Source organism: Prionailurus viverrinus, chromosome C1 (genome assembly GCF_022837055.1).
Source record: "Prionailurus viverrinus isolate Anna chromosome C1, UM_Priviv_1.0, whole genome shotgun sequence".
NCBI classification, from domain to species: domain Eukaryota; kingdom Metazoa; phylum Chordata; class Mammalia; order Carnivora; family Felidae; genus Prionailurus; species Prionailurus viverrinus.
In genome coordinates, this window is record NC_062568.1 from 209,025,754 (window position 1) to 209,096,118 (window position 70,365).

Consider the following 70,365-nt stretch of genomic DNA (forward strand, 5'->3'; position numbering starts at 1 on the left):
TAGACCAACTGTTAGGTTCCACATATTTCACAGGATTGGTCCCACGTAGACAGGGCTCTCTGACCACACTGCAATTAAGTTAGAAATCAGTAACGAAATACAGCTACATATATTGGGAAAAAGTGCATACACTCGGAAGTCATCAGAACTGAATGTGGACACAAACTGATATCCATATACAGAAATAATGTATCATGTCTGATACATTAGATACATTCTAACATTTCTGTTAGAAAAGAAGAAAATCTCAAAATGAATGAACCAAACACTGAACTTTAGAATTTTAAAAGTCTGCAAAAGAAAGAGTAAGAGTAGAAACTTCTGAAAAGCAGGGAAAACAAAACAGAAAGTATTATCAAAGTCAATATCAATGTTTATGCCAATAAGTTTGAAAACTTAGATAAAGTAGTAGGTAACATCCTAGAAAAAAAAAAAAAAAACACAGTTTACCAAAACCATCTTAGGGAGAAATAAAGAACGTGAGTAATCCTTTTTTTCTTAAGTTTATTTTATTCATTTTGAGAGAGAGAGAGAGAGAGAGAGAGAGAGAGAGACAGCGTGAGTGGGGGAGGAGCATAGGAGGGAGACAGAGAATCTCAAGCAGGCTCCATACTGTCAGCACGGACCCTGATGTGGAGCTCGATCCCACCAACAGGAAGATCGTGACCTGAGCCGAAATCAAGAGTCAGACGCCGAACCGACTGAACCACCCAGGCACCCCTAGAACCTGAATAGTCCTATATTACCTGGAAAGATTTTTTTTTTTTTTAAATATGGAACGCTTCATGAATTTGCACATCATCCTTGTGCAGAGGCCATGCTGGTCTTCTCTGTATCGCTCCAGTCTCTCTCTGTCTTCAATAAACTCTGCCCTTACCTCCTCTCGGCTGCATTTTGGTTTTCATCCTGTATGAGACCAGGGACCCTTTTGGCTGGTCTTTGTAGGACTCCCTCTGGGTCCTCGGACCCAGCCAGCCTACATCGGTTGGAATAACGTCCCCCACAACCCGCCCCCCCAAGATGTCCTGTTCTTCTCTCCAAAACCTGTACATTACCATTCATGGCAAAAGGGACTCTGAAGCCATGATTAGGTTTCAGGACATGATCTTGGGTTATCCAGGTGATCCAGTCTGATCATTCAATCCTTTAACGTGGAGAACATTTTCTGGCTGAAGTCGGTCAGGGAGACGTCGCTCTGGAAGGGTCAGAGATGCAACATTACCGGCTTTGAAGATGGAGGACGGAGCCACAGCCAAGGGACACGGGCACCTCTAGAAGCTGGAAAAGTCAAGGAAATGGATTCTTCTCTAGTGACTCCAGAAGGAAGCACAACCCTGTCCACACCTTGATTTTAGTCCCGTGAGAGACAGAGTCAGATGTTTGGCCTCCAGAACTGTAAGATAATATATTTTTCTCGCTAAACCTCTAAAATTGTGGTATTTTTAACAACAAAATAAAGACCGAATACTATATATACCCAAAACGACAACTGTACAACCAATGTTATATTTAATTCCCTTTAAAATCCAACTGGACGTAAGTTGCCTGTAAGTTAGCATTGCGCTGAAGATCCAAACCAGGGTAGAATCACACGAAAAAAGAAATAAAACATTGGAGTATTGGGAAGAGAGAAATAATTGCCAGTCTTTGCTGATGATATGAATATATGAGAACCTTAAAATAACATAGCTACATTATATTAGAATAAGAGTTTTTTTTAAGCCTGGATACACGATCAATATATAAAAGTATATATCTGCATTTCTGTATACAGCAACAATTTTTTAAAAGGTCTTTACAATATCAGAAATTAAGAAAAATGCAAGAAGGCGGGAAAGAAGGAAGAGTGAATAACAAATGTAACAAAAGATGTGCAGGCCCTTTGCTGGAAACATTACAGAACTTTATTGAAAAGACATCAGAGATTAAAGAAGATCTAAATGAATGGACAGCGGACTATATTCTTGGATAAAAAGACAGTAACTGAAAGATGTCAGCTGCCCACAAATTGCTTTATAAATTCAACGCCATCCCAGTAAGAATTCCGAGGGTATTTTGTGTGAGCTTTGGCAAGCTGATTCTGACATTTCTCTGGAAAAGCTGAGGCTGCAAATAGCCAAGGTACTCCTGAAGAAAGTGGGAGACTTACCTCCACCTGGTAAAGAAATTCGAAGGTGTGGTATTGATGCGGGCACGGAACAATAGTGTTGGATCAGGATAGAGACCAGAACCGAAGATAAGCGCTCATGGAAATTTGATTTCGGACAGAAGGGGAACTGCAGACTAGTGGGGGATAAATGGATTCACCAACTGGTGCCGGGACAACTAATTAACCACATGGGGGAAAAATGAAATCGGATCCCTATCTCGACATACACAAAATTAATTCCCGGTGGATTGAAGACCTACATGTGAAATACAAAACCGTAAATAATTTAGAACACCATGTAAATGGACATCTTTATGATCTTCAGATAGAAAAGAAGTTTGCACAAACTATAAAGACAAAAGCTGACAGATTCTACTCTATTAAAATTAAGAATTTCTGGGGGGCGCCTGGGTGGCTCAGTCAGTTAAGGGACCGACACTGGATCCCAGCTCAGGTCTTGACTTCAAGGTCCTGAGTTCAAGGCCCTTTTGGGTTCCACGCTGGGCATGGAGCCTACTGTAATTAATTAATTATTTAATTAATTAAAAATGAAAATTGAGAATTTCTGCCTATTGCAGATACCATAAAGAATAAAAAAGGCAAGCCACAATCCAGAAGAAGATACTTGTAACATATATGAATAATAGGGGGGTTTTTTGGTCTTTCTTTATTACTTATTTGAACAAAAACACAAGCAGTTCACTCATCTCTCCCCATTTCTTCTCATATAAAGGATTCCTACAAGTCAAAGAGATAAAAGCAAAAACCCAACAGAGAAATGAACAAAAGGTAATCATTACACAGAAGAAAAAACTATATGAAAAGACGCTTCATGAATAATCAGAAAAGTGCAAATTAAAATTTCCAGGAGATTCCATTTCATACCCACCAAATTGTCACTAATTTATTTATTTGTTTTAAGATTTTATTTTTGTTATTTTTTTATGTTTATTTTTGTGAGAGAGACAGAGACAGAGTACGAGCAGGGGAGGGGCAGAAAGAGAGGGAGACAGAGCATCCGAAGCAGGCTCCAGGCTCTGAGCTGCCCCAACGCGGGGCTCGAACTCACGGACCGCGAGATCGTGACCTGAGCCGAAGTCGGACGCTCAACCGACTGAGCCACCCAGGTTTATTCGAAAAGTGACCTCTCTACCCAACATGCCACTGGAACTTACAAACCCAAGATCGAGAGTCACACGCTCCCCCTAAGTCAGCCAGGTGCCCCTTGTTGGCACTAATTGAAAAGCTGGCCAATGGCTAGTGCTCCCAGGAGAGGAGACAGCGGTCACTCACTGGGCAAGGAGCGTAAGCGCCATAATCTTGGGAGACGGTGTAGCATTTCTGGGGGTGAGGGTTCTTAACCTGGGGAACGCAGATGGAACTCGGGGCCTGGGAAACTTCAATGGGGGAAGAAAACCTTACGTGTTTTCCCTAATTTCTAACTACAGCTTGGTATTTTCCTCTATAAGGAACCAAACCAAAGTAGTATTAGTCATGCCTGTGACTTCCACCAAATAAGTACAGATTATCACATTATCACATTAGAATTGTTGCTGATATCTCAAAATATCATTTATGCTCATCACGGCTTCAAAATTTGGGTAGTCATGGGGTGCCTGGGTGGCTCAATCAGTTAAGTGTTAGACTTGGGCTCAGGTCATGCATGATCTCACAGTTCAAGGGTTTGAGCCCCACATCGGGCTCTGTGCTGACAGCTCGGAGCCTGGAGCCTGCTTCGGATTCTGTGTCTCCCTCTCTCTCTGCCCCTCCCCCACTCACGCTCTGTCTCTCTCTCTCTCTCTCTCTCTCTCTCTCTGTCAAAAATAAACATTAAGGGGCGCCTGGGTGGCGCAGTCGGTTAAGCGTCCGACTTCAGCCAGGTCACGATCTCGCGGTCCGTGAGTTCGAGCCCCGCGTCAGGCTCTGGGCTGATGGCTTGGAGCCTGGAGCCTGCTTCCGATTCTGTGTCTCCCTCTCTCTCTGCCCTTCCCCCGTTCATGCTCTGTCTCTCTCTGTCCCAAAAATAAAAAAAAAAAAAAAAAAAAAAAAAGTTGAAAAAAAAAATAAACATTAAAAAATTTTTTAAAAAAGGGGGGGCCGCCTGGGTGGCTCAGTCAGGTAAGTGTCCTACTTCGGCTCAGGTCATGGTCTCACGGTTCAAGGGCTCAAGCCCCGCATCGGGCTCTGTGCTGACAGCTGGGAGCCTGGAGCCCGCTTCGGATTCTGTGTTTCCCTCTCTCTCTGCCCCTCTCCTGTTCATGCTCTGTGTCTCTCTGTCTCTCAAAAATAAATAAAAATGTTTTAAAAAGAAGCCATTCAGAGAAAGATGTGGGTCCAGTGAGGCCCAGAGCCCTGACCCTGGCTGCAAGGGCCGTGTCTGTAGATGCCTCCTCCGTTACCCTCGCTTTTGTTCTTGTCTTTGTTTTCTACGACAATGAACTTTTCATTCTAATGCTAACGTTTTTTGAAAAACACTTTCATTTTTATTTTATTTTTTTTAAAGTAATCTCTACCCCCAAACGTGGGGCCCGAACTCACGACCCCAAGATCAAGGGTCGCACCCTCCGCCGGCTGAGCCAGCCAGGCGCCCCTCCCACGTTCTTTTTAAGCCAAGTAAAAATTTCCAAGAGCGGGCTGAACTCAAAAACAGCATACGTCTTTAAAAAGAGAAGACCCGCGGACACGGTCACACGCAGAAGTGAAAAGGCAAAAATAAAGCAGTAGGGTTGTGAGGCCGGTGGGGCGATCTCATCTGGTTTGAGGATCATCGCCGCCGGCCCAGGGCTGGCTTGGGAACGTGAAACAGCCCCTTCGGGCTGCAGGAAGCAGAGAGGACGGTGGCGGTGGAGGCGTATGGTGGGCACAGTGAAGGCTTCCTCCAGGTGTCACGGGAGCCCCGGGCCTGGGGGCCTCAGGCTAGAGCTGGGATCCGGGGAGACGGGCCAGCTCCAGAAGGACCCCGCGCTAGGAGCGAACAGCGCGTGTCCAGGCCGGCTGCAAACAGGATTCCCTGTGGCCCCTTCCTGCTCACCTCACCGCCGGGGGACACGCGCTCAGGCTGGTGACTCACTGGTGTGACTTCGGTCCCCTTACTAAGGGCAGAGACAGGGAATTCCCTAAAAACAAAACAAAACAGACCAAAAAAAAAAAAAAACCGCAAACAAAACGCTGAGATTATTCTTCAGGTGAGTATAATGTTCACATCCCTTTGGGAACCAAGACCCTCGAATAGAGAGCACATCACCAGACTCTGGGAGGAGACCGTCGGCTACGCTAAAAATAAGACTTCACATTGAATGTTTCCCAGCTTAAGAAACGTACTTGCCTTTCACTGTGGGCTTTGATCCTTCCGACAATCCCACAGCGCAGCACAGACAGGTTCTTGACCTCTAAATTTAGAGACGAGGGTTTCCTCCTTTTTACGATGGGTGACGACCTCAGCCCCTTGTGACGGGCTGCTGGCCTCGAGGGTCCGGCCGACCGACGCGGCACACGAGTTTCTCCGCGCTGATGAGGAGCAAGGTCTCCAGACGACAGTGCGTCAAAACGAGGGGCGGAAAAGTGGAACAAACCGCACAATCCCTTTTGTATAAAGTGTGAAAGACCCGACTCACCTAGCTCAGTGATCGGCGCACAGTAGGCGCTCGATAAGCCGTGTGGCCCCTTCCCGGTCCTACTATTCAGCACCCGGGGAACGGACGGAAGCCTTTCCCAAATCATATGGAAAGACGGGTACCGACTCCCCCTTCGGAAGGGCAGGCTGGCGGCCGCTGCCCCAGACGGGCCCCAGGAACGGAGCCCGGCCGCCTCCTGCCCCGCGCTGGGCTGCGTCCTGCCAGGGAATTTTCTTTCCCGAGGGGGCTGAGCTCCGGGGTAAAGCTTCATTTCTGGAGCCCCTGGCCTCCCTAGCCGTCCCGGAGAGCTGGGCAGACCCCGGGAGCTCTCGAAACTGCAGCTACTGTCGCTGAGGTTGTGTGGGCGGAGTGGTACCAAAGTCCCTCCAAGTTTGACCTCCGGTGACCCCAGGCCTGGGAGGCGCCATCCGGTCGGGCTGTAGGGGCCACACTCCTCAACTCCAGGTACTTCCAAATGTAGCCAGCCTCCCCCCCACCAACAAACTTCAGTGCCCAGGTTTGGTGTGCCTCCCCCCCCCCCCCAGCCTCCCACCCCCCCAACTTCCTGGAAGAAGGAGAGCAGGTGTGCTCAGCACAGAGCAGCAGCTAGAGAGGGTGGAGGCTTCACCTGCTATCACTGTGCCTAAAGCCATAATTCTTGACCAAGCCAGGAAAGGCCCGAGCCTTAGATAAGGCGCCCGCGGTCCCTGCCCCAAACCCTGTCCGGAAAAGCCCTTCACTACAACACCTGAGCTCTGATAAAGGCTCCCCGTAGAAGTGCTCTTTTCATTGTCGGCCATTCTAGAACCACCTTTTCTGGCTGCCCTGAGGGCAAAAAATGCAAAAAAAAAAAAACCCAAAAAAAACAAAAAAAAACGTTTCCCTTCCTTTAGATCCCTCCAAAATTCCAGGGAGTTTATTCGGAGCTAGGGGCTGGCTGGTAAAACCCCCGTACCTTGGAAGAGTTTACAACTGCTCACTAGTAACATTTTCAGGTCGGTAATTTGGGACTTTCAAAGTACCAGGTCTCTGGGTTTTCTTTCCTTAGTCAAAGTGTATCTTCTAGACCTGTCAGCTTCGTCCAGCTCATCTCTAAATTCACCCCACTCAACCCCAATCGCTCTCTCTGGCTCCCCACACAGAATCTCCATTTGACCTTGTGTTCAAGATGGGACAATTGTCCCAGAGGCCCCATTGCCTCCCCCTCCTGTGCCTGGAGCTTCCCATCCGGGGCCTGCAGCAGGCCTTCTCAGCAGGGCCTTTGAGCCAAGTAGGGTTGGGTCCCTCCTCCACGGCTCAGAGTCAGTTCCAGGCCTTGCCTCCCCAGCCTCACCTCCGAGTTCCCCCTCAACCGGCCCTCTTGCTATCCCTCCACACCCCACGCACTCCTCCTGCCTCAGGCCCTTTGCATGTCCGGCTTCTCCTTCCTCAAATGCTAACAGACTTGCCTCGTGCACACCCAAGACTCCACATTTTCTGAGGTCCCCTTCCAGAGAGGACTTCTCTAACACGGCTGCAGAAAAAAACCCCATCGCTGCCTCCTTACCCCACTTTTCTTCTCAGAACACAAAGTCTCTCCTGCTGCTGTCTCTCCCCTAGCCGTCTCTTTACAGCTTCATCGTTTCCCAAAATGTAGTTACATATCTGCATTCAAAAAATGATCTGCCTTGCCTCCTAGCCCAGGGGTCAGCAAGCTGCAGCCCGAGGGCCAAATCACCACCGCTCCCTGGATTCATGAGTTTTGTTGGACACAACCATCATCCCTGCCTCACGTGGGTCTTTTGTCTGTTTTGGTGCTACAAGGCCAGCTGGGTAACCGCGACGAGGCTTTGTGACCCACGTTTAACATGGCTACCAGCTGGCCTTTCCAGAGAGTTTGCTGACAGCTGTTGTTTGCCAGAGGACGGAGAGGGGGAAAGGAACAGGAGGAAGAAAAGGTACCGCGCGATGAGGCGGTCTGCCTCGGCGCTGGCTCTACGTCAGTTGTGCGGAGCAGCTCAGCTCCCTGTGCAGAAGCCCGAACTCCGTTCCGCCCCTCGGCCGGGCAGTACGCGCCGGTCACGGGGAGACAGAGAAGCCAGGGGAACCTGCTGGGTCCTGGGAACAACCCAGGAGTCGCTCTGGCTCAGCTACAGATGGATCTGCCTTCCTGGGCGGGCTCTCCTCGGGGACAGGGTGGCTGCCGGTGGCTCCAGGCGCCCTGCCCGTCCTCCTGACCACTCGGCGGAGAGGACGCCGCCAGCAGGCTCGGCCGAGGCCCCGGGGTGGAGCCGCGCTGGCTGGTGGGGCCGGGGCCCCTGGTGCCGGTCACCAGAGGAAGGGAAAACGGAGGCCGGGCCAGCCTCGGGAGGTTTTCACTTCCGCCTGAAGACTCCTCCTGCGACGTCAAAAGGAACTGGTCTACAAAAATTCACCATTACAGCCAACTTGGTTGGTATTTTTTAATAGCACGTTAATGATACGCAATTAACAAATGAGAGAACATCACAGCCTCTTAATTCCTTGCTTTTATGCCTTTCCTTCTTCTGCGACAAATGTGTTCACTATTCGTTCACCTCAGCAGCCATATCAACAGCTAACAGCTGCAAGTGAGGCTGATCATGAACTTGATTTCACAAACAAAAAAGGGGAAACCAGAGATAAATGAAAACCATCAGGAGCTCGCTAAATGCCATCTACGGTGCAATCCAGGTTCAGGACCGTCGGGGGGGACACGAGGCAGGCGGGGAAGGCCCGTGCGGCTGCCACCACCGGCCCACACCGCTGGGGGCAGTGACCACGATCCTCCGCACGGGGACGGCTCCTTTCGCTTAAAGTGAACGCGGGGACAATGACTGCGGACGGCCCGTTTCTCTAACTCCTCCTCGAAGGTTTCCGCTCTAATCCTTAAGCACGAGCGGGGCCTTCACTTGGTCAGCCACGTCCTTCCCGCTCAGCGCTTCAACAATCGCAAGAGCAAACTCGAAGCTGGTTCCAGGCCCGCGGCTCGTGAGGATCAGGCCGTCCTTCTCCACGCGGTTCTCGGAGTAGCTGTAATGACCTTCGGAGGAAGAACAAGAGAGGGTTACGTCCGAACGGGCTCCGCTGGGAACACTATCACTCCGCCCTGCAATGCAAATCCCCGTTACCGCACAAGATGGGTCCCACAGACATTTCCAAAAACCCAAAACCAAACCCCACGACAAGGGCAGCTGGACGAGGCGGCGGCGGCCCGGCCCCGCGCGGAGATGCTACGGCGGCGTGTGCAGCGGAGGGAGAGGAACTGACGGCCGCGGCGGAATGACATGAACACACGGAGGGGAGGTCAAGCGCGGTTGCAGAAGACCTTGTAAGTGGGCAGGGCAGCGGGAGGGAGGCCGAGCGTTCACATTTCTGTCACCAACCAACGCTCAAGGGTCCGCCCTGTGCACTGAAGGGGAAGCAGAAGGGGCCCCCGAAACGTGCCGCTTTGGTACGGCGACTACTCTGGGCTGAAGGCACCGGACAAACGGCAACTGCAGGAAGAGGCTTTCTCTGAGCCCCCCTCGCCCCCGCCCTGCCTGAAGACGGGTCCTAAGGGACTCGGCCGTCGTGTCCCTTCCGGGAGCCCATCAGCCGGGGAGGAGGGGCTCTCGTCCCAGGAGAGAGGAGACCAGAAGTGGACACCAGACAGACCCTGTCACAAACCATCCCACCTCCCATCTCGTCTCCCAAGGGCCCCTTCATCTTTCCTGAAAATCATTCCGGTCTCCTGAAAGGCCTAGGTCCCTGCTCCCCCTTCCCTACACACAGACTCCTGTCACACGGACTCCCTGTCACACGGACTGCCTGCATCACGCACAGACTCTATCTCAAAAACAAACTAGCAAAAATAAGGGGCGCCTGGTGGCTCAGTTGGTTGGGCATCCGACTTCGGCTCAGCTCATGATCTCGCGATTCGTGGGTTCGAGCCCCACGTCGGGCTCTGTAGGGACAGCTCGGAGCCTGGAGCCTGCTTCGGATTCTGTGTCTCCCCCTCTCTCTGTCCCTCCCCAGCTCACCCTCTGTCTCTCCCGCTCTAATATAAATAAACATTTTAAAAAACATTAAAAAAAAACAACTAGCAAAAACAACACAGAACACACAGGGAGGAGGAGGTGTGTGGAAGGAGAAACACCACTCGTTTCTCAGGAACCACTTTCCTTCCATGTCCCCCGACTGGCTTTTGGGGGGAAATACAGTAAAACCAGCATATGCTTCTCCTATGTCCAAATTCAGTGGATGACGGGACACCTGGGCACACCACAGCCACAAAGCTGGGAACCTTCAGCGTCAGCTCCCCAAGGCCTCCCCTTCCACACACATGGTCACCAAACCCTCCTAATGCACGGGCCACCCGGCCCTAAGTCCTCGGGAGCAGACGCGCCCTCACGACCCGGCCCCCCAGCTCCCACTGCCCAGAAAGCTCTCCCCTCCTCCAGCACCCCTCAGAGGCGGCATCTGTGACCGCTCCCCGGATCAGGCCCCTGGATCGCACCACCGGGGCGGGGCCCCCGGCACTGACAGGACGTGAAAATAGTGTGTCTCCTGCTTTACCGCCTGCCCTTTAAAAGGCCGGGCCCTCAGCCACCCCACGTGGCCTAGGACACTAACGGACCCACGGAGGTGCCCCCAAGCATCAGGTGAACGAATGAACATCCCTCGTGGCCTCCTCTCTGCATCTGCGGCCTTCACGCAGGATCTCCGTGTTCCGGCCCTGCCTTCCACCTGTCCTTCCCTCCACTCTCTGCTCAGCGCCACAAAAAAGGTCACCTTTCCAAAGTGCACGTCAGAGCTTATCCAGTTCTGCTCCCAGGAGAGGCCTTTGCCTACTTTCTCCAGCACCTAAAGGCGACTCTGTTCCACATCCCGGCAGGCACGCCCTCTGGGTCTGGCCTGCACAAAGACTGGACCAGAAGGAACCAAAGGGGAGACCGCAAAGAACTTGCCATCCAGGCAGGAGCTCATGGTGACCTGGGTGGGGCCAGGGGTGACAGGGAAATGAAGGTGTGAGAAAACAAAATGCCCACAACTCCGAGCAGGACTGAACACGGGGAGGTGGTGAAGAGAACTCCCAGCTGTCTGTCCTACAACGGGGTGGATGGTGGCACCACACCGAGACCAAGGACACAAAGAACAGACTGAGGGGAGGGCCCGAAGCCCACAAGGTCCCCTGTCGCGCCGCCGGCCCTGAGACTAGTCTCCCCCTCCTGCCAGATTCAGTGCCCGCGCCACCGGGCTCTCCCATCAGATGGCTTGGGCTTGTTCCTTTTTCTGTTCTCAGAGCCACGGAGGAGCCCAGGAAATGCCTGTTCGAGGTCTACAGACAGAAAATGGTCTCCTGATCTAATGAGCCCCCTTACAGCAGAAGTGATCTGCTTCTGCCGTATTCACGAGCCTTAGAAACCACGCGATGATGTTCACGTCCTTTCCAAGTGGTGGAGACCTTCGGTAGATTAGGTCTTCCTGTCCTCGTTACAAATCCAGTCACCCAAGGGATGCCCGGGCGGCTCGGTCAGTTGAACATCTGACTTTGGCTCAGGTTATGACCTCACCGTTCGTGCCGACCGGGCAGAGCCTGCTTCGGATCCTCTGTCCCCCTCCATCTCTGTCCCTCCCTTGCTTGCCCTCTCTTTCGAAATTAAACAAACATTAAAAACAAAAATCGAGTCACCCACTGAAATAACGAAATACCGCACACGAACATCTTCCTAGTGGTCAGCCAGTTAAGCATCGGACTCCGGCTCAGATCGTGATCTCCTGGTCTGTGGGTTCGAGCCCCGCCTCAGGCTCTAGGCTGACAGCGCAGAGCCGGTTTTGGATCCTGTGTCTCCCTCCCTGCCCCTCCCCTGCTCTCTCTCTCTCTCAAAAATGAACAGACACTGAAAGACAAATTTCCTAGTTACCCTGCCGCAGAAGAAGAGCATCTCTGGGTTGACGTCTAACCTCATTTCCTGACGGCTGAACCAGGCCGAGACATCTTCAGATGCCCAACCAGGAAACCCACTGGGTCTCGTCTTCCAGGGCGGCGAGATGCACGGCCTGGACTGGGGCTGGGTGAGGCCATTTCTGAACGGCTCGCTGAACGCTCTCTTTGTGGGTAAAGTATTACAACCACGGCTTGCACCAGTTACAGACAGTTCAAGGTTCCAGGCCTCTTTTCACAATTCCAGCCCGAAGAGCAGGTCTACGCTCGCCGGCTACCTCCACCTGGCGGCGACGCTGGACAAGGACACCGCGCGCCCCAGGGCTGCGAGGCAGGTGGGCACGCCTCAGCCGACTTGGATTCACGAACTCCGCAAATCCACACCCCACAGTCCACTGGCACAAAGCATTAGTTGCCGACTTCTTTTTAATTTTAACCAAACGCTCCAGAGCCAGGAAGGAAGGCTCTTCAGAGCAGCAGCAGCCAAGGGAGCCTAGACACGAGGGGTCGGCACCTAATGGCTGCTTTTTATTGGTCAGTGGCTCCTCAAGAGAGTAGTTGCTGGAGAGACCCGAAGTCCCCGAGAACCCGAGACATTCACCATCTTGCCCGTTAAGAAAAGTCACCGACCTCGGGAATGGCAGCCCTGGGTTCCAATTCCAGGTCTGCCATTTAGTAGCTGTCCCATCTCGCTGAGCCTCGCCTTTCTCTTCTGTAAAATGGGGGTGGCACCAACCCCCCGGGGCTGCCACGGGAGTCCGATCAAGTGGCAGGCCCGGACAGAGCGGTGGTGTTACTCAGCAGGCAGCAGCCGGGGGAGGACGGCCGTTCACCGCCGCGTTCCCAGCGCTCGGCCCGGAGCCAGGACCGACCGGCCCACCGCCCCCTGCGCGGGCTCGCGCCAGGCCACGTTCTGGGTGCGTCACACACACTGACTCACGGGGCCTGTCAACGACCCTGTGAGGCGAGGGCTACTGATATCCTTAGGTGTCCGGATGGAACCCGGGGCCGGGAGGGGGAAGGAGCCCGCCCACGGCCGGCCCCACACTGCCTGGCCCAGGGGCACAGCCCTTCACTGCTCACCTTCGTGACGGGGGGCTTCGGGTGCTTTCGAGAACAGACACATAGGAAGCGAAAAGACTATTAAAGTAACAATTTCTTCATTTAAAATTTTTTTTTTTTTTTCAACGTTTATTTATTTTTGGGACAGAGAGAGACAGAGCATGAAAGGGGGAGGGGCAGAGAGAGAGAGGGAGACACAGAATCGGAAAGAGGCTCCAGGCTCTGAGCCATCAGCCCAGAGCCCGACGCGGGGCTCGAACCCACGGACCGCGAGATCGTGACCTGGCTGAAGTCGGACGCTCAACCGACTGCGCCACCCAGGCGCCCCAGCAATTTCTTCATTTAAAAACTGAGACACGGGAGGACTGCACCCTTCAGACCAGATTGCTTATGTGAGTAAAAGTTTCACGCCGCTCTGCCAGGTACGTGAGGAGGACCAGGGCCCCCAGGAGTGATTACGGCCTCCCTCCTCAGGCGCCCTGCGAGGGCAGATACTCAACCGGTCTTTCCCCACAGGAGGACTCACCGGCTGAACCCAGCACCTCGTAACTTAACGTGCGCGGGAGCCACACCGGGACAGAGGTGGGGCCGAGCTCCGGCCCGACTCCGGGCAAGTGGCCCGGCCTCCGGGAGCCGGTGTCCTCTTCCGGGAAGCCAACAGCTGCCTCGCTGGGCACCGGGGCCCGGGCGGCTCCGTGGAGATCACGCGAGTGCACGTGACCAGCGCCGAGAGTTAACGATCTAAGCTCCCCTGTTCCCAACCCACCTCCGTGTTCTTGAGGCAGGAAAACAGACACAACAGATCCACATTCGGATAAAGGAGGAACGTGGCCGACTGGATGCGTTCCCCACCCCCCCCCCAACATGTCGTAACCACTAAAGGAAGGCTGATTCCGATCTTTCCGACTCTCTAAAACCCGTCCGTTAGCCCACGTTAGAAACGCCCGGCAGCCAGAGCCCTCTGTAAAAAAACCCCACTTTTCACACAGATGGGTTTATTGACAACTGAGGATCTAGCAGCTCCAAAAAAGTGATAGGTATTTAAGACAATACTACCTTGGATCATGTTTGAGAATATTCTGAACATCCAACACCAAGAGCAAACCCTGACGTAAATGATGGATCTGAGGTGGTGATGCCGTGTCCGTGCAGATTCATCGACTGTGACAAAGGTACCCCTCTGGTGAGGGAGAGGAAGGCGAGGGAGACCGCGTGTGCGGGCAGGGCATGCGGGAGGCCTGCACTTTCGGCTCCATTTTGCGGCGAGCCTAACACTGCTCTAGAAAGCAGCACCTCGGGGCGCCTGGGTGGCTCAGTTGGTTGAGCGTCCAACTCTTGGTTTCGGCTCAGGTCATGATCTCATGGTTCATGGGTTCGAGCCCCACGTCAGGCTCTGTGCTGACAGCATGGAGCCTGCCTGGGATTCTGTCTCCCTCTCTCTGCCCCTCCCCTGCTCTCTCTCTCTCTCTCTCTCTCTCTCTCTCTCTCTCAAAAATAAATAAACAAACATGAAAGTGTTTGTAAAAAAAAAAAAAAAAAAGAAAAGCAGCACCTCTTCGTTAAAGACAAAGCAACAGGGGCACCTGAGTGGCTCAGTCGGTTGAGCAACTTCAGCTCGGGTCAGGATCTCACGGCTCATGAGTTCGAGCCCCACATCGGACTCTGGGCCGACGGCTCGGAGCCCGGAGCGGGCCTCGGATTCTGTGTCTCCCTCTGTCTGCCCCTCCGCTACTTGCGCTCTGTCTCTCGCGTTGTCTCAAAAATAAACATTGAAAAAAAAAAAGACAAAGCAACACCGTGCAAATGCGCCACCCGGCCCGGCCGTGAGAAGATGACGAAGAGATGTTACCCGCCTACTTTGTGTGAGGTCAGAATGAGCCTCGAGTGGGGCTGAGACCGGGGACAAAATCTGCCGCCGCCTGTTTCCCGATCAGCTGCCGCCATTGTCGTTTCCTCTTCCGGCCCATTCGCCGGTGTTTGGCTGGCGATGTTTCCACACGGCCAGCCTCCCGGTTTCCTTGCTGGCTCCATGCCAGCCGAACCACTTCTGGCTTCTAACTGGAAATTTCAGACGCTCTTGCAATCATCCACAACAGCGTGAAGTTTTCTGTCTCTCTGCAAGTGCCAGAGTCTCTGTCTCTCTGGTGCGTGCACTCCAGGGACAGATGGCAGAGGGAGAAGCCACCTGTCTGGCAAAAGACACTACGTGGCTGGTGTTCCGAGTGTCACACTGAGAAGCCGTGGCTGTTACTGAGGGAGCGTCGTCACACAGTTGTACGTTTACGTGGCTGGTTACACTGCGCTGTCGTAAATTGCACGTTGCCTTCTGGTTTTAAATTCGACGTGTGTGTCCTGTGTCTGTAAGCTGTTCCCTCCCGGAGGACAGGAGACCATGGCAGGCTCTGCACTGTGAGCGCAGAGACCGATCCGGGCCTCGAACTCCTGAACCGTGAGCTCAGGACCTGAGTTGAGATCAAGAGTCCTACATTGAACAGACTGAGCCACCCAGGCGCCCCAATGGCGTGCTGCTTTTACAGCCTCTGAGTAAGTAACCGGTCACGCAAAGAATTAAAGAAATACCTGATAGATTACTCTCCTGCCCCCAGAAAAGGATACAATCTTAGGTTTAAAAAGCAAGCTGCAGGGGTGCCTGGGGGGCTCAGTCAGTTGAGCATCCAACTTTTGATCTCTGTTCAGGTTGTGATCCCAGGGTCGTGGGAACGAACCAGTGTCAGGCCCCGTGCTGGGAGTGGAGCCTGCTTAAGATTCTCTCTCCCCCGCTCTGCCGCTTCCCCGTTTGCACTCTCTTTCTCTCTCTCTCTCAAAAAAAAAAAAAAAGAAAAAAAAGTTGCAGAGCAATACATTTAACAGACTTCATTTGAATAAAATTATTAAACTATAAAGGATAATGAGCGTATGTGGAGAAAATTCTAGAGTTACACAAGAAACTTTCTAACAGAAATTACCTCTGAAAAGCAGAAAGGGGGTGAGGAAGAAAGAGAAAACGCAAATTTATGTTTTTACTTCACCCCCTTTTGCACTGGTTGCACTTTTTACCATGAATAGAACTTGTTTTCATAAAAATAAATGAAACTTAACAGTCTAGCTGGTATTTATGAAAGAAACATGTCACCTAAGGAACAGACCTGCCACCCAGGGAGAGAGCAACATTCACTTTACTTTGGACTGTGGGCAAAAGGGCATCTTCTGAAATTGCTGTCGAGGTTTGAAGTTTACCCTCAAGTGTCTGGCAAGGTGGTAAAAACCCGAGTCAGCCTGGCATTTCATAACCACGCCCATCCAGGACGACCGGGGCTCCGGCTGGCTCTGCCCTTGCGCCCCGTCAGGGCGCACACACGGGCACACGCACCACCTCCCCCCACCGCTCGCTCCCTCTCCGGCTGCGACACCGGCGAAGCAGGTGAGGAACACGCCATGCCTCGACCCGCGGAGAGTCCCTCTGCGTAAGGCGACCAGGCGGGACACAAAGCTGAATCACAGCTTTCTGAGAAGGTCTTTCCGTACATGAAAACAGAAGCACAGGGGTGCCTGGGCGGCTCGGCAGGTTAAGCGTCTGACTCTTGGTTTCGGCTCAGGCCATGGGTTCGAGCCTCGTGTCGGGCTCCGCACTGCTGGTGTGGCGCCTGTGGGGATTCTGTCTCTCCCTCTCTCCCTGCCCCTCCACCACTCACTCTACCTCTCTCAAGAAAAACTTTAAAAGGATGCTTTAAATACATAAAATATAAGCATATACTTACTCCCATTCATCATTTTGTCTTTAGCAAGCGGGTGTGTCGTAACTTTGCTTCCAAAACCTATTTCATGAGCCAAGAGAGCCGTAGGACCTAAGAAGAAGATTAATAAAAAGACTTAATTAAGTGTGGATATAAAAAAACCAACGGTTTAAAAATCGCAACGGAAGAATTTTTCAAAACCAGGAGGCTCTCACCTAACATATCCTGATGATTCTGAAATTAAACACCTTTTAGTATGAGAGGCACGGTTTGTTTCCAATAAACCATCTGCTGAGCACATCTGGCAGAAGTGTACAAACTCAAAATCCTTCACCAGCCATCTCACCAAATGATACGGAGCAGCGTCAGATGAACAGTGTGTGGTCCCTCAAGGAACTGCAGGCAAGCCTGCCGGGGATTCCCGGAGGGGAGACCGCCAAGGCCTTACTCTCAGCAAATGGAAGATTTAGTCACACACACTAAAGGCAGCTGGCACTCTCCAAACTTCTGGACTTGACTGCTACTTCACAGACTCATTTTGGTTTTCTACTTAAAAATGAGCACTCACTCATCCGTCTATCCATCCGTACATCCCAGGTGACTAGGACACCGTCCATCCCTGAAGAAGATACACCTGTGAAATGCCCAGAAATCTGGAGACATAAAGGCACCAGCGTTTCTTTATTAATAACCACTAAAGACCATGCACAGATGTCTGCTTCTGATCCTCTAAAATATGCAGTTGCTAACAGGAGATTTTGATCCAAATGTATTCACTGAAAATGGTCAATTTCATGGAGAATCACAACCATATTTTGTATGTAATGTTTCTCAGATAAGGACTACAACAAAGACATTTTATGACTTTGTCATGTTACCTTGAAAGTTATAAAAAAAAAAAAATTCTACCTTTTTTCTCTAAGCCTCACGTCACACCTAGAAAAACACGCTTCAGAAGAGCAACGCGACCCTCGAAACAGGTCAGGATGCAACGCCGTGGCTGGGACCTGAGGACAGAGCCCCTACGCTTCAGCTTCAGCCACCCCGCCCACCTGCTCTGACCTTTCATTTTTCAACCCAGTTCCAAGGAAAAGGGAGCTAGACTACACCTGCCGGCTAGATCGCAGCAGCTGCACACAGGAAGATCAACAAATACTGCTTAATTACATAAGCTTTCCACCTGACAGGCCAATCCCGATTTATATCTCCTAAATCAAAGTCCTCAGATAGATCTGATGTCCCTCTCATCTTATTTTTACCCTATGTACGAGACACCGATGTATGGTGGCAAATTTTAAGTCTGTAAAGACTGAATAATTACCACTCAATATTTATGTGAATGGACTCATCAGTTTCCCTTAATTCTTACACTGTAAGATGTTAAGAAGTAACTACCTACATGATCTTGTATTTTATGAAAGCAAACCTCCAGAGGTGACCGTACAGTGAGGAGAACAATCGCTCATACGTAAGTTAGAAATTTTTAGGCTGTTCCCTTCAGTTGATGAAACTGCTGCCTACGGTAATGTTAATAAATTTACGTTTCGGCCAAACGTAGGACTTTAGTGATGGCTTATTCACCCTGATAAGCCCATAATTTCTGCTTTCTGGAGCTTAAGAATCCTATTTGGAGAATTCGAGAAGAAATATTCAACTCCCATTACTTGAGATTCTGGCAGATGAAAATAATCGCTGCGTGTATGCGGGGATCCGGCTCTGAGCCAGAGCCGAGAGCAGAGGGCACCGCAGCGGGAGCCCCTGGGCAGCCAAGACACTACGGCCAACAGCGCCACCGTGTGGTGACTCACGCAGACAACACCTCGGTCACCCCAGCTCCTCCAAGCCCTTGCAGGTTATACCTAGACCCAGTCTCCAGGCTCCTTTCCCTCCAGACCCAGAGTGAATCTCATTTTACTTTCTTATCCAGATAGTCTGCCCTCCAGTTTCTGTCTCAAGCGCTCAATACTCGGGGCTAAGCCAACAGTCTTTCAGTTCAGTAAGCAGCCCCCGCTTCCTAACTGCGACACTGAAGAACCACCTTGTTTTTCTCCACACTTCCTACTTTCTGCAGCACCAGAAGGCCAGGCAGTACAGGATATTCAACGATACAAACACCGTATTAGAGCGCTGTTTATGTCAACAGCGATTTAAATGATTCTAAAGTCTAAGCTCCTTAGCACGGCATTCGAGCTGCCTGGGCACAAAACAGTGAACCAGATATGGCCAATCATCCAGCCACCTCAGTGATACAAAAGGACAAACCCACGTGTGGCTTTTCCTTTCAGCCGACTCATAAGGGAACAAATCCAGACCAAACCCTTCCTTAGGTTACAGAACCTAAGAACGAGGCCGTGGCCAGGGGCTGAGAGTGACTGGACCAAGTCCTCGTACATCGAAGAGGACCTGGGACCCCCACCCAGAGAGAGGCACCTGCGCGGGCGGTAGGGACCGCAGGGTCCTCCACCGAGGACAGACCTGGGCCCCCAGGGCAGGTCAAGGAGCTGGTGCTGACTGGAAGCCAAGGACAGGGCCTGCCAGAGCGGTCACCTCTGTGGTCCCTCCTAGGCTCCAATGCAGGGGTCCTCGAACATCCGGGTCTTTAGGAACCCCCCTGAGCTTTTACGTGAGTTACATCTACCTGTAAGTGCCGCGTTAGAAGTCGGAAATTACAACTGGGACATTTTTACGACACAAGAATGCGGGAGCACGTGTGCCACACCCCAATGGTGGCATCATCGCACTCTCCATAAGGAAAAGGACAAATGACATCAGTATCTGCTTTCACCTTATGACGCCTTTGAAAGAGCTCTGAGAACGTCTGCTGTAACGCAAAGTCCCCAGGGTCCCCGACTTATAACTTCTTTAACAGATCCACTGTACTGAACAAAACACTGTGTCATCTTATCAAACCATCCATCTAGTCATTGATTTACTTGCTCTTTTGACAAATGTCCCAGAAAGACCTATAACAAAGAACTGCACTCTGGAAAGATGCAAGATGGCGGGAAATCATGATACTGGAGCATCAAGAACGGATTTCACGGTGGTTCCAGAAAATAAAGTATTACTGACTTCCAAAGATGTGGGGACATCCAGGAAGCACGAACAACCTTCTTCTTCTTACGTGACAGACAGTACAGTGCCCGAAACCCAACATTCCACACTGAGGACCAGGCGGAAAGCACCCGAGGCCTCGGAACCCGCGGGGCAGGCACAGGACAGAGCTGTTACGTTCACGTCTGACCGATTCTTGCTGACTGGTGCTGGCAGACCTAGTTTCTGGCATAGAGATTTGCTGTAACAAGCTGTTTACTGAATTCCAGAGGGCGTTATTTTCCTCAGAGGTCAACCAAAGACGGAAAACATGTAGTTTCACAGAACGCAGACCAAAAAGCACAGAGAAGCAGAAAAGAGAGCTATACTCATTTCTGAAATGACACTGAGTTCATGCCGCCCAAACTAAATATGCCCATGCAGATGCCCTGCACGCTCTGTGAAGGAAAAGAAGTATCTGGAACAAAATCTCACAATTAAAGGCTACCCCATCACGTATTTTGGGGAGAAATCCAACAACACATTTTAACACAGGATGGTTCCGCACGTTACCTGCACAGATAGCGGCAATAAGGCCCTTCCTTTTTTCTTGTTCCTTCAGTATCTCTTTCACAGCAGCAGACTATTCAAAGAAAACCCAAACACATCAAGTTATCGTTAAGCCACAGCCAATGGCCGGCTGGAAGCTGGGAGAGAATCTGCTTTTAGTTTAAAATGCAAGATCTTCAATCTATTTTCTAATAGTATTTCTAAATCATTAATAGAAAAATTCTCAAATTCATAGTTTCTACATTCTTAAACCTAATCAAGGTGTTTGTTACAGGAGAAGGGCATTCTTTTCTTAAAGGTGTTTAAAGATGAGAAAAGCAATTCCCCTTGGGCACGCTGCCCCCTGCCGCTTTGTGCTCCGCGGAGAAAGCAGAAGGGGGGGGCGGGGACACGTGGTGTCTGGAGTGTTTTCAGAAGGCAGAGCCAGGAACAGGGCCCAGCAGAGTCCCAATCGTCTGATTCCACCTGCCTTGCGCGCTGCTGTCTCTTGCCCCTCCCTCCCCTCTCTCTTCCCACAGGTGGACTCGACGAAGACTTCGATGAAGAAGCAGGGGCCTCTTCCGATGCCATTTTCTCGCAAGCTGGCATTTCCAGCCTCTGCAGCCCCCCCCCCCCCCCCCCCCCCACCACAGCCCTAGTGTTGAGCAGACAGCCAGTCTCTTATCTTTCTATGCTTAAACCTTCATAAGACACAAAAGTAGGTTCATTTTTCTACTGTGGGGGAGGAAAAAAGAAGTCTTACATTCAGACTGTATTCACAGAACCTGTTCCCAAATTAAATGTTCCACCAATTCTGCTTACTCACTCATATAGTAAATGTCATCAGGGATGTTTTTCCTAAATACGCTACAACACCATTTTGTTCACTTCAGCTGTTTCTAGTTTACTCCCAGCCTCCTTCCTGAAATATTTTAGTAACAAGCAGCCCAACAGAACTCGGGCAGATGCTGAAGTACTTCCTTTACACGGTTTTTACCTCAGATAAATTCTGTGCACCCAGGTTACCTCCCGGCAGAACCACTACGTCGTAAGGTCCCTGCGGTTTAAAAACAAAACAAAAAAAGTAAACAAACACTTTTCATCTGAGATGTGCACCAAAGTGATAGTCCGATAATACTTTCACGTTGTAAACGTGGGTCACAGCAAAAAACTGTTCATGGAAGCACAGCTAGACAAATTAAGATATATATCTCTATGATGGGTTGTTGTTGTAACTAGCAAAAAATCTGAATATAGTAACAGGAAAGGATGCCCGTGTTGCAGGATTACAGGGGTAGCATGATCTCATTCTTATAAAAAGGGAGGAAAAAAAGGGGGCACTTGGCTGGCTCAGTCGGTGGAGCACGAGACTCTGGATCTCGGGGTTGTGAGTCCAGGCCCCATGTTGAGCGTAGAGCTCACTTAAAAAAAATGTGTGTGTATGTGCAGACGTGTGTGTATGTCCCTGACACACACGGGGTCTACAGGTACCCACACACGGAAGAGAGCTCAGCTGCTAATGAGATGTGGTGTGGGTTGGTGGGGCGAGGACAATGAGAACGGGGACATTTAACATTTTCACTCTGTAGGTATACACGGTCTACACGCATTATTTTTTCAACGATAATGTGCACAGTAATAAAAATAATTAAAAGAACAATGTCAAGTAAAATGCAGAGAAAAAGGTTTTTTACCTCTATGAAAGATGGAACTTAGGGGAGAATAATGATACAGTATTTTAGTATCCCAAACACCTAACATCCTACAAATCTGCTGATTCCAAACTTGATTCAATTCATGAAATGGAATTTGATGTAACAATACTTTAAGATGCTAAAAAATTTTTTCAAAAGTTTAGTCATTAGCATTTTAAAAATTTAGTACATACTTAGTGCCACATATACTACTCAGAATTACTCAAGACTATGAACATTCCGTTTTCAAACCAAGCAAAACTACCAACTAAACAAAGTGTGTGAAGTACAGAATTTCTTTCACTCCTTTTAGAATCTGATAAACAGACACAAAAGGTAACCACGGTTCTAAAATACCCAGACACCACAAGATGAAAAAGACCAGAGAAGAGCGAGTGTTTACTTCTACTCGGCCACTCGAAACATGCTATTTAGAATGTTTTCAGCAATTTTTATGTAAATACCAACATTCCTGTACCCCACAATCTGGCACTGAAATAGGTGAATTTATTAGAAAGGAATAAACTTTTCTCTCTGCATCTGAGGCCAGCTGAGCATGGGAATCATGCTCCGGGTTCCTCAGCAGGGCACAAGTGGCCGTCCGTGAGCTGCCTCCACTTTTTTTTCTGCCACATCTATGCCCTGAGAGCACAGAGCCCACACCCCTATCACACTGGCCATTAAGCAATGAACTACACGAAAGGGTGTGCAAAAGCATCTGTGCACATGTGGGTGAGCTTGCGTCTGAGGACAGGGCCCTCAGCTCTTGACAGATTCCCCGGTGTTAGCTGCCACCAAGGTAACTGTCAACATAAAGTGACACTATTTAACAACAATTCTTAGTGCTCCCTTAATCCCACCACTAATCAACTACGAGCTGTTCCACATAAAATGAATCACATAACTATGTCTGGGACACTGAAAAAGGAAAGGCAAAAAGGAACTTTTGCATAAAGAATAAGAAATGAGGGGCACCTGGGTGGCTCAGTCGGTTATGCGTCCGACTTCGGCTCAGGTCATGACCTCACCTGCTTCGGATGCTGTGACTCCCTCTCTCTCTGCCCCTCCCCTGCTCACATTCTGTCTCTCTCTCTCTCTCTCTCTCTCTCTCTCTCTCTCTCAAAAGTAAATAAACATTTAAAAAAAAAGAAGAAATGAACAGGAAATGTGGCAGGTGATTCCTTCTATCAGGTACGTCGTAACAGGAGGCTAAGCTGCCTGCGAGGCCAGAAGAATCCTGATGAAAACGTCCCCCCCCCCCACCCCCCTCCCCCAGCCAGCACAGGCAGTAGGGAGCTGCCAGATTCCATGGATACAAAAAAGGGAGAGTCCCTGACTTCCCAGGGCTTATTATAGTGGGGAAGACATCCAAGCAAAGTAACTTTCTTAAAATAAGTCTGTGCTCACAGCCTTAGATGTAGTCAAAAGACATTTCAAGAAACTGACAAAGAAGGCACAGGAAGGAGTAATTCCAGGTATGGAGAACAAACCTCTTTTTTTGCATCTTCCAGACTGGCATCCGGACAAATGAGAACATCTCGGCTACACTGTACCGGGTCTTTCCCAGCCAGACCCGCAACGGTGACTTTAATCTAGGAGAAAGACATCATCACATTTAACACTGAAACATAAATCTAGAGTAACATTTTCACAGCTGCTGTGTTTTAAAATAACTTGGCAGGAAATACTGCGACAAAACCATGCTGCCTTGCAGCCAGTAAGTTAGCTAAATATATTTAATAACCAGGTCTGTCCCGGTTTGCCTGAGACGGTCCTGATTTACAGATGCTGTCCCGGGACCCTGTCTGGTGAGTGTCCTTTCTCCCACAAGTGTCTTTTCTGGTTTGGGCGACAATTACGTGATCATCCTGTTAATAATCCATCTTGCAAAGTTACTGTTGTCATTTAGAGTGTCATGGAATTTTCTGAAGATACAAAGACAAGTTAAAACAATGAAATCCTACTTTAGCTTGCAAAAATGTACAAAGTTGACATAAGCAAGAGCTGGTACTGGCAACATGAGAATTTTCCTACACTGCTGGTGGGTCCACATGTTGGTACTTTGGGCAGTTGACAAAATCTGGTAAGGCCAACTATGGGCTGTCCTTTGGCCTAGCAATTCCACTCTCAGTCACAAAACCTGGAAAAACTTCCACACATTTGCATAAAGAAACCCGTACGAGAATATTACAGAACTGAAATGGCACAAAACTGGAACAGAGCAGACTGCAGCATATTCGTACAGCATAATACTAAGCAGCAATTTTAAATAAACGAAGTGCATCTGTGTGTCTTCACTTATGGGAACCAGAGAAATGAAGGTTAACAGACTCTGGGGCCAGACTGCTAGGGTCTGAGTACTGGCTCTCCTCACTAAGTCTACAATGTCGACACTTCATCTAGTGTCGTTGTGCCTCAGTTTCTTCAGTTGTACAATGAGAATGGCAATAACTCACAGGGCTGTTGGAAGAGTTAGACAAGTTTACGTTAAGTACTTAGAATGACACCTAGCATCAGTAAATGCTATTTAAGTGCTCACTATGGATGCATATATGCATACACACACACACACACACAGAGACACGTGCAAAATGCAGCTGCAGTTTAATGCTACTTTGAAGACATGCATGGGATGGACACACACCAGTGAGGGGACAGAGCTATCTCTGGGGCAAGAAGGGGAATAGTATTGGGGAAATTTACAAAGAGGGCTGTGTAATGCTTTATTTGTTTTAAGCACCTGTTCCTAAAGGGGCACCTGGGTGGCTCAGTCAGCCGACCATCCGACTTTTGATTTCAGCTCAGGTCATGATCTCTCGGTTCATGGGCTCAAGCCCCACACTGGGCTTTGCGCGGATAGCACACGGAGCTTGCTTGGAATTCTCTCTCTCCTCCCTCTCTACCTGCTCACATATGCACGTGCTCTCTCTCTCAAAATAAATAAATAAACAACAACAAAAAAAACTGTTTTAAAGCATCTATTCCTCTGGAAGTGGGTCTAAAAGAAACATGGCAAAATACTAACATGTACTAAACGTGGGCAGTGAATAAACAGGTAATTGTTATTACACAGTCTTCTGTATTTGTGAGTGTTTGAAATATTTTATAAAGTACACTGAATATTATTTTATTCAAAATGACTTCAAAACCCAAAAATTTTGAAAAAGGTAGAAGACATCAGGGGACTTACTCCGGCTCGCCTCATGACATCTACAGGAATGACTGTCTCCATCTCCTCTGCTCCTTTGGCCAGGATGACCAGAGCTCTTTTGGAAGCCATTTTTGCGTTGCACTTTTTAAAGACTTAATTAAAAAAAAAAAAAAAAAAAAGAATTAAAAAAAACTTCCATTGCAACCCTAAAGCAGCCAAAACCTTTAAGCTTAGTAACATTTTTAAGCAGGGTAACTAGGTGCCTCTTAGGGGAAAAGTTCGGAGAGACAAACATTGAAAAAAAAAAAAAAAAAAGGACCTTAGGTTAATATTGGTTTACACAGAATTTCAACGGCTGGATTTCTGAGAGAACACAGTAAGGTTGCTAATACGTGATAGTACCACTTGGATTTCCTTCGACCGTATTTTTTAAAAACCCAGTATACAGGAACACACAGGCCTTGCATTTCACACAAAGTAGGGAGACAGTTTTCTTTTTGTTAGCACTATTCCAGAGAAACGACTAAACTTAAATTTCACGGGGGAAAGCTGCACATAGTCTTTGGCAATTAGCCGGTGAGATTTTTGGAGGGGATTTTTTTTTAAGTTCCAATAACTGTACGAAAAATTCTGGAAAGTTAACGGTGTTAAATATTTTATCACACTCTTTGATGACGCAGAAAGATGGGAACCCCCCACTACATTCAACCCAACTAGATTCTCTCTCTGCACTTGGCCCTCTCGTTGCAAATGGCAGCTGCTAAGCAAGGGTCTGGATAGTTCTTAGCCTGTTCTTTTTCTGCAGCCTGTTGTCCATGCAAATCAGAAGCTGATAAATGCACTCCCACAAACACAGCACTGGCCAGTTCCAAACTGCCGGACACCCTGCACACAATCCTGGAGGGTCCGAGGTCGCCCCGTGCGCTCCTGGCCGAAGGCCGCCCGTTCCGCAGACGCGGCGGGGCCTCGTCCCTCGGCGCCCCCTTCCGAAGCCCGCGCCGGGATGCCCGCGGCCCCCTCGCCACCCTCAGCGCTCCCCAGACCCCGACCCGAACCTCGACTCTGCCCAATCCCGCGTCGGGGACGACCGAACGGAACCAGAGCCGGACTAAACGGGTCGCACGCACACACGTACGCGCGTCGCCAGGGTTCACGCCCTCAGCCCCGCACTGCGCAGACGCGCGCCCCCCGGCTTCACGTCCTGCCCCGCCTCCCCGGTACTGCGCAGACGCCCGCCGCGCAGACTTCACGTCTTCCCCCCCGCCCCCCGCCCGCCTCACAGCCCTATAATGCGCAGGCGCACGACGCCCAGCTTCTTGTTCTGCCCCTCCCTCCCTGCCCCCCGGTATTGCGCAGACGCCCGCCGCCCAGGTCCCCACTTCCTCCTCAGCTCTGAGCTGCACCGACTCGAGCGGCTCGCTCGCTTACGTCACATCCGGCCGGGCCCACCTTGGACCGCTGCGGGGTACCGCCCGCCTTTCCGAGCCCTGACTCTGCGTCTAGGGGACGTGTTCAGTTGGAGCACCCAACGCGAGGAGAGTCCCGTGGGCTCACGCGTGCTCACGGAATCTCCCCCGCCCCGAGTGGCGCGGTCTGGCCTGCCCTCGGCGCCGCTCGAGTTAACTCGCTTTTCCCCACGGGCCGGAGGCGCCCGGCGGGACCCCTTCGGGAGCTGTGGCGGTTTGCTTTAAACGTGCGTTTTCCTGGAGTGGAGTTGTGCCTTCTCGCTTCTGTGCACTGGGCTTTCCTTTTTTGGAGGGCCTGCCCGTGTCCCCCTCCCCCCGCACCCCCCACCTGTTCCCGACCTCGTCTCCCCAGGGCGGGCTGCAGGTCCTCGGTCTCTGGCGACTCTTAGCATTATTTGCATGCGGTAATTTCACGTGTGCTAGTTTCTCGAAAGTTCTTTTTTTCTAAAGATCCCAGGGTGTGGAGCCCTGCCGAGCACAGTGATCTGACAGTCCCTTTAATGGCATCTGTTTAAGTTACAATCTCAGATTTCGTTTTTACAAACATGAATTGAATACTGACGCTTTTCCCAAAGTTTTTATTTATTTCGAGAGAATCCCAAGGAGGCTCTGCACTATCAGGCAGAGCCTGAGCCTGATGCGGGCCTCGAACTCCTAAAGCATGGGATCATGACCAGAGCCAGAACCAAAAGCCAGATGCTTAACCGACAGAGCCGCCCAGGCGCCCCTGAATGCTGATGGTTTAACCCATTTCAAAAACCAAGTTGATCTGGGGCGCCTGGGTGGCGCAGTCGGTTAAGCGTCCGACTTCAGCCAGGTCACGATCTCGCGGTCCGGGAGTTCGAGCCCCGCGTCGGGCTCTGGGCTGATGATGGCTCAGAACCTGGAGCCTGTTTCCGATTCTGTGTCTCCCTCTCTCTCTGCCCCTCGCCCGTTCATGCTCTGTCTCTCTCTGTCCCCAAAATAAATAAACGTTGGAAAAAAAAAAAAAAAACCAAGTTGCTCAAAGTTACATTGAACAGATGGACTCCCAGCCTTGTCCCCATGTGGTTCCATCCCTGCTGCTGCCTACCAGTAACCTTGTATTCGTTTCCTGGCCATCTTTCCAGTGTTTCCTTATGCAAGCATAAGCAAATACACTTTTACTTCTTTCTCATGGAAATGTAGCAGATTATCCACATTGTTGTGTCCTTCACCTCGCACTGCCACCAGCTTATTAAACGAATGTGGTGGAGATTTTTCCTTATCAAAAAGAACTTCCTCTCTTTTTTCCAGATAGTATGCAGTTGTGGAATGTCCCATAGTTTATTTACCGATGCCCTACTGATAAGACTTAGGTTATTTCCAGCTGTTTTTTGTACAGGCAGCACTGCACTGAATAACCTTATTTATATGTCCTACTTGTGTAGGTGAAACTGGAGAGGAAATTCTCAGAAGTGTAAATACATTGGAGCAACTCCATGCAAGTTGAGTGAGTCACTTAGCACTCTCACCAGTAACGGGTGAGCTCAGTCTTCTAAGTATGTCAGGTTCTTGACATTTCAGTTTAGATGTTAAAAACATGATTATTTTCGAGAAATAACTTACATTCCTTTGTTCGTTTACGAAGCACTTGAATAGATTTCATGAGATCCTTACAATGGTGGTGAGCACGGTTTTTGTTTAATTTTAAGAATTGTGAATAGATTTCTTCATGCACCACTGCGTTGTGCAAAAATTTCTGACTGTCTTTAATCTTTCGGCATTTGAAAGAGACATTTTGGGAGTTCTGGAATGACTTCATCTTTGACTATTTGCCAAGGAAGCAGGCAAAAGCCACCCGCTTTTAGTTTTGAGTATGGTGGGGAAAGAGAGGCAAGTGGTCAGATGTGTTTCAAAAAGGTGGGATTTTAGGTAGTTGGAGGAAGACCCAAGAGAAGACGGGCTGTTGGGTTCCAGTCCCCATAGCATGGGGAGATAGTAAGGAGACATCCATGCCGGTGGCCTGCTGCCGTGCGAGGTAGGACAGAAAAAGGGAAAGGCAGATAGTTTTAGTTAAAGGGAAAGAGGGAATGAACCTGACTGAGCACTCCTGAGACATCTGCATCACCAACAAGATCTGAAATCGACCTGGGTCAGTATCAGTGTTTATCCAATGAATACATCACACACAGCATTCACAACTAAAGTATTACTTTTGGTAGATTGGATTATCTTTTAGAAATGTTCACTCTCTCTTGTTTCACCTGCATGAGTGGGGGATACTCCCTGCCCGTTGACTTTGTGTTTGCCCTTGTTTTCGCTAATAGAATGTTAACAGACGAGGCCCGATGAAAGTTCTGAAAAGCACTGACCTGCTCATCAGGCGTGCTCTCTAGTAGTTTTCCGCTGCCGTAGGAAGAGCTTTCCTCCAGGGCTGCTGCTGCCCCTTCAACCCGGGTTTCAGAATGAACACAGGTGGAACAGAGCTGCCTCGGCCAACCCGCACCTGCACCTGAAGGAGTCACCGTAGCCAAATGGTGCCCGATAGCTCAGATTTTGTTACACCTCAGCTCAGTGATTCAACTTTAAAAGATTCATAATGAAAAACAGCAGTCTTCTGACTCAGGCCTTCCTACCCCTCAGCCCTGCTTTCCAGAGGCAAATATTTTCAACTCCTTAAATTATTTCCTGTACTTCCGTGAATACAGTTGACCTTCGAACAACATACACTTGAACTGCGTGCGTCTGCTTGTGCTCGGATTTTTTTCAATGGACGCAGTTCAGTACTCTAAATATTTTCTCTAATGATTTAACATTTTGTATTCGCTAGGTTTATTACAAGGCTACAGTATATATAAAATGTAACAAACAAAATATGTTAACTGACTGTTATCAGGTTTCCCCCATCAACTGTAGACTATTAACAGTTAAGTTTTGGGGCACCCGGGTGGCTCAGTGGGTTAAGCGTCCGACTTCGGCTCAGGTCGAGATCTCGCAGTCTGTGAATTTGAGCCCCGCATAGGGCTCTGTGCTGACAGCTCAGAGCCTGGAGCCTATTTCAGATTCTGTGTCTCCCTCTCTCTGACCCTCCCCCGTTCATGCTCTGTCTCTCTCTGTCTCAAAAATAAATAAATGTTAAAAAAAAAAATTTTTTTTTAAAGGAATTGTTAAAACAAACAGTTAAGTCTTCCCGGGAGTCAAAAGTTACATGTGCATTTCTGACTGCCTAAGGGGACAGGGGGTATCAGTGCCCCTAACCCTTGTATTTTTCCGAGAGCCAACTGTATTTTTAAATAATACTCTAATACTGTTGTTTCTCCTTCTTGGTTTTAGACATTGTATATTGACTTCCTGGAAAACATACTTTCCATTTCACAGATGCAGAGGTTGAGGGTCCGGAGGGGTGAAATGACTGTAAAAGGTCCTGCAGAACCTTGGTTAAATTCTCATACCAAATTTCACACTCTGCCACCATAAACTCTTATCAGTATTAGTAGGTCCACAACACTCATGACACTCTCTTAACTTTCTAGTTCATACCTATTTCTCATCACACATTTGCAGAATAAAACAAAAAAAAATTAAACCATTCACAAAAAAATAATTGCTCTATTACTGGTAGCGAAGAGGCCTCCTAATTAAGTCCTTTATTTCCGGGCAGAAAAACCTCATTCTATTCACTTCTTTTATTCAATATTTGACAAGTGTTTATGCATAAATACCAACTAAAGGACTGGCTGTTTTCGAGGAGCTTAAAATCAGTTTCAATTTATAGCAGTTGCAACATTTAATTAAAAGATACTGTTCCGCCTTGCTGAGCTCAAAATCCAACAATGGAGAAATGATGTCGATAATGTTAGTGACAGAGTTCAGGACATGCGATCTCCAAATATGTCACGTTGGCACATTATTTTGACTTAAAGGCATTTTTTGTTTTTTAATTTTTTTTTAACTTTATTTCTTTTGAGACGGGGAGAAAGCATTTGAGCACAGGTCGGGGAGGGGCAGAGAGTGGGAGAGAGAATGCCAAGCAGGCTCCACAGTGTCAGTTTAAGCCCACAAACTGTGGGACCATGACATGAGCCAAAGTCAAGAGTCGGACGCTTAACTGACTGAGCCACCCAGGCACCCCGAGTTACAGGCATTTTTGTAAACAACAGGTGCAAGAAAGGTGCTCAGCTTCCCATTTTTTCTTTCTGAAAGCAGAAGGTGAAATCCCAGCACCAGGAGGAAAGAAACCTCATCAGAGAGGAACTTGAGTCTGGAAGAATTTTTACACAGAGACCTTAAAATAACTTCCTTGAGCCTTCCCTGTTTTATTTGAGTTGCTTTGCCACAATAGCCACAATTGTTCAACCCCGTATGTAAACATTTAGCTTTTGTCCCTTCTTTGTGTCATTTTCTCATGAAAGCCCCTGGGTCATGTAACACACTAAATAAGTTTGTATACTTTCGTCCTGTTAACCTTTTTTTGTGAATTTAGTTCTCAGGCTCTGCCAGAGAGCCTAAGGAGGCAAAACTTTCGCCTGCCCAACGTTAACAGGCCACCAGTGGCCATTCTGATCCTAATTCCAAAAAACAACAATCCCCCAAATTAGCCTGATCACCATAAATAGCAAAGAAACTGCTGCCAGGTTTTCATGCCTCACTTATATTTCGCATCTCATCTCAGTAAAAGACTCATTTTCTATTAATGTGAATGTATCTTTTATGTCACTGATAGTACCTATTTAGCATTTTGTCTTTTGTTTATTATCTGTCTTCCTCTAATCCTGTGAACTCAGTAGGACCTTCCTGTCTCGGTCCATAGCATCTATCACAGTCCCTGGCATCCATAGCATCTGAATCCATAGCATCTATCACAGTCCCTGGCACACAGCCGGTGCTCAATACTTGCTAAGCATTATCTTAACTTCACCTAGATGTTCCTTGCTTTGACTATCGCTGTAGGCTAACACTTTGTACTACAACACTACAGTTAACAACGTGGCTCCAACCAATTTCTGATCCCTATTTTAATCTGGGTCTCCACGTCTAATTCATTTCACCGCACAGCGAACAGGAACTTTTATGGACAGTGGATAAGGTAACTTTCTTTCCATCCGTTTCCTGGGTTCACTAAAAAGGGCGAGGGCGCTAAACTGGAGTTACTGGGTGGAAGGAAGCCATTTGCGGAATTCAACGAATGTATTTTTCGACATCCACTGAAGGATGGTTCGGGGCAAGCTCCGGAGACGTCCGGCAGAGACGGCGAATTTCCCCTCCGAGCCCCGAAAGGTTAGGTCGGCGAAACAGGAGAAGAGTGGGCGAGTCCTGACATTTGAGGCAGCGCTGGCGCAAGGGGGAAATTCTGACACCGAGGCCTGCGAGGGGCCCGGGGGGTGGCTTCGCCTCTGCTCCCCCCCGGTGTGAAAGCCCCCCGAGCGTGGGCCACGCGGCACCCGTCCCACTGCCCGCCAGGAGCCGGAGGCCAGCAGCCCGCCCGCAGTGACGTCAGGCCCGCGGCCGGCGGCCGGCGCCCGGGATTGGTCGGGCCGCGCCGCGGTGGGCGGGGCGCTGCGCGAGGGGGCGGGGCGGCCGGCCGTGTCCGAGGTCCAGGTCGCGCGTCCCGTTCCCTGTGGGCGGGCGGAAGTATCTGAGCGACCCGCCGGCCACGGTGGGGGTCACCGTCGCACCCTTGCGCCACCGCGAACTTCCGGGGAAGGTTGCGGCCCGCGTAGGCGAGGCAGGAAGTTCACCCTTCCCGCCTCCTCAGCTCAGATTGGTTCCGGTGGCGGACGCCAGCGGGCGCGCGGGGTCACAGAGGGCTCCACGGTGGCTTTGGGGGAGGATCTGCGGAGCCCGGGGTCGGAATCGAGGCTGTGCCGCGCTCGCCTCGTTTGCCCTCACGTCTCTCCGGGTCTTGGTGGGAAACACTGCTCTGCTCTTAACTGGCATCTTACTGCTGGAAGAGACAGTAGGGTCTGATTGGGGCTTCGGTACTGGGTTATCAAAAGCGTTCAAACACCCCCCGTTTGTAAGACGTGAATAGGAATGCCCGCCCTTAGTTTGGTGAGGACCTAGTGAGATCTTACGTAAAGAAAGAGCTCAGAGGAACTGAAACGTGGCTGGTCCCTGCGGCGGTGCTTTAGTCCTGTTCTGCTGCAGTGTTTGCAGATTCCAGTGATCTTGGGATCACGGGGATCCGGGAGCCACGCCGACGTTTCTCTCACTGGTCAAAGTGATCAGCTACTCCTCCCAGCAGTACACGTGTGAATCTAGCAGAACCTTCTGACTCCTTGCTCCTGCCCTTTGACTGTATCCTGTATCCCTTTCTTTTCTCTAGCCCACGTAGTGCACGTGGGGGCACCCACGGTGAAAACAACATTTTGGCAAGCTTTGGCACGCCCGCGTAGTGCTGTGGATCCGCTGGCTTCGGCCGTGCGCGCCTATGTAGGAGATGACAATCAATAGAAGGTATGGTCATGCGTTCAAATCCCTCCACACTGGGGTTCAAACATCTTCCAAATCTTTCACGTTCTTACCTTACTCTCCCTCATTCATTTTTTCTGTTCCTTGAACATGCGCTGTACTTTACCTCCTCCATGCTGTGGCATAAAGCAGTTCCCTCTAACTGGAATGCCATCTGCTTCCCACGCCAGCCTTTCAAGCCTTTCTCCATCCTGCAAAACCCCGTTCCCTTGTCAAGCGCTCCAGGAGAAGGTATATCCCCACAGCACTTTGTCCTCCTGTTACAGAATCTGTAAGGCTGTACGGCCTTATCTTCGTTATGGGTATAAACGCCTTCCTTCCTCTCTAGGCTGTGAAGGCTGTTGGGATGGTGTCCTATCTACATATGCCTCGCAAGGCAGCAAAATTCACTCATGAAGCATCTATTGAATGCCTGTCCTGTGCCCTGCACTGCTCCGGGTGTCCGGGACGCAGCCGTGAAAAAAACACCTCCCCTATGATAGAGCTGATGTCCAGGAGAGTGCGAGAAGACAGACAGTCAGCAATCGCATGGATGACGGTGGGTGCCAGGTGGCGATATGTGCTAGGAAGGCAGGTACAAGGGAGAGGAGATGGAGAGTCACAGGGTGGCGCTCTTTTAGAGAGGAGGAGACCTGGGTAAGATGAGGGGACAAGTCACCTAGAAAGTGAGAGGGCAGGATCTGAGACGAGAGAGCAGCGAAGGCCCAGGAGTGGGAGTGTGGTCCATCCGTCCGAGAGGGGCAGGGAAGGCCGGCTTGAGGGAGGGGCAGGACACAAAGCAGGAGAAGTGACAGATCAGGTCCTGGGCACACTTGCACCAGACATTCAGTAGATGCTTGTGAGTTGAATTTATTGAATTGCTAAGGGATAGAGAATAATTTAATGACAGTAACAATGAAACTTGGAAATTGTTTGAGTGGTATAGACCTAGTAGGCGTACCTAAGTACCCACAACTTACGCGCAGGTATGTTGGAGCTCTCATTTAGTGCAGCGTTATCGAATGGACAAGAAATCTTTTTTTGCTTTTTTTTTTTTTCGAGAGAGGGAGCAAGTGAATGAGGAGCAGAGAGAGAGAGAGAGAGAGAGAGAGAGAGGGAGAACCCCAAGAGGAGCAGGGAGAGAGAGAAGCAGGGCTCACGTTCACCCAAAGTGGGAGTTGAACTCACAAACGTAAGATCATGACCTGAGTCCAAGTCAGATGTTTAACGACAGCCACCCGGGCGCCCCCGAAAATCTTAGTGAAAACCAATGGTTTATGAAGTGGCCCTCCATGACAATGGAAATTCCGGAAGAAAAGGAGGCAGGTTTTGTGAAGGAAGATACGGGTTGACGTGTGAGTGGAATCATTTGGGAGACAATTCTGATCACCATTAAAAAGTTCAAAAGGAAAGAAAATCCATCTTCTGATGCTGTCTTGCTTTTGATTTGGAGGAAAAATACTTGTGTATCAGTTGACAGATATACTTGTATATCAGTTGACAGAAGTCGAGCTTCGGAAATAGCTGGATGTGTCTGTGTGTTTGTTAATTATAGAAGCACTCTCCTGCCCCAGGGCTAAGGGGAGCGCTAGGGAGAGGAGGCCAGTACTCCACAGGCAGAAGCTGGCTTTCAGCAGAAAGTCATAAGCTTCAGGATAACCTTGCTTGTTGGGATGACTTTTCTTTCATCATAGTTATCAGCTGCAGGCCACAAAACATTTCCCTCTAAGTGACCTGTGGCAGCTATCTCTCTCCAGTAGAATTTTCAAATGCAGACCACTTGCTGACTTAAGAAGCTTTGGTTCCACGCTCTTAAATTTTGAAAAGTTAACCTAGCTTCCTCCAAAATGTGGCTGCTATTGGTTCCAGCCTTCATCACATTTCTCGAGGTTGAAATTGACTGTCAGTTTATTGGCAATCCTTCACATCGATGAGATCAGATCAGATGTGGTTTCCGACTCAGCTCGCAAACCACTACGTCGGCAGTCTCGGGCTCCTTTGCTGAGTCAAATATCTTTGTGTTCATTCACAGGAACGAGTAGCTCCCGGGTTAGTCAGAGCCCTTGGCCAAATGCTAAGGGAGCCTGGGAATGAGAACACCTGGGCTCAGGCCTTGGCGTCTCCTTGCTCTAAAGGTGGCTGTCTGGTGTGCTGACAAAATGCATGCGCTCGAATTCCAGCCTGTCTGCGTTTAAGCCCAGCTCCCTCCGTGCTAGCTGGATGATCCTGAACGAGTTCCCCGACCCTCATGCCTCAGGACCCCCATATGAGTTAGGGCCGTCACTTCATAGAGTTAGGATCAAAGGAGGTCACAGAGATGAAGCTGGAACGTTGGTCCGTAGTGGACACCCTGGTGCCGCCATTAACGCTTGGCTCAGTCACTTGAGTTCTCTCAACTTCTGTTTCTTTCCCATTAGAAGAGTAACAGCAGCTCTTGCCTTGTAGACTCGTTCAGAGGCCGCGTGTTTAGTGTGCTGATTAGAACATCAGCGACGCAGGCAGCAACCGACAAGTACTGGCTATTAAGTATTAGAAGACATTGATTTGTCAGCGTTGCAACCTGTCTAAATTCATTGGCGAAGGGCCCATAGGAGAGGAACACGGGAAGTGATAGACCATAAAAATGTGCCATCTTGATGGGGATGGTGAGGGATAGAAATTGTACAGAGGGACCTTTTGCCTTAAGGTGCAGCCATAGGATCTGTATAAAGATTCGAAAGAAGAAAGGAAGAGCAAATTCCCAGAGCTAAAACCAAGCATTGAGTGTCTGTCTCAACACAAGACATGAAAGGCAGCAAGGAGGCCTTGTGCATAGAGGTTGTGATCCTGGGGTCCTCAGATGCCCCAGGGGGCACAGATAACATTCAGGGGTCTATGAAGCTGGACAGGGAAAATCACATCTTTTATTTTCACTAACCTCTAGCAGAAATCTAGTATTTCCCTCAATCTTGCATTTAAAAATCCTCATAAAGAAAAAAAATGTCTTTTAAAAAAAAAAAGGGGGCGCCTGGGTGGCTCAGTCGGTTGAGCATCCGACTTCGGCTCAGGTCGTGATCTCACAGTTCGTGAGTTTGAGCCCCGGGTCGGGCTCTGTGCTGATAGCTCGGAGCCTGGAGCCGGCTTCAGATTCTGTGTCCCCCTCTCTCTCTGCCCCACCCCGGCTTGTGCTCTGTCTCTCTCTGTCTTTCAAAAATGAATAAACATAAAAAAAAAATGTTTTTTGAATTTAAAAATCCTCGGAGCATAGCCAAGGGAGTGGAACCTATGATATTGCACCAGTAGAAATCAGCTATTTTCATATCATGTTACGGTTATTGCACATACCCAAAAATACCATTTACACTCCTGATTAATCTGTAATTAGGACAGGTATGTCTTAATGAAGGAATCCATCTATTACCATACATTGCAAGTTGACTTTAAATTTTTTTTTTTAACGTTATTTTATTTTTTGAGAGACAGAGACAGAGAACAAGCAGGAGAGGGGCAGAGAGAGAGGGAGAACCCGAAGCCGGCTCCAGGCTCTTGAGCTGTCGGCACAGAGCCCCATGCGGGGCCCGAACCCACGCACGCGAGATCATGACCTCAGCCGAAGTCGGAGGCTCCATCGACTGAGCCATCCAGACAAGCTGGCTTTTTAAATATTTGGTGGGTATATTTCCAAACAACTGGTTTCCTCTGTAGTCCTTTGTATTATATTTTACAGACTTAAGAAGAGAATTCCATGAGGGGTCCACAAGCATAGAGTCCGCAGGATTAAAGGGTACTGAGCACAGAACGGTGAAGAGTCCTTGTTAAGAGCAAGGGCTCCAGAGCCAGCCAGCCAGCCAGGTCTGAACCCTTTCTCTGCTCCTTCCCGGCCAGGTGACATTGGGCAGCCTACCCGGGTTCTCCGTGCTCCGGTTCTCTCATCTGCAAAGTAGGGACAGAGGCTGTTGGAAGGTGTGATTGGCATAATCTATGTAAACACATACAATAGAGCCTTGCAGGAGTAAGCCCGCAGCAGGTGTTAGCGACCAGCCCAAAAGCATCTTATGTGAGCCCCACGGAAGGGAAACTGTAAAACTTAGGCTGGGGTACACCCACCAGCATGATCTCACAAGGGAGAGGGGAGGAAAACGTTAGGTCATGAAGAGGGAGGCAGACTACGAGACTGGAGTTAACAAACTCGTTTGTTCATTGACCCATTCATTCATTCATTCATTCATTCGGCAAAGGTTTCTTGAATGCCTGCTTCGTGCCTCTCAATATTGTCACCGACGTTTGCGGGGCCTGGAGCAGGTGTAGGAATGGCACTCGCATACCGTATCACACGTAAGAGTGGCAAATCAAGCGGACGACGTGTTAGATGTGTTCTGTTTTTCTACTCCAACAGAGAAGTCTTCAAAAGAACAAAATAAAAATAGTATTGTTTCTATGTGACCAAGTTGGGAAAATATCGATGATGACTGAATTTAATTATTGCAGATGCCTGAATGTACTCTGATGGTCTGGAAATGTTTAAATGGGTGGTGAAGACACAGAACTCGTAAACTACTATCTGTTTGCTCCATACGATTTCTTTCTCTTGCCTGCGTTTCACTTGTTGAGAACTTCACATAATCCGTGCTTTGCTGACAGTACTGACTTGAAGGAGTAAAGGAATAAAATATAATTGTACTCAAAGAATACAGGCTTTATATGCGTGTGATGTAAATTGTAAATGTGAATACGCAGAATTTTTCAATTCAAATTATTTTTGGTTTTCGAAAAGTTATTCTACTAAAAGCTTTAAAGTTATTAAGATAAAATTATAATTGATACATGTCAAATATCTAAAATTATTTAAATATATCTGAGGCTTTTTATTTTTGAAATGTAATTAAATTCCATTAAATATTTTTCACAGAAATTTAAACCTCTGCAATTCTGAGGTTCAATGTCCTTCTTGTTGATTTTAGTAAAGAACCAATATTAAAATTCTTTTCTTAAAAATGTTTATTTATTTATTTATTTAAGTAAGCTCTGTGCCCCACATGGGGGCTCTGACTTCGGCTCAGGTCACAATCTCACGGTTCGTAGGTTTGAGCCCCGTGTCGGGCTCTGTGCCGACAGCTCAGAGCCTGGAGCCTGCTTCGGATGCTGTGTCTCCCTCTTTCTCTGTCCCTCCCCTGCTCGCGCTGTCTCTCTCTCTCTGCCTCTCTCTCTCTCAAAAATAAATCAAACATAAAAAAAATAATATGAATTAATGTTGCAAAGGCTTCCTCAGACTTCGTGTGCGACTGTTACAAATCCTGTGCTGATTCACAAGGACTTTCAGAACTACAGGAACATAAATAGGACCAAGAAGATGGACACTCGGGACTTCTGGAAACTACACTGGCCACGATATTCTTGCAAAATAATAGATTATGTGGGAATCGGTTACGTGCCAGGTATTCGAGGCGGATTTGGCTTTGCCGGTCGCAGCACGCTGGGGCTCGCTGTGTCTGCGCTCTGAGGCTAGTCGCCCAGCACGGGGATGCTGTCACCATGTGATTCCAGGCCCTAGACCGAGAGCGGTGGGGAAGTGTTTATCTTGATGAGCTCAGATAGTGTGTGCATCAGGTGAACTACAGAATCTGCCCATGACGGTTTTTATCAAAGAAGAATGTGGCGACACGAACAGCGGACAATTCCTTAAACACCGGAATCAAGCTGTGCGGAGCCTTCAGTGGATTAATTCTGAAAATGGTGGATTTTGTGTAACATGAGCTGGTCAAGCTAGCCTTGAGAATCTTTTCTCTAGGTAAAGACTTTTGTGTCACTAGCGCCGCTTGAAACAGGGAGCCAACTGCTGTGCTGGGAAATGACAGACGTCACTTTCAGAGGAGGCAGTGTGTCTGCCCACAGACTATCCAGAACGTAGCTCCGTGAGCAGCACTGAGTTAAATGAAAATACAGTCCAGTTAAATGTCATGCTGCAGTGTTAAACCCAGAGCACCACATGTAAATGAGGAGGTCACCTGGTTAGATCGTGACTTTGAAAGTGTTAGGTGATCAGCAGTGTCATTTTTATGCGGTATGAAACTCCCACGGGGCGAACTCTGATGAAGTCGCTGCAGGGGATCCCACAATGACCACAGGTAAAGTGGCTTTTGGAGGACTCTCAGACTCTGGGAATAAATTCTGTAGACAGCCCGTGCATTTTCCTTCTCTTTTGCTACTTGCCCTGGTTGCTTTACAGATGATCAGCATGGGAAACTGGGGGAGGGAAATTTTAAAGTCATAAGTCACATAATAACAGCTCCTTTCTTCTTGAGAACTATGTGCCAGGCACTGAGCTAGGTACTTCACGTTCAGTGTCTCATTTAGTCCTCACTAGATAAGGATGAAGTACAGTGTTATTGTATGTGTAAGACGTGATTGGAAAAATTGACTCACGGAGGTTAAGAAATTTGCCCAAGGTCTTATGACCATTAATTGCAGAGCCTCGATTCAATCCAAGCCAGTCTGATGGCAAAGCTTGGGCTCTTAAGCAGCTGCCATACTCTACTGGTCCCATTATGTGGAGGACAGTGTGTGTGTGTGTTGGGGGGGGGGGTACATAATAAAATTGGACTAAGGGTAGCAAATGAAAACCACAATGAAAGGCCACCTACCAGGATGACTATAACAAAAAAATTTTAACTAAAAATAGGGGCGCCTGTGTGGCTTAGTCGGTTAAGCGTCTGACTTTGGCTCAGGTCATTCATGATCTCATAGTTTGTGGGTGAGAGCCCCACGTCGGGTTCTGTGCTGACAGCTCGGAGCCTGGAGCCTGCTTCGGATTCTGTGTCTCCCTCTCTTCCTGCCCCTCCCCTGCTTGCACTCTGTCTCTGTCTCTCTCAAAGAATAAATAAACATTAAAAATTTTTAAAAAATTTTTTTAATGTTTATTCATTTTTGATAGAGACAGCATGAGTGGGGGAGGGGCAGAGAGAGAGGGAGACACAGAATCCGAAAGCGGGCTCCAGGCCCCGAGCTGTCAGCCCAGAGCCCGACGCGAGACTAGAACTCACAGACCGTGAGATCGTGACCTGAGCCGAAGTCGGATGCTCAACCGACTGAGCCCCCCAGGCGCCCCTAAAAAAATTTTTTTTTAAATACGCTTAAAAAAAAACAAACGGAGGGCGCATGGGTGGCTCAGTCGGTTGAGCATCCGACTCTTGATTTCAGCTCAGGTCATGATCCCAGGGTGGTGGGATTGAGCCCTGTGTCAGGCTCCACACTGAACTTAAGATTCTCTCTCTCTCCCTCTGCCCTCCCCGCTTCCCCCACCACTCGAGCACGTTCTTACCCTCTCTCTCTCTAAAATAAGAAATAAAAAAATGAAGTTCTGATACACGCAAGGACGTGAGTAAACGTGCTAAGCGAGAGAAGCCTGATGCAAAAGACAAGACACTGTATGATTCTGTGAACAGGGAGCATCTAGAACGGGCAGATTCATAGAGACAGAAAACAGATTGGCGGTTACCAGGGTACGCTGGGGAGTGACTGACTGCTCATGTGTATCTTTTTGGAGGGATGAAAATGTTCTGCATTAATATACTGATGATAGTTGCAAAATCTAGTGAATGTACCAAAATGCACTGAAATGTACACTTTAGTGAAATTTGGGACACCTGCATGGCTCGCTCGGTTGAGTGGCCAACTCTTGGTTTTGGCTCAGGTCATGATCTCACGCTCATGAGACAAGCACCGTGACGGGCTCTGCACTGACGGCATGGAGCCTGCTTGGGATTCTCTCTCCCTCTCTCTCTGCCCCTCCCCCGCTTGTACTGTCTCTCTCTCAAAATAAATAAAAACTAATAATAAAGCAAAATAGTGAAATTTATGTTATTTGAGGTATATCTTAATTAATTTACTTTTTAATGTTTATTTGTTTTTGAGAGAAAGAGACAGAAACAGAGTGTGAGCGGCGGAGGGGCAGAGAGAAAGAGAGAGAGAGAGAGAGAGAGTGACAGAATCCGAAGCACGCTCCAGGCTCCGAGCTGTCAGCGCAGAGCCCGATGCGGGGCTCGAACTCACGAACTGTGAGATCATGATCTGAGCAGAAGGCGGACACTCAACCAGCTGAGCGCCCCCCCCAGGCGCCCCGTTAATTTTTTTAAACGGAGACTTCAGATCAGGTCTCAGAGGTCCTTGAATATTGGGCCCTCTGGACCATGGGATCCAGCTTTTCTTTCCACTTTGTTTTGTTTTGTGGACAACAGGGAGCCGCTGAAAGTTTCTAAGGAGCACGGTGGCATGATGGGAGTCGTGGAAACATGTAAAGTGCTTAGCACATAGCAAGTGTTTACTAAGCATTAGCTCCCTCCTCCCCTCTCTTCGTACCCCATCTCTCCTGGGGGGAGACCCCAAGCCCCCATGTCTCCTGGGGGGAAATAGTTCTTTTCTGTTTGGGTCCTAACAGAAAACCATCTGTTTTCGTTGAAACCACTCTTGCTGTACAGTTCCCTTGCTTGTCTTCCTGAGGGCCCCTAGCCTCTCGATACTGGACAGGTTCTTCTTAGTATCTCTGGAACACCCTCCTCCTCTTCCTCCTGCCTGACCACCTCCTCCACCTCTCCTTCCCCTCCTCTCCCCTTCCTCTTCTTCCATTTGGAAAACAAAAATGGAAATAATGGTTTTCTGAAAAACCCTCGTAGCTCTCAACTTTACCTAAAGTCATCCGCCATATAAGTTCTATGCTATTTCTCCCTCCTCCTTCCCGAATCTCACCCACACAGCAAGGAGCCCGGTAGAAAGGAATCAGGTTGACCTGGGTTCTAATCCTGGCTCCCCGTCCTGCTGATGGTCTGGCTAGACTCATAGGCTCAATGTTCTCATTTGCATAGTGCCGTTCTAATGATGATGATATCAACTCCTGGGGGTCTTCTGAGGACCGTATTCATTAAAGGGCTTATGCGATGCCTGGTACATCAGTGCACTCAATGAGTTACAGCTATAGAATCATCATGATTATACAGGTAAGAGGCAGGGCATGGCGAAAGTGCTGGTATTTATCTAAGAGGTGGGCTTCATCCCTAACACCTCAAAGATGTTTGGGACCCATTAAAGGTTTTGACATGGAAGATTCTTTTAAAAAATGACAAAACCCTTTTCCCAAAGTCATCAGAGAGATGTCCTAACAGTAGAGAGCTGCTTCCAAGAAATGGTTTGAAGTGCCATTATCAAGTGGGGACGGGGGCTCTAGGGGATTTTGGGGTCAGCAGATATCAAGTGAGCAACCTCACAGAGTTGTGGCGGGGATTTCCCATGAGGCCCCGCCCCCGGCTGAGTCACCAAACTCTTGGGTTTGACCTGGCAGCTCTCCTCAAGAGTCAGAACCTCGCAGCTCTGAAGATCAAGGAGTGGAAAGTTCTTCACCAGCCCTGAGATCTCAAGGTTTGTCCGTTTGGGGCAGTCGGGGGAATGGAGTCGGGGTGGGGATAGAGGCTTTATTCTGTTTCTCCAGGTCTAGACTTTTTTCCTTCCAACTTCTAATAACTGTTGATCCATAGCCTATTACATAAAGACCAAGAACCTGGCCTCAGGAGATTTCATTCTTCTGAGCTTTGTTACTATATGAGCTTCAGACCTCAAAATGGGCAAATACATGTCTATTAAGAAAATATGATAATCAGCTGAACAGAGAGGTGCTTCAACATTTTAGCGATTCGGTGTGGAGATTTTCACGTGTTGTTCTGACAAGGGGGGAAGAGTAATAATGAGATGCCTTCCCACTGAGCTGAACTGTCAGATATGACTGCAGATTGTCGACTAACAGATTGTCATTTTAAGAACTCTGTCTCAGAGGCAGCAAGCAGCTGGCATTGTTGAAATCTGGACGTCAGTGCTAAGTGTCCATGAAAGTCCCCAAAAGTTCTTGCTATTGCTATTTCTGCATTTTGGCAAAATATGTTGGAAAGTGTGCTCTTAGACTTTGGCCAGCCTGCACAAGGCTGTGTGTGTAGTCAGGCCTGTCTGATCATAGACACGTCTATGAATTCGCCACCTTTTCCATAACATTCCATCAGCGATTGTTTCGGAAAAAACCCCAAGTTACGGTCTTATGGAATTGCAATGGTAATGGTCCAAATGCAGGTAATTCTAAAAAGGAGGAACCATCTCATTCTTGAAATGTTTTACCTTTTGCAGAGTGGTATTTGCGAAACCAGCTACTTTGACTAAAATCCTTCTGGAATCTGCCTTGCTTGTATCCCATCTATGCAAGATTTCATCATGGGCAATGGCTATTACAACATATTGGCTACCGTGTTGTTGGTCATGAATTTTGAGAGGACGAGACCAATGCAGGATTCTTGTAGCAAATGCCCAGCAGGTAAGAACCAAATTAGCATGTGTGTTTGATCTATCCTGTTGAACACCGTGGTTCGGTTAGTCTAGTAGTCAGGGCTAATGAGCTCTGTTTCAATGATGTTGTATGAATTCACTTACAAATATTTCTTGGATGCTACATTTTAGCTGGGTGGACATACCAGCCATGTCACTTACTCTCTTGTGCCCCAGCTTTGTCCTCTGGGGATAATAAAAGATCCTATCTCCCAGCTTTGCTGGGAAGATCATATGACAGGTTGTGAACCGTGCATGGCACGTGGCAAGACCTTGGTAAGTGTCAGCCTTATCTGTAAGGATCTGTGCTCAGCAGGGGGCACAGCAGGGCATAAGCCGTGGCAGGAGGCTTCACAGAGTAGGGAAGAGCAGACACACGAACGTTGTTAGTATACTGATCCCCTGAATCGTTCGTATTGGTCTCCTGGGGCCATCAAGAGATATCATTGTTTTTTGTTCAGCAGAGGAAGGAAACTGTGCTCTTTCTGTTGGTTTCTCTGTTGCGATATCTACACTTCGTTTAGTTGTAGCTCTGTGGCTATGCTAAGGGCAATATTGCAGTTCTAGAAAGTCCACCAAAAGAAAGTGTAGGGCTGCACCAGCCAGAGACGAGAATCATTGGTTCGTATCTAGTTTTCCTGTCAACGTCACGATACTTCGGGCGATGCCTGTCCATTGTCAAACACGTACAGCCATTATCCACCTTCCTAGGTACTTTCTGTGAGAAAAACAAGGATCACATCTGCATTGCTTGCCCTTCAAATAGTTTCTCCAGCACCAGTGGACAGAGGGCCTGTGACATATGCAGGCAGTGTGAAGGTAAGATTCAAAAGATGTATTGTTGGGGCGCCTGGGTGACTCAGTCGGTTGAGAGTCCGACTTCCGCTCGGGTCATGATCTCGCGGTCTGTGAGTTCGAGCCCCGCGTCGGGCTCTGTGCTGATGGCTCAGAGCCTGGAGCCTGCTTGGGATTCGGTGCCTCCCTCTCTCTCTCTCTGCCCCTCCCCCACTCATGCTCTGTCTCTGTCTCAGAAATAAATAAACACTAAAAAAAAAAAAAAGATGTATTGTTTACCCGGACCTGTGTTGGGAGGACAGGTTCTTCTTCCCTAGTGTATTGATTTCGATGGAAAGTGTTAAGTGTTAAATAGGCTGGTTCCTTTGTCAAAAGGCAAGTCCAGTAAAATAATTCACTGTAAAAGCAATAATTTGTGGATTGAGCTTTTAAATATTAGAGGAAACACATATCTGACAAGAGAGAAGCTTTTAATTGGGAAGATGTAAAAATGTCTTCTGTAGAGATTTAAAAAGAAACTTTATACTTGAAGGTCATTAGGAACATTGTAAATAGAGTGAGCATGTGGCTTTTTTTTGTTTTTGGTTTTGTTTTGGTTTTTTTGCCTTGTTTTGTTTTATTTTTGTTTTTGTTTTTTGTTTTGTTTTGTTTTTTGGGTTGGTTTGTTCTTGAGCATGGTTTTTTGTTTGTTTGTTTTTTTAAATCACAGAACAGGGGCGCCTGGGTGGCACCGTCGGTTAAGCGTCCGACTTCAGCCAGGTCACGATCTCACGGTCTGGGAGTTCGAGCCCCGCGTCAGGCTCTGGGCTGATGGCTCAGAGCCTGGAGCCTGTTTCCGATTCTGTGTCTCCCTCTCTCTCTGCCCCTCCCCCGTTCATGCTCTGTCTCTCTCTGTCCCAAAAAATAAATAAACGTTGAAAAAATAAAAATAAAAATAAAATAAATCACAGAACATAAATTTTCTTCCTGGGTTCAGAGGTCAAGTGTAATGTAACACTGGGAAACTTTGTAGGTGTTTTCAGGACCAAGAAAATGTGTTCCCCCACCAGCAATGCAGAGTGTGAGTGCATCTCAGGATTCCACTGCTTGGGGGAAAGATGTACCATGTGTGAGCAGGATTGTAAACAAGGTCAAGAATTAACCAAAGAAGGTAAGTTCACTCTTCCTCAATCTAGTGCAAGTCTGTTCTCTAGATGTATGTCATTGATTTAGGTCTTGGTCCTTTGAATATAAAGTAGAACATAGATTAGTAGAACATTAAAGTAACACACAATGAACCACTGAGTCAAGTCTATGATGTTTACAAAATTATTTTGCAATCAATGGAAAAAACTTGAAATTTCAACATTTGTTATTCACCAGGATTATGTATTTTCATACATTCTCTACATATATATAAAATCCTCTATGTACAATTAGAATGAAAATTTTGATCATCTTGGGGGTTCGTTTCCAGGAGCATTGTTGAACAATCTGTGTAGATTGTACTAAGTTAATGCCTTTATTATTATGTAATTATGTTCATCTCAGAGAGAGCTATAAAACCATGAAAATATTCCCTTTCTTATTGTTGCTTTAATTTTTATGCAAGGTTGTAAAGACTGCTGCTTTGGGACATTTAATGATCAGAAACATGGGACCTGTCGACCCTGGACAAAGTATGTATAATTTCCTTTTGCTTTCAAAATAAAAAACCTGGGTTAACCATTTTGGTTTTTTTAATGTTTATTCATTTTTGAGAGAGAGAGAGCCAGAGTGTGAGCAGGGGAGGGACAGAGAGAGAGACACACACACAGAATCCGAAGCAGGCTCCAGGCTCTGAGCCATCAGCACAGAGCCCGACGCGGGTCTCGAACTCAAGTACCGCGAGATCATGACCTGAGCCGAAGTCGGACGCTTAACCAACTGAGCCACCCAGGTGCCCCTCTGGGTTAACCTTTTTAAAGAAAAAGAATGTTTTCACTGAAGCTTTTAAAAATCTATCCAGTATACAGGGGCCCCTGACTAGCTCAGTTGGTAGAGCGCATGACTCCTGATCTCAGTGTTGTGAGTTCAAGCCTTTATGTGGCCTTGGAGCCTACTTAAAAAATCTATCAAGTATAGGTATAGAAGGACATATGAATAGAGAGCATGAGAGCAGTATGAGGTAATAGTGATTTGATGCACAAAGTGGGCATTTTCTCCAGAAGCAACGCCCAGAGCATTTAGCTCAGATTTGCTGGAACTTTGTTACTATCAGCCCCTCAGCCCCAGCTGTTCTGTTCTGTTGCCTTCCAATCTCTTTGCTGCCTCTTACTTTCCTCATCGACCAGCCCATCTTCAAGTACAATGCCAGCACTGAGAATTGTACAGGAAGGGTAAAGTGTATTTCCTACCCCCAAAAACATAACATCTACCTGGGCAGACACGACCATCACAGATGTAAAACAGCCAACAGCATACATGAGAATATGCTTGTTGCCTTGTGTGATCAGGACCAGAGCTACTCAAATTGTGGTCCACGGATGGGTGCTGACCTACAGACAGTTGGTTGTCCGTGGCAAGAACACCACACACATTAAGAATAAACATGTAGAGGGGCGCCTGGGGGGTTCAGTCAGTTGAGCGTCCAACTTCGGCTCAGGTCATGATCTCATGCTCCGTGAGTTCAAACCCCGCATCGGGCTCTGTGCTGACAGCTCAGAGTCTGGAGCCTGCTTCGGATTCTGTGTCTCCCTCTCTCTCTGGCCCTCCCCCCGTTCATGCTGGGGCGCCTGGGTAGCTCAGTTGGTTAAGCGGCCGACTTCAGCTCAGGTCATGATCTTGCGGTCCATGAGTTCAAGCCCCGCATCGGGCTCTGTGCTGACAGCTCAGAGCCTGGAACCTGTTTCAGATTCTGTGTCTCCCTCTTTCTGACCCTCCCCATTCATGCTCTGTCTCTCTCTGTCTCAAAAATAAATAAACGTTAAAACAAATTTTTTTTTAAAAGAATAAGCATGTAGAAACTTTTGAGGTAATCGGCAGAGTCACCTAATAAAAATTTAGGTCTTGTATTTTGTATGCCTTTGTTCTTTCTTCATTTGATTTTCTGGCTAGAAAATCTTTATTTTTATTTTTATTTTTTTATTTTATAAGTAGGTTTCACACCCGGTGCAGAGCCCAGCACGGGGCTTGAACTCACAACCCCCAGATCAAAACCTGAGCTGAGATCAAGAGTTGGACGCTTCACCAACTGAGCCACCCAGGCTAGCCACCCTTACTGGAAAATCATTTTAATTATTATTTTACATTTACATTCTTAGGTTTTACAAAAATATTGGTTCATACAGATTGGAAAAGTGTTGTTGTTTTTAACGTCTTATGACACAAGTAGTTCAGAGAAGTCAGCGAGTCTGCGTGGAAAGTGGGATTGAACTGGGCTTTGGAGAATGAGTGGGTTTACATTAGGTAAAGGGACAGGGGAAAAGAAATAAGGACAATGATGATGATGGTGATGGTGACGGTGATGATGATAGCTTCCATTTATTGGGATGTGTGGGTCTGGGTTCATAGAGTCCAGCCCATAAAAGTGTGTCCTTGGGGCCATTCATTTGCTCTTCACAAAATCCGGGGGGGCATGTATTCCTTATTTTGCAGATGAGAAAACTGAGGCCCAGAGAGATTTTCTAACTTGCCCATGGTCATTCTGCAAAGGGACAGACCCTGGGTTCAAACCCTAGTCTGTCTGATGCCAACAGGTCCTAGGGTTAAGAACTCCTAACGCTTATGCCAGGTTGTCTGTCCTTCATATATGCCAGACATGGTCAGATACATTTAAGAAATTAAGGGTGATCTGGGGCACCTGGGTGGCTCAGTCGGTCAAGTACCCGACTTCAGCTCAGGTCATGATCTCGCGGTCCTTGGGTCCAAGCCCCATGTGAGGCTCTGTGCTGACAGCTCGGAGCCTGGAACATACTTCAGATTCTGTGTCTCCCCCTCTCTCTCACCCTCCCCCACTCATGCTCTGTCTCTCTCAAAAATAAATAAAGATTAAAAAACTAAAAAAAAAAAAAAAAGAAAGAAACGGAGGGTGAGAGACTAACCAGTCCCAACAGTGAACCAAGCTGTCATGGGACAAGGCTCCGCAGCCTGGGAAGAAAGAAGACTCCAGTTAGGTGGGCAGAATAGGATGAACTACGGAGAGCCGTAAAAGCTGGAGGAAGCCAGCCAGTCAAATGGGCATTTTCCACAATATCTTTATGAACCCAGACCCACACGGCTTCGTCACTAGGCTGCTTTATTGGATGGGAAATGTCAGTATTTTTAAAGAGAATGATCTGTACCTAAATTAATTCTCTGAACTCTTTTCATTGGACCGTCTAAGCTGTTCGTTGGATGGCAAGTCTGTAGTTGTGAACGGGACGAAGGAACGTGATGTACTCTGTGGACCAGCTTCGTCCGACTTCTTTCCACGTACAACCTCTGCCACCATACCCGCCCCTGCAAGAGATCCAGGTAGCTGACTCCTTGCTATTAAATCGGAGGGAATGTATTATGGCTCTTCCGATCGGAATCGAAGTCTCCCCAGTGCCGTGATGTCTCACATCTCTGCCTACAACAGGCACCTCCTCCGTGCCTCCCTTCTTGTATCCTGGCATCTAGAAGCCCACCAGTTTTCTTCAAGTGTTTGTCATGCAGTTTGACACACACCTTAGTAAGCAGAGCAAGGTGAGACTTGACCCAAACACCTCACCTTTGGTAATGCGAAATAAAGGTGGCTATGGAGTCCCATATTTTCTATATTCTAGAGAAGCCAAAGTACTTAATGTGTGTGGGCCTCTAGGAAAATTACTTAGGTTTTTAAAAAGAGGTCTCTTATACGCAGGCAAGTTGATCAGGTTAGCTGGTTCGAGATGTCCAAGGTACCACTTGTCTTTGCGAATGGGGGTTTACCAGTGTAACCTATACCTATGTAGATATGAGCATATTTGCAAAACTGTGTATCTGCATGCATTTTGCATTTTTCCTTTTGCTCTGTTTTGAAGGTCCTACCTCCCAGATCCTCGTCGTCTTCCTTGCGCTGATGTCAGCTGCCGTGCTGTTCCTGGTGTTCTTTCTGGCACTCCGTTTCTCTATTGTTAAACACAGCAGAAAGAAACTCCTGTATTTATTCAAACGACGTAAGACCAACACAGTTGTATTTGTTACGAGCTCTTTTGAGGCAAGAGTGTTTATAGCAGAAAGGAAAAGTTTCTTTTTGGGGGGTTAGTACAGCACAATGGTTTCGAGCAGGGGCAATTTGGCAATTGGGCAATGTCTGGAGACAGTTTGAGTGGTCACAACCTTGAGGGGGTGGAGGGCACCTGGTGAAAGGAGTCAGGGAGGCTGCTAAAATCCCACAATGCACGGGAAAACAGAGTTATCCCCCCTCAGCTCTTACCAAAACCTCTGATTTAAAGAGTTATCCTTCCCACCTTCAGCCCCGGTTACAATGGAGTTCTTTATAAAAATGCTTCGGGAGAGTAGTGATGGGCAATTAGTGAGATGCGATGAACTGTAATCCATTTTTTAAGGTTTTAGGTCGTTTACACAAACTTTCTGTTTTGAAATAACTATAGGTGTACGGGACGTTGTAAAGACAGTACAGGAAAGTCTCGCGTGCCACTCATGGGGTTGCATCCTCCCTAACCGTAGCACAATATCCGAACCGGGCAGTTGACATGGGCGTGTCGTGTGTGCACAGCTGTCTGTCACCTGATCACGCGCGTGGACTGGCATAAACTCCGGCGCAATCAATACAGAACTGTCCCCTCCCCGCAAGGATCCCCATCCTGCAGGTCCCCTGTGGTCACATCCGCTTCCTCCCCCCGCCCCAACTCCTGGCAGTCACGAGTCTATTTCCTACACCTGACACTCTAAGAAGGTGATATAGATAGAAGCATGCAATATAAGAAGTGGATTATAAGCGTGTGACCTTTTAAGAATGGATTTTTTTCACTCAGGTCGATGTCCCTGAGATCCCGAGGTCTAATGTGCTTCCACAGTGGCCTTTTTTTTGTTTTTCCTTTACCATCGACCAGCATTCCGTGGCATCATTGAAGCTCGGTTTGTTTGACCATTCACCTACCGAGAGACATTTTGGTTGTTCCAGTTTCTCACTATTGCATGTAAAGTCTTTGTGAGTAATCGCGCACAAGTTTCGCGTGGACTTACACTTTCGTATCTCTGGCATAAATGCCCAGGAGGGCAATTTCTGGGTCATATGGTAGGCGTATGTTTGTTGTTTGAAGAAACTGCTCAACTATTTTCCAGAGGAGTCGTGCCCTTTGACATCGCACCAGCGGTGTGAGTGATCACGTCTCCTCATCCTTACCAGCATTTTGTGCAGCCACGGTGTCTTACGCAGCTTTTCGAAGAGGCCTACGGTGGTGGGTTACTTTGGTCTTCAGTTGCCTTGCCCTAGGGAGCGAACAGACATCTTTTCATGTACTGACTTTCCATCTGTGCGTTTTCCTCAGTGAAAGGTTCCTTCACGCCTTCGGTCTGCTTTCCGATTGGACTTTTGTTTGCCTGTCTTACTGTTGACATTTGAGAGTTCTCCATATCTTCTAGATGAGGCCTTCGTCAGGTGTGTGGTTTCATTGTTTGGCCCCACTCTGCAGCTCGCCTTTTCTTCCTCTTCCCGGGGTCTTCTGCGGAGAAAAAGGTTTTACTTTACTTTTATTTTTTTAAAGACTTTATTTTTAAGTCATCGCGACACCCAACGTGGGACCCCACCTCACAACCCTGAGGTCAAGAGTCGCGTGCTCCACCGACTGAGCCAGCCAGGTGCCCCTAGAGAGAAAGGTTTTAATTTCGATAAATCCAACTTGCCAGTTTTTTTGTTTTGTTTTGTTTTAATTTACGGAGTCACGTCTGAGAACTCTTCAAGTTCTGGATCGCAAAGATTTTTACTCTCCCCTGTGTCATCTTCTAAACGTTTTACATTGAAATCCATGGTTTAATTTTAGCTAAGTGCTATATAAGGTGTGAAAGGTTTACATCAGGAGTTTTTTCAGTGTTACCTATTCATTTATTTATCTACTTACTTTGCCTGGGGACGTCCACTTGTTCCGGTATCACTTGTCGAAAGCATCCATCCTTCTTCAGTGAATTGCTTTTGTGACCTGGTCAAAAAATCAGTGGGCAGTACTTGCGTGGGTGCTATTTCTGGTTTCTCTCTTTCGTTCCACTGATCTGTGTGCTTACTCCCCGCCCATACCACACAGTCTTGATGACAGCAGCTATAAAACAAGTTTTGAGTTTCGGTAGAGGGGCGGTGGGTTCTTGCCACTTTAGTCTCCTTTTTAAAAATTGTTTCGGCTGTCCTGGTCCCTTCTCATTGCCATATAAATTTTAGGACAATCTTATCTGTATCTACAAAAAAGTCAGCTGGGATTCTGAAAGCAGTTGTGTTCAGCCTGTATATCAATTGGGTGAGAACTGATGTCTTTACTAGGTAAAGTGTTCCAGTGCAACAAAATATGTCTCTCCAATTTATGTATATTTTCTTTTATTTTTTTTGTCAGCATTGTGTGGTTTTCAGCACAGAAGTCCTGTACGTATTTGGGTAACTTTAGGCCTTAGCATTTAAAGTTTCTTAACAATTGCAAGTGGTCTTATATCTTAAATTTTGGTTTCCACCTCTTCATTGCTACTATTATCGGAATACAGTTGATTTTTGTAACTTGATCTAGTATTCCGATTTTGTTGAACTCACTTGTTTGTCATGGGAGGATTTTGTGAATTCCCGGGGATTTTACATGGACCATAATGTGATCTGCAAATAGAGACGGTTTTATTTTTTCCTTTCCAAACTGTATGTCTTTTTTTTTTTTGACTTACTGTGCTGACTAGAACTTCTTTTTCTTTTCAATTTTTTAAATATTTACTTAGTTTTGAGAGAGAGAGAGAGAGAGAGAGCGTGAGCAGGGGAGGGGCAGAGAAGGAGGGAGACACAGAATCTGAAGCAGGCTCCAGGCTCTGAGCTGTCAGCACAGAGCCTGACGCAGGGCTCAAACTCATGAGCCGTAAGATCATGACCTGAGCTGAAGTCAGATGCTCAACCGACTGAGCTACCCAGGAGCCCCATGTGCTGGCTAGAACTTCTGGTGTCAAATTCTCTTAGTTTTTCAGCCGAGAGTGTCTCGATTTCCCCTTCATTCCTGAAAGATACTTTCGCCGGCTATTGAATTTGGGCTTGCAGGGGTTGTCGCCGGCCCTTCGGGTCACATGGGGCTGGAAGACATTCCCCACAGCAGGTGGAGCTGTGGTTCAGCTCCTTGCCTGGGCCTGGCCAAACCCCCTTGCTCGAGGGTCTGAATCAGGCAGATTTGCACCCTGTCAGCTTCCCTGTTCAGGGTGAGCCCTCAACTTGGCTCTGCAGAAGAACAAGCTACTGGTCGTGTTTGCTACTCGGGCTTCTCAAGTACGTACTCCGTAGGCCAGGATCTGTGCGCTGGTGGCCGTAAGCGCCTCCCCCTTCTCCGCTGCCGTCAGATTCCCAGTGGTTGGACCCTGAAGATTCCTCTGCCGTCCCAGTGGCGTGAGATCAGAGCAGGGGCTCCCGCAAAGCGGCCCTAGTGCTGGGAGAGGCTGGTGGTCCCCTGGGGGTTCTCTTTTCTTTGGCACTGGAGGGGCCGGAGGCTCAGGGAGAACCTCTCTATGTGGTGCTGTGCTGGCCTGATGGAGGGGCATCGAGGTCAACAGCGGCTGCTTCTCTCACTCTTCTAATACAGTCTGTCTTGACCTCTGTAGTGTCGAGGTGGGGCATGCTTCGGCCTCACACCTGCGTCCTAGGGTTCTGCCAGTGGTGTCTTGCCCTTGAATAGTCTTTTTTTTTTTTATTTTTTTTTAACATTTATTTATTTTTGAGACAGGGAGAGACAGAGTGTGAACAGGGGAGGGTCAGAGAGAGGGAGACACAGAATCTGAAACAGGCCCCAGGCTCTGACCTGTCAGCCCAGAGCCCGACGCGGGGCTCGAACTCACGGACCGCGAGATCATGACCCGAGCCGAAGCCGGCCGCTTAACCGACTGAGCCACCCAGGCGCCCCAACCCTTGAATAGTCTTTAGTCGTTCTTCTTGTGAAGGGGAAGCAAAGTCAGGAGCACGCGCGGTTGCCGTCTGGGTGAGGTCACTCCCTTCAGTGATTTTTTATAGTAAGGAGCATGTGATATCGAGGCAGGTGCTTTTGCTTTGTCACGCTACTCAAAAAAAAAAACCTCAGTTTAAGATGCCGAGCTGCTCGTTGGTAACACAAATTACTTCACACCAACGCGTCAAAGGAAACCTGGGAGCGAATGCGCAAATCAGTTCTTTCATTGCAGAGATGGAAGTGGTGGGAGTATCTAATATCTTGGGCCATAAGCATTTTCTTCAAAAGAAAGTGTCTAGGGTGTAATCGAAGCACCTCAGGACTCAAATAAGCACCGCTGAATTGAAACTGTGCTTGCGTTCGGGATATGACTAATTTTATGCTCCAGTGATTCACGCTCGAGTTTTTAAGCCCTTGCAGCAAATAAAGACAATCATTGTTCAGGGCCAATAAGAGTAACTGGCAAAAAGAGATTGCAAACGATCCTGAGAAAAAGCTCTTCCGTGCGTGCTATCGCTTTTCTTGTCGATGAACTTGTTCAAAGTTGAGCGCGGTTGCTAGAAGATGTCCTGTGACTGTGATTTATGGAACCGGGCTGTTCAATGGTTAAGGCCAACAACAAAAGATGACTCACTTTTAAATTACTTTTCAGCGTTTATGAGACCAGTACAAACCGCCCAAGAGGAAGATGGCTGTAGCTGCCGATTTCCAGAAGAAGAAGAAGGAGAATGTGTTCACACTGTTCTGTGAAGCAGCCGCTGGGACTGTCTTGAGAAGAATCAGCACAGAAACATGAGTGATCCCTCTATCGTAGCTTTCTAAATCGAAAAAGACCATCCTAGATAAGACTCAGGATTACCCCCCAAGTTTTCTCAGAATGCTAACAGGTTGGCCTTTAAAAAATGTATCCCTTTTAAGTGGATGTGTGGGACCAGGACATTTTCTAGATAATGTTTAATAGCCTTGAGATGCTTTCTTTTCTTTTCTTTCTTTCTTTCTTTCTTTCTTTCTTTCTTTTTTTTTTTTTTGAATTCTAAAGAGACTTATACTTCAAATGAAATCACGTGGGCCAATGGTCCACCTAAAATGATAATCAAGTTTAATTCCGTTTTGTGTGTGTGTGTATGTGTGTGTGTGTGTGCGTGTGTGTGTGTGCTAATAGGACAAAAAGCCATAAGATGCAGGAAATACCCCCAACCAAATCTTCCTTTGGTTCAGACATTCGACACAATGAGCTCTACTAATGTGAGGAGGGAAATTATGACAGGGCCCAAATTTGAGGTCAAGGGCAAAATATCTCAGACCTTCAGGAAGAGTTTTGGAAAGAGTTCGGATGTCTTTGCACATCTTGTGGTCCCCTCCACCCTTGTGTCTTCTGCTTTGTGACTCTCCTCTCTGAGACAGGGTTTATGTTTTGTTGTTGTTGTTGTTGTTTAATGTTTTTTTTTTTTAATTTACTAGTGAAGTGTAATTGACAAGCAATGTTATATTCGTTTCCAGTGTAGAACATAGTGGCTCAATTCTGTACATTACTCAAGCTCACCACGATTATAAGTGTAGTCCCAATCTGTCACCATAGGATGTCATTACAGTGTCATTGACTGTACTCCCTGTGCTATACTCGTCATCCCGGTGCCTTATTTATTTTACAACTGGAAGTTTGTGTCTCTTGAGCCCCTTCATCTGTTTTGCCCATTAAAAAGAATTGGCTTATGTGTTTTTAATTCTTAAAACCATTAAACATAATATTTGATATACTAATCGAGGAAACGGGTAGGAATGAACAATTCTAGAATGAACACCCGTGAGCCCGTAGCCCAACCAGGGTCCGAGAGCAGAAGTTGCCAGACCCCGAAGGACCAAATCTGAGGCTTTGTATGGCTTCTGAGCTAAACGTGATTTTTACATGTTTAAGTTGTGAAAAACAAATCAAAATAAGACTAATATCTCATGACATGTATGTATGTATGTATGTATGTAAAATTAAAATTTCGGAGTCCATAAATAAAATTTTATGGGAACACTCAGCCACACTCAGGTGGCTTTTGCATCACAACAGCAGAGTTGAGTAGTTGTGCAAGAGACTGTATGGCCCATAAAGCCTAAAATATGTAACATCTGACCCTTTATAGGGTCAGGGTCAGGGTCAGAGCATCCTCTCCGTGTTGCTTTTCCTCCCTCATCTTCTGCCTACCTCTCCACCTCACCCCCAGGCACCGTCTCTCAGGAACATCAGTTCGATCGATTCCCTTGCTTTAAAAAAAATCATTGCTCACATATTTATGTACTCCAAAACTACGTTATTTAGTTTTGCTTGTTTTTTAGCCTTATGACAATGATATTACACTGTATGTGACCTGGTTTAATCACTCAAAATTCTATTTATAAGATTCATTCCTATAATTGTGTGTAACTAGAATGCATTCATTTTAACGATTGTATAATTTTGCAAATATACCATAATTTATCAATGCGTTCTGAATCAAAAGATATGTGAGTCATTTGCAGTTTTTTTTTTTTGCAATTATAGGCAATGTTGGTATGAATTTTTTTTTTAACATTTATTTATTTTTGAGACAGGGAGAGACAGAGCATGTACGGGGGAGGGTCAGAGAGAGAGGGAGACACAGAATCTGAAACAGGCTCCAGGCTCTGAGCTGTCAGCACAGAGCCCGATGCGGGGCTCGAACTCATGCACAAGATCATGACCTGAGCCGAAGTCGGACGCTTAACCGACTGAGCCACCCAAGCGCCCCGGTATGAATGTTTTTTTTCATGTGTGTCTTGTGGAAGAGTGTCTCTAGGGAAACTTCCTCCGAGTGAAATTTCTGGACCTTTGGGCATATGAATGTTCAACTTTATAAACTAAGTTATGCAGAAATAACAAATGTCTCTCCCTGCCCCCCCCCCCCAATCTTCATGGACTTGGACAAAACAAGCATTTCTTGCTATCATTACATGGCCACGGCAGGCTGAGAGTGGCTCCGTCCCACGTGACTTCACTCGGATATAGGGGGAGGGGGAGCTTCTACTTGGAACACTGGCCATCTCAGGGCAAAGGCATACGTGCCACTTTGCTCAGAGCTGGTTGGTTAGAGTCTAACCTTTAGAGCGAGTCATGTGGCGAGGCTGGCATCGAACAGGGCAGAGAGCGTCATCTTTGCGCAGGGAGGACCAGAAAATATGTTTGAACAATATAACTCTGCTACTGTGCTCAACGCTTCTCAGAGCAGTAGTTCTAACTCATGGTCTTGTCAGCCTCACCAAATCCCATCGTTGCTACCATCTGGGATTGGCAGACTCTCGATTTTGCCCATCTAGTGGGTTTTAGAGGGCGGTTTCACTGTGGTCTTATTTTGTATTTCCTGAATTACTGATGAGCATCTCATCCCGTGTTTTTATATCACTGGTGTTTCTTTTTGTGACACGCTTGCTCATGTTGTTTGCTTGTTTTTAAACACTTGGTTGTCTTCTTCTTATTGGTTCGTCATTCTTTATATATTCGCGATAATAATCTTTGGTCGCCTGTACGTATCATGAATATCTGCTTTGTTTGTAATTTTTTTCTCTTTTTCATCATGGCCTTCTCCGTCTTTCCAGTAATCGGCAAAAAAGTTCTGACTCTGGTTAAGTTTACAACTCGTTTCTTACATCGTCAACGCATTTTTGTCTCTTGATGAAAGAAACCCTTCGACGCCTCAGTATCATAAAGATACTTCCACACCTTTTATTCTGAAAGTTTTAAGTGTAATCTCTCAAGAACTGATTATTGTGTGTGCTGGGAGGTGATGGTCCAATTTTGAGCCCTGTATGCCGATAACCGCCAGACCTGGTGTCGTTTATTCCATGGTCCATTTCCCCATGGATCTACACTACTGCCTCTGTCCCTCTCCAAGTTCTCCATATCCGTGGGTCTGTTCCTGAGCTCTCTGTTCTGTTCCACTGGTCAACGAGTCTGTCCCTGTGCCAGTACCACACTGTCTTGGTTACAGTAGCTTTATAAAAACTCTTGATCCTCGGTAATACGAGTATTTAATTCAATGTCCCACAGAGTTTTATAAAGTTTCTCCAGAAGCTTTGCTCGTACATCTTTTATTAGATTTATTTCTAGCACCTTCTTATTTTGTAATTTTGTTTTATTTATTTTTCTATTAAGTTTATTTATTTTGGGAGAGTGAGAGAGCAAGAGCAGGGGAGGGGCAGAGGGAGAGGGAGAGAGAAAGAATCCCAAGCAGGCTCCACACTGTCGGCACAGGGCCCGACGCGGGGCTCGAACTCATGAACTGTGAAATCACGACCTGAGCTGGAACCAAGAGTCGGACGCTTAACCGACTGAGCCACCCAGGTGCCCCCATAGTTATATTTTTATTTGTTACTATTTTTAAATAGTCTCCACCGCAACACGGGGCTCAAACTCACCACCTGGAGATCAAGAGTTGCGTGCTTTACCGACGGAGCCGGCCAGGTGGCCCTTGTGTTTGCTTTTTAGATGATTGTGTTTATTGTGGGAGTATAAAGATATAATTGATTTGTTTCTATTAGTTTATAGCCAGCCTCCTTGCTAAACCTTCTCTTTTTTTAATGTTTATTTATTTATTTTGAGAGAGAGACCTCGAGCAGGAGAGGAGCAGGGAGAGAGACAGAGACAGAGGGGTGGGGGGGAGAGAGAGAGTCCACTCTGAGCGTGGAGCCTGACACAGGGCTCAGTCTCACGACTGAGATCATGACCTGAGCTGAAATCAAGAGTTGGATGCTCACCCCACTGAAGCACCCAGGTGCCCCTTAAACCTTTACTTCCGGTAGTATGTATGTAGATTTTGGGGGGTTTTCTGTACAGATAATTGTGTTATTTACTATAATAATAGTTTCTTCCTTTCTAGTCCTTTGTCTTTTATGTCTTTTCTGATTGACTTAGTGCTGGTCCTACAGTACAAAGTACTAGTCTTTTCCATCTTATCTATAGGGGATATTTTCAGGGGATTTTTTTGATAAATGTAATCAGTCAGGTTAAGTTCCCTTCTGCTCCTGGTTTGTGCAGACATTAAGTTTTTAATTTTAAATCATGAATGCATGTCAAATTTTACCAAATGACTTTTCTTGGGGGAGAAAAAATAATTTGATTGCCGATGACTCAGCCAGAGGTTCTATCATCTTTGATTTGGATCTGAACTTCAGCCACATTCCAAGAAAATTACTGTCTGAAGGAAATTGAATGTCATAATAGGTATTCCTGTTTTCCTCTCTTCTTTAAAGGATGTATTTTTAAAAGTACTTTGGTGGATGATAAAATTATATGCGTTCAGAAAAAAATGTGTTATTTAAAATTTTTTTAATGTTTATTTATTTTTGAGAAAGAGAGAGAGCGTGAACGGGGGAGGAGCGGAGAGAGAGAGACACAGAATCTGAAGCAGGCTCCAGGCTCTGAGCTGTCAGCGCAGAGCACGACAAGGGGCTCAAACTTAAGGAGCCGTGAGATCATGACCTGAGCTGAAGTCGGATGCTTAGCCAACTGAGCCACCCAGGTGGCCCCATCAAAAATGTGTTATTTTAATTTAAGCAGATGGAATACCTTTATCTGCCTTTGCATCTTGTGGGTAACAAAGGCCACTTCAGGAACAAGGCTCGGGAATAAACTCTGATGTGGCTTCCTTTCTCCGCTTCCGACACCCAATGTTTAATTTTCCCTTGGCCATTATCCTCAAAGGGATTGGTAGTGGCCTACCATCATGGGTCACCCTCGCTAACCCAACTAAATTCATCTGTCCCAGATGAGAAACGCGGAAAATCCACTGTTTATTATGCCTCGCCGACAGAGGCTGTGTTTATGACACAGATTGTGTGATACTTTTAACATAGGAGATTTTGGCAAAATGTGTAAAATTTAAAAATGAAAACCACGGCAACTTGGAGAATGAGTCATTTTTTCCTTAAGTGGCAGTTAACAAAGGAAGGAAATCAAAACAGAATAATAGGATCCCCTTTAAGAGTCAATTTAGGAACCCAAGAGTTCAGTTTAATAGAAATGAGTGTACATTTTTACAAACATAGATGAGCATATTTAGGGAGGAACAAGTTGGAAACGGTTTTCTAAATACTTAAAAACAAGCTTAGGTTACTTCTGAACAAATTTTTATTTTTTTTTTCTCTGGTGGAAGGTGTCATTCTGATGGAAACTTTTGACATGAAGGGCATACAACTGCTAAAGTGAGTGTCTTCCTTCTGTGGAGAGCAGACATTTCCATCTGTGGGTGGGATGTACGAATGGGCGTCAGCTCTGGTGCGTTATATGCGGTCTGTGGGGTGGGGGTGGAGTGGTGGGAATATTGGTCATTATTGATGTTTTTAAAAAAGGGATTCTATAATAAAACACAAAGTTACCATTTTCACAGAAAAAAAAGAATATCTAAGAAAAACGCTTATCTTGTATCTTATTTTCTTTTAAAGCTTATCTTTAAAATTTTTTTTCAATGTTTATTTATTTTTGGGACAGAGAGAGACAGAGCATGAACGGGGGAGGGGCAGAGAGAGAGGGAGACACAGAATCGGAAACAGGCTCCAGGCTCTGAGCCATCAGCCCAGAGCCCGACGCGGGGCTCGAACCCACGGACCGCGAGATCGTGACCTGGCTGAAGTCGGACGCTTAACCGACTGCGCCACCCAGGCGCCCCTAAAGCTTATCTTTTAAAAAGTTCACGTTACTCTTGCAACATTGAATTGTAAAGGCTAATAATGAAATAACATGTCATTCTTTGGGAACCATGCAGGCAGACTTTAGTGCCAAGGTATGTGAAGGATTTCGAGTTTGGGATTTCTTGCTCCCAGCGACTGACATTTTAGTCACATGAAAACGAATGCTGCTTTTTATACCAGTATTGATTCTGATAGCTGTCTTTAGAATTAATTGTCATTGAAGCCTGTCAAATATGTCCTTTACAAATTCGAGTGAGTGGAGAAGGGGCAGAGAGAGAGGGAGACACAGAATCCAGGCTCCAGGTTCCAGGATGTCAGCACAGAGCCCAATGCAGGGCTCGAACTCGGGTACTGCAAGTTCATGACCTGAGCCGACATTGGATGCTTAACCGACTGAGCCACCCAGGCTCCCCGTGAACAGGCTGATTCTGATGAACCCATCGAAGGGACTGACTCTGAAATATAAACGACCCGTTCGCTGAACTAGCATCCCTCCAGTGCCCTGCACCTGGGGCCATGTGAGGGCACAGAGACAAAGGACCCACTGCCCGCCTGAGGGCTTTGAGTCCAGGGGACTGACCAGTACAACCCGAGAAGGACGCAATGTCACCAGGACCTGCTCTGTGCCAGGAATACCACTGTGCAAGTAGCTGGAAGGGGTGCTGCCTGCCTAGTTCTCCCAGCCTGGTAGGGAGACAGCTGTCGTGGGGGAGGGGGGACTCTGTGCCAGTGGGAAGCCCACTTGAGAAGGGGTGGAGGGAGGGCTTCCCGGAGAAGGAGGAGGAGCCATCTACTTCCACTGTGTTTCCCAGAAGGAGCAAAGACCCCAGGCAAATGGGAGGGAGGGCCGGGGCTGGGGACCAAGGGCAGATGAAGGAAGCTATAGGGCCAGCAGGGACCAGAAACCCAGATTTCATAGGCTACGTGAAGAAACTTGGATTTTATTTATTTTTTTAATGTTTATTTATTATTGAAAGACAGAGTCAGAGCGTGAGCAGGGGAGGGGCAGAGGGACAGGGAGACAGAATCCGAAGCAGGCGCCAGTCTGAACTGTCAGCACAGAGCCTGATGTGGGGCTCGAACTCACAAACCGTGAGATCATGACCTGAGCTGAAGTCAGACACTTAACTGACTGAGCCACCCAGGTGCCCCAAGAAGCTTGGATTTTAAACTGTGGATAATGATTGCAGAGCCAGGTTAGGGATCTGAGCAGATAGGCACTTAGGAAAGAGCTCCCTGATTACAGTAAGGAAAATGGATTAATGAGAGTCAAGACTCAAAGCCCTCAGGTGGCCAGTGGGTCCTTTATCTCCAAGCCAGATGAGGGGGCTCCTACAGGAGTCAGGGTGCCTGTCGGGGTGGGGCACGAGGCCTGGTTTCCGGCCAGGGCAGCTGTGGGGAATGATGCACAGGCAGAGCCGAGGCCCTGCACAAGGAGATGAGGGAGGGAGGAAGGAGCTGGTCCAGTGTCAGCACGGACCCTAGGGGTGCCCCGCGGAGGACCACGTTGGTGGTGGGAGAGAGGGACAGGGAAAAGTGGCCTCACAGAGAACCAGGGCAGGGTGCCCAGAACCGGCGGATGAAAACAGAGTCAGGAGGGCCAAAGTCACCAAGAGGCCAGGAGGTGACAATAGAACATACCTTAGGTTTGGCAACAAAGCAGTCACCTTACTGGAAGGCCTTTCAGGGGCATGGTGGCCCTAAAAGTCAAGCCGTGGGATGGAGGAAGGCATGGGGAGTGACAGCAAATGTACCCACACTTTTCAAGAGTCAGACGGTGGAAGAAAGGAGATGGTGTGAGACGTGGGGGTTGCCTGCGGGTCAGGCGTCACATAAACACGGATGCCCTCTTAAATCTGAAGTTCAGATAAATGATATTAATTTCTCAGTATAAATGTGCCCCAGACAAGGTTTGGGACATGCTTTTACTAAAAATTATCTGTTGCTTATCTGAAATTCAAATTTACCTGGGAATCCTGTATTTTTTTATTTGCTGAGTTTGGCAAACCTAGTGGAGTGGGGAGTACCGTCGATTCTTGAACAATGTGGGGGGGGATTAGGGGCACCTATTCCTCCACCCCCATGGCAAAAATCTGCCTGTAACTTTTGAGTCCCCCCCAAACTTAACTACTAACAGCCTACTGTTGTCCAGAAGCCTTAAGAATAACAGAAACAGTTGATTAACACATATTGTGTATGTGACATGTACAATAAAGTAAGACAAAGAAAGAAAATGTTAAGAAAATGATAAGAAACAACACATGTACAGTACTGTATTGTATTTATTGGGGAAAAAATCTGCCTGTAAGTGGACCTGGGTGGTTCTTTTTTTATGTTTTATTTACTTTTGAGAGAGAGCAAGTATGAATGGGGGAGGTGCAGAGAGAGAGGGGAACAAAGACTCAGAAGCAGGCTCCGCACTGACAGCAGAGAGCCCAATGTAGGGCTCGAATTCAAGAACTGCAAGATCATGACCTGAGCCAAAGTCAGACCTTCAATCGACTGAGCCACCCAGGTGCCCCTGACCTGTGCAGTTCTAACCTGTGTTCTCTTTATCACTATATTGCCAGTCTAATTACAATATGTCTTGGTGTGGGTTAGCTTTTGGTGATTCTGACAGGAGTTCTCTGTGCCTCTTGGATCTGGATGTCTGTTTCCTTCCCCAGATTAGGACAGTTTTCAGCTATTATTTCTTCAAGTAAATTTTCTGCCCCCTATTCCCTCTCTTCTTCTGGGACTCCTATGAAACAAATGTTATTATGTTTGATGGAGTCACCAAGTTCCCTTAAGTCTATTCTCGTGATCCATAGTTCTTCTTTCTCTCTTTTGTTAAGCTCCATTATTTTCCATTATTCTGCCTTCTATGTCACTAATTCATTCCTCTGCTTCTTCCAGCCTGCTGTTCATTGCATCCAATCTGTTTCCAATCTCTTGTATTGCACTCTTCATTGCTGATTGATTCTTTTTTTGGTCTTTTATCTCTGTAGTACGTGTCTTGCTGATGTCTTCTTTTCTCATGCTCAGTGAGTATCCTTATGATTGTTATTTTAAATTCTCCATTAGGCATGTTACTTATATCTGTTCCACTTAGATCTCTGGCCGCAACTTTATCTTGTTCTTTCATTTGGGATGAATTCCTCTGTCTTGGCATTTTGTCTGAGTCTCTGCTTTCTTCTCTGTGTTAGAAAAGCAAGTTATGTTTCTTTCTCCTGAAAGTAATGGTTTTTTGAAGGGGAGATCATGTAGTGTCCAGGACCTCGTGCCTCATGGAGTGTCTCAGGTGTGTGCTGCGTGCACTCTGCTGTGTCGTGGCTGCTCTATTCTTCAGGCTGTCCTTGCTGTGGGCAGTGTTTGCTCCCTGGCCTGAATGTAGTGAGTGTTAACCACATGTGCTCTGGTCTGCTTGTAAAATGAGACCTGACACCACCTCCACCAGAACTGAGGCCCTGTAGAATTCTCTGGTCAGAAGATTTGGTGTGGGCCTGGGTTTGTGCTGGTCTTCCAGGGGTGCAGCCCACTGTGCTGGGACTGAGGCAGGCCTGACTTAGAAGGGGTGTCCTGCCAGAGCACAGGGGGTGGGGTCTGGTATAAGCAAGTTAGGCAGCCAATGTGAGTGCTATGGGGCTTTCCGCAGGTAGCTCTGTGTTTATGCCGAGGGGCAGGGGAGGGAAATGGTGCCAGACAGCCCCTTTGTTCCCCAGAGAGGTGTCTCCATGAACACTACCTCTCAGGGACACACTCTGAGAAGAGCAAATAATCTTTCCCACTGTGTGTCCCAAGCATTTTTCAGATTGCTGTTTCCATGCTTTCTGACCCTTGTTGTTGTGGTGGTGGGTTTTTTTTTGTTTTTTTTTTTTGTTGTTGTTGTTGTTTTTTGTTTTTTTTTGTTTTTTTTTACCTGCTTTCTCTTCAGGAGCAGCACAATGCCCTCTGGGCTCTATCCCAGTCAAGCCCTGTTGGTTGCAAGAACTCATGAGATTCAACCCCTCTCATTTTCCAGTCCAGTGGCATTGGGGAACATTCTCCTTGTGCATTCCCCTGTGTGCTCCTCTCTCTTACCTATCTCCATGACCATGGCTCCCCCCACCCCCTGCAGCACCCAAGATCTGTTTGTCCCCCAAGCCATATCTCCACACTTTGTACCTTCTTCGACGTGGCCTCTTCTCTCCCTTTAATTGTGGAGTTTGTTCTGCCAGTCTTCAGGTCAATTTCTGGGCTATTTAGGAAGATTTTATAGTTATCTAGTTGTGTTCCTGGGATGACGCAAACCTAGGGTCCTGCTACTCTGATGCCATCTTTCCCCCCTCTAAATTGTGTTCTCTTTTAGTTGAGGAGACTCAAACAACGTGATATACAGATGTTCAAGTCATGGCAGCTGGTGTCTGGTGACCCAGAGGATGGCCCAGAACACAGGGAACAGTGATGACAGAAGACCCCAGTTTTATAGGAGGATGGGGCCAGATGAGTGAAGATGGTGGTAGGCCCCCGGTTTTGATGGAGAGGAATAGGAGGGGTGCCTGCTAGAAGGTTCTCCGGGGTCCTTTATGGGCATGGGGGGTGCAGGGGAGACTGATGGATGGAAGAATGAGACCTGCCTTATTGGAGGCTTGGATTGCTGCTAGAACCCAGGTGAGCCTTCGCTCTGCAGGGATGCAGGTCCAGATACGCTGGGGGCTGTGTAGGGTCAGGAGAGGCAGGGCAGACTGCCCCCAGACTGTCAGAGGGACAAGGAAATTGAAGATACATGCAAGAGAGTGGCAAAAGGACTCCATGTTCATGTTTTATGCATTAATTGTGCACTTGTTATAAAGGCCATTTTAATACCTCATTCAATCCTTCTGAAGCCAGGTTAACAAAAACACAGGGTGACGATAAGGTGCAGCAGCACCTTACAAAGCAACAAAGCAGCCTTCTCTGGGAACTGGGATGTTAGCATTTCATAAGGACAGAGTTTCAGTTTTGCAGGATGAAAAAACTGATGGGGACTGATGGTGGTGGTGGCACAGTATGACTGTGCTTTGTGTACATAACCTGTACACTTAAAAATGGTTAAAATGGTAAATTAAAAAAAATGTTTATTTTGGTTTTTTTTAATGTTCATTATTTTTGAGAGTGCACAAGTGGGGGAAGGGTGGAGACAGAGTGGGGGGGACAGAGGATCCGAAGTGGGCTCCATGCTGACAGCGGGGAGCCCAATGTGGGGCTTGAACTCACAAACCATAAGATCATGACCTGAGCCAAGTTGGATGCTCAACTGTCTGAGCCACCCAGGCGCCCCAAAAATGTTTATTTATTTTGAAAGAGAGAGGGAGAGTGAACAAGCAGGGGGGGGGGCAGAGAGACAGGGGGAGAGAGAGAAAATCCCAAGCAGGCTCCTTGCTGTCATCACAAAGCCTGACATGGGGCTCAATCCTATGATCCTGGGATCATGACCTGAACTGAAATCAAGAGTCAGGCGGTCAACTGACTGAAACACCCAGGTGCCCCAACTTTTATTTTTTTATTAGATAAATAACTTTTATAGACAATTAAGAAATATTTTTTTTTACATTTAAAAAATGATAAACCCACCATTTGCTCACGTGGCTTTGTAAGAGAGGAAGGGTCTGTTGAAGATGATCCACATAGGGGCGCCTGGGTGGCACAGTTGGTTAAGCGTCCGACTTCAGCCAGGTCACGATCTGGCGGTCCGTGAGTTCGAGCCCCGCGTCGGGCTCTGGGCTGATGGCTCAGAGCCTGGAGCCTGTTTCCGATTCTGTGTCTCCCTCTCTCTCTGCCCCTCCCCCATTCATGCTCTGTCTCTCTCTGTCCCAAAAATAAATAAACATTGAAAAAAAAATTAAAAAAAAAAAAAAAAGAAGAAGATGATCCACATAGGATGCTGGGATGTGGATCAGGGCATCTTCCTATCGCTGTTAATGACAGAAGAAAAATTATCCTTTCATCTTTTCTGATTTTATCTAAGATAATCTATCTAAGTGTCGAAATAAAATTTTCTAGTCCTGGGGTGCCTGGGTGGCTCAGTCGATTAAGTGCCTGACTCTTGATTTTGGCTCAGGTTACGATCTCATGGTTCGTGGTTAGAGCTCCACCTCAGGCTCTGTGGTGGTGGTGTGGCGCCTGCTTCGGATTCTCTCTCCCTCTCTCTTTCTCTCAAAAATAAATGGACAAACTTAAAAAAATTAAGAAATTTCCCGTCCCAATCAAAGAAAGGGAATTAAACATTTATCCTGCCTGTCCCATATACATCATATTTCAGGGCAACCAAATACCCCCGATCGGGGAGGGAAATTATGATACCAGAAAGCAACAGCAATGACACCGTTTTGCAGCCCTTAATGAAGTAATTAATTCAGACAAAGATCATCAAAGGAGGAAACCATCAGATAAAAGTGAAGACTGAAAAATAGAAGGATGGAAACATGTGTAAGTACATAGATACAGACACGCCGATAAAAGGCTGGCTGGACAGATGGAGGAGACAGAAGCTCTAATCCACATGGAAGAGGTTTCGTGTTCACTAAGATTTCAAAGCTGAATTCACTATGTAATCCCTAGACCCTGCCCCTCCTCCAGCATCCCTGCCCTCTTGCTTGGGGAGGCCTTAAGGCGAACACTCCTACGCAAGGACCTGGGTCCTGTCCCTCACCCTCACCATCAAGCCGATTTACAACCTCAGGCATGTCTCCAACTGCACAGATGTAACCCCATCATTGTGCTGCCCGCCCTTGATCAAGGGATGCCCAGTGTCCCCAGGGTGAAGTTCAAAACTCCCAGGTCACCATCCCAGCCAGCACCAAGCCAGTCTTGCGTTGAATTGCCAGTTCTCCGCACACAGCAGCTGTTTCATGACTCTGGATTCGACCGCGGGCTTTTACCCTCTGCTTAAAACACCCTATCTGCCTGACAAAATCCTGCTCTTCCTTAAACATCTGCCAAAGCAGCCTCCTTCTGTGAGTCCGACCTCCCTCCATAGACTCCTCCTTCCCTGGGCCTCCTGCTGTATGCATATTGGCCCCGTGTCCATCCATCCATCCATCTGTCCATCCGTCTTCCTGCCTGGCTGTAAAACCCTTGAGAGAGGAAGTGTGGCTTACTCATTCTCTGAATCCTCAATTCCTATGTAGTATATAGTATGTGCTTAATAAATGCTTCCTAAATATATTGCCTGTCTCCTTTAAAACAGAGGCAGGGGAAGACCTGACATTTCATCTTAAGGAACACTGCAAGGGAAAAAGAGATTTATCTGCCTGATTAAACTTTTGGTGATTCCTGACAATTTCCAGCAGGAAATCGGAGGCCAGTTATAATCTGGTTAAGATTTTAAACAGATTTATTTTTGCGGTGGCACTCTTACTATATAACATTCTCCAAGGATCCTTTCGTGCAGTGAAGGAAGGAGCAAAGCTCACTGACCTGGGATTTTCGATTTTCATATACTCCATGTATGGCCAGTTAGAGGGTACACAGGCAGTTTAAAAACCTTCCAGATTTAAACAGTATAGAGGTTCCTCAAAAAGTAAAAATAGAACTACTTTACAATCCAGTAATTGCACTACTGGGTAGTTACCCAAAGAATACAAAAACACCAATTCAAAGGGATATATGGACCCATGTTTAGAGCAGCATTATTTCTAATAGCCAAATCGGGGAAGAACCCCAAGTGTCCATTGATAGGTGAATGGATAAAGAAGATGTGATGAGCACGCACGTGCGTGCACACACACACACACGCACACACACAATGGAATAGTAGCCATCCAAAGGAACGACATCTTGCTATTGCAACAACATGGATGGAGCTAGAGAGTATGATGTAAATGAAGTCAGTCAGTCAGAGAAAGACAAATACCACGTGGTTTCACTCACGTGGAATTGAAGAAACAAAACAAGCAAAGATTAAAAAGAGAGGGAGAGGGAGGGGGAGGGGAGAGGGAAAGGAAGGACGGGGGGGAGAGAGGGGAGAGGGAGACTGGGGTGCCTGGGTGGCTCAGTCGGTTAAGTGTCCGACTTTGGTCCAGGCCATGATCTCTCAGTCTGTGAGTTCGAGCCCTGCATCAGGCTCTGTGCTGACAGCTTGGAGCCTGCTTTGGATTCTGTGTCTCCCTCTCTCTCTGCCTCTCCCCTGATCACACTCTCTCTCTCTCTGTCTCAAAAATAAGTAAGAGTTAGGTAAGCCAAGAAACAGACTCTTTTTAATTTTTTTTAAGCTTATTTATTTTTGAGAGAGAACATGAGCAGGCGAGGGGCATAGAATTCAAAGCAGGTTCCAGGCTCTAAGCTGTCAGTTCGAGCCTGACACAGGGCTTGAACTCATGAACTGTGGGATCATGATCTGAGCTGAAGTCAGAGGCTCAACCGACTGAGCCACCCAGGCGCCCCTGAGCAGACTCTTAGTTCCAGAGAACACACCGATGGTCACCAGAGGGGAGGAGGGCGGGGGTGGGGAAATGGGAATGGGGATTAAGGCGGGCACTTGTGAGGAGCACCAGGTGATGCATAGAATTGGTGAGTCCCTATACTGCGCACGTGAAACGAATATAACACTCTGTTAACTATACTGGAATTAAAATGAAAACTTAAAAAGTGGAAAAAAAACTCTTCCAGATTTTACAGATATCTCAAACACAACGTTTCCAGCATGATTTGTAGAAGTTGATTTCAGATGGCTGCTTTTCTTCCCTGCCCGAGGTCTGACTCAGAGGCCACCACGTGGACAGGGCTGAACTGGCTCCAAATTCGGCTGCTCCCTGCCACCTGCGGGCTCTCTCCTTTTCTAGAAGCGTGTGCCACATGAGCTTTTCTCTTGTGCGACCTGATTTCTTGACACCGAGAACGGTCAGAGGTCTGCTTCCTTTCGTCAACTTTCAATCACTGTTTCAGCTTCATCCCAAAAAGCTAACACTGGCTACCATATTATTTATTTGTCACGTTCCTTAAATACCATGTGTAAAATACAAACTAAAATATCCTAAAGTCAATAATAAATAGATTCAAATATAATCCAGAAAAAAAATTTATTCTATGACCTGAATTTTAGAAATCTCAAAACTCTAAAATTCTAACTTCGGCAGTTGTGGGGGAAAAAAATTCTTTCACCTAATCGTTATGAAAAGTACATCAAATGGGTACACACATGAAGCTCACTTTTCAAATCCCATATCTGAGCTACTACTAGTCAAGGAGAAACAAGGTAACTATTTGGAGGCGTGGCTCAGAATCTAAAAGCTGGTAGCTTATTCCTTTTTCCTTTGTCTTCCTCCCTTTCCTTCCTTCCTCCTTCCCTCCCTTCTCTCCTCCCCTCCTTCCTCCTTCCTTTCCTCCCTCTGTCCCTTCTCTCCCTCCCTTCTCTCTTCCCCTCCTTCCCCCCTTCCTCCTTCTCTTCCTTCCTCTTTCTCTTCCTCCTTCATCCCTCCTCTCCCATTGCTCTTAGCAAACCTGATACTCAAATGTAAACATAATAGCACATATGTGCAGGCCTTTACTCTTGCAAAATTCGATCTTTTAGGTTTCATTAGAAGTCTTTACGTCATACAATACACTGCAAAGAACAAGACCCCTCTGCCACAAGAGGGCAGTAAACACCACTCGGTGCAGGCGGCTGGCCAGGGATCAGAGAGAGAAAAGAGCTGGGCGGGAAAGGGACCAAGAGGCTGTAAAATTTCAGCCTCTCCTTCCGTGGATGGGAAGAAGGATGGTCTAAGAAGTTCGGCAACTTGTCTGAGATCATGGAGCTAGTTGCCAGAGTCTGTTATCCTCAAAGAATAACATGCCTCCAAGTTAAAGAGAATGAAGTAAAAGGTACCTAATTAGGGATGCTGTTCCCTAGTAACCCAGTAGTCCGATGACTATGCATGACTCACCACAAGAAAGAAAATATTTGCTCATGGACAGGAAATAAGAAACTCTTTCCTGCTTTAGGGCATTTGAATTTGCTCTTCCTTCTGCCTGGAATCCTTTCCCCGACCGAACCCAGGGCTCAGCCTCATGCGCTCAATTGTCTGCTGGACGAGTCCGCATGGATTCTCACAGACATCTCAAACTCGAGATATTCCAAAACGATCGACACTCCTTGCTGGGGGTTTGACGGCACTGGATTAACCTCTCCAGGTCTGTTTCCTCATTTATAAAATGGAGACCAGAACATCTGCCTTACCCACATTTCCTGAGGCTTTAGTGAGTTTATATATTCACTCAGATTGTATATATCATGCGGCACAGTACCTGATCCATAGAACACCTCGATGAATGCAGCTTTTTTAGTAAATATCACCTTCCTCCATAAACCAGCCCTTCTCATTTCCTCTCCCACGGCAGAAAACAGATTAGTATCCTTAGATTGTCTTTTTCACCATCTGCATTTAACTAACCCATACATCTCAGTGTATATTTCCAGAACCCAGTCCCACCTTTCGATCCCAGCTGCCACTGCCACTATCCTAATTCATGCCTTCAGTACTTTTTGCCTGGACCATTGCAGCTGCCTTCCAGCAGCCTGCCTCCCACCCAGGTTCCACACAGCAAGTAAAGTAATCTATGCAGGATGGAGCTTGGCCATGTCATAAGAGACTACTGTGAACAGTAAAGTCATCTGGGTTTAGGGTTTAATTTGATGACCTTTTTCCCTCTGTTTTAATAAATCCATCTAGAAGTGATTTTTGTAA

The 70,365-nt window shown here is 47.4% G+C and overlaps 2 protein-coding genes and 1 pseudogene across 13 annotated transcripts; 1 reads left to right on the forward strand and 2 right to left on the reverse strand.

The window, feature by feature from the left end:
• Positions 1-767: 767 nt before the first annotated feature.
• On the reverse strand, positions 768-866 carry LOC125174210 (uncharacterized; annotated as a pseudogene).
• Positions 867-8,190: 7,324 nt separating this feature from the next.
• Positions 8,191-26,100, reverse strand: PARK7 (Parkinsonism associated deglycase). 2 transcript variants are annotated; one of them, XM_047871470.1, is made up of 7 exons: positions 25,965-26,100; positions 24,949-25,061; positions 23,249-23,350; positions 21,062-21,121; positions 20,089-20,158; positions 16,507-16,593; positions 8,191-8,803 (listed from the first exon to the last, which is right to left on the reverse strand). In XM_047871470.1, exons 2-7 carry the CDS (start codon positions 25,036-25,038, stop codon positions 8,643-8,645), a joined length of 570 nt encoding a protein of 189 aa, XP_047727426.1. In that variant the 5' UTR covers positions 25,039-25,061; positions 25,965-26,100; the 3' UTR covers positions 8,191-8,642. The 2 variants fall into 2 exon arrangements, with proteins under 2 accessions (XP_047727426.1, XP_047727427.1); XM_047871471.1 differs by lacking the exon at positions 8,191-8,803 and adding an exon at positions 14,203-15,568 and having other exon boundaries at positions 25,965-26,074.
• A 408-nt stretch (positions 26,101-26,508) lies between these two features.
• TNFRSF9 (TNF receptor superfamily member 9) lies at positions 26,509-55,581 on the forward strand. 11 transcript variants are annotated; one of them, XM_047871941.1, is made up of 14 exons: positions 26,509-26,602; positions 27,785-27,877; positions 32,662-32,792; positions 32,940-33,038; positions 33,136-33,345; positions 41,624-41,755; positions 42,097-42,173; positions 42,927-43,110; positions 43,833-43,940; positions 44,929-45,066; positions 45,508-45,574; positions 48,259-48,389; positions 48,920-49,054; positions 53,664-55,581. In XM_047871941.1, exons 8-14 carry the CDS (start codon positions 42,996-42,998, stop codon positions 53,759-53,761), a joined length of 792 nt encoding a protein of 263 aa, XP_047727897.1. In that variant the 5' UTR covers positions 26,509-26,602; positions 27,785-27,877; positions 32,662-32,792; positions 32,940-33,038; positions 33,136-33,345; positions 41,624-41,755; positions 42,097-42,173; positions 42,927-42,995; the 3' UTR covers positions 53,762-55,581. The 11 variants fall into 11 exon arrangements, with proteins under 11 accessions (XP_047727897.1, XP_047727898.1, XP_047727896.1 ...); XM_047871942.1 differs by lacking the exons at positions 26,509-26,602; positions 27,785-27,877 and adding an exon at positions 31,545-31,613; XM_047871940.1 differs by lacking the exons at positions 26,509-26,602; positions 27,785-27,877 and adding an exon at positions 31,907-31,992.
• The last annotated feature ends 14,784 nt before the right edge of the window (positions 55,582-70,365 follow it).

Coding starts and splice junctions, on each gene's coding strand:
- PARK7 (XM_047871470.1), bottom strand. CDS start 25,038: ATGGCTTCCAAAAGAGCTCTGGTCATCCTGGCCAAAGGAGCAGAGGAG. Junction 20,159..21,061: donor GTGCACAGAATTTATCTGAG/GTAAAAACCGTG, acceptor TTCTTTGAATAG/TCTGCTGCTGTGAAAGAGAT. Junction 8,804..16,506: donor AGACAAAATGATGAATGGGA/GTAAGTATATGC, acceptor CTTCCTCCGAAG/GTCATTACAGCTACTCCGAG.
- TNFRSF9 (XM_047871941.1), top strand. CDS start 42,996: ATGCAAGATTTCATCATGGGCAATGGCTATTACAACATATTGGCTACC. Junction 43,111..43,832: donor TTGTAGCAAATGCCCAGCAG/GTAAGAACCAAA, acceptor CCACCTTCCTAG/GTACTTTCTGTGAGAAAAAC. Junction 49,055..53,663: donor CCTGTATTTATTCAAACGAC/GTAAGACCAACA, acceptor ATTACTTTTCAG/CGTTTATGAGACCAGTACAA.